The sequence below is a fragment of the Tachypleus tridentatus genome, chromosome 12, assembly GCF_004210375.1.
Source record: "Tachypleus tridentatus isolate NWPU-2018 chromosome 12, ASM421037v1, whole genome shotgun sequence".
NCBI lineage: Eukaryota > Metazoa > Arthropoda > Merostomata > Xiphosura > Limulidae > Tachypleus > Tachypleus tridentatus.
In genome coordinates, this window is record NC_134836.1 from 101425269 (window position 1) to 101497357 (window position 72089).

A 72089-nucleotide genomic window follows, 5' to 3' on the forward strand; every position below is an offset into this window, starting at 1 on the left:
GCCCAAGAGTTGGTGGTGGGTGGTGATAACTAGCTGCCTTCCCTCTCGTCTTATACTGCTAAATTAGGGGCGGCTAGCGCCAATAGCCCTCGAGTAGCTTCGCGCGAAATTCAAAAACAAAAAAACAACATGATTAAGCTTACTTGCTATACCCTAGCCAGCAATTTCCGTGAAACTTGTTGCATACTCAAGCAACTCATGAACAAATGTTTCCCCTTTGATACCTTAAGTCCTCATGGGCCTGGCATGGCCTAGCTCGTTAAGGCGTGCACTTCGTAATCTGAGGGTCGCGGGTTCGCGCCCGAGTCGCGCCAAAACATGCTCGCCCTCCCAGCCGTGGGGGCGTTATAATGTGACGGTCAATCCCACTTTTCGTTGGTAAAAGAGTAGCCCAAGAGTTGGCGGTGGGTGGTGATGACTAGCTGCCTTCCCTCTAGTCTTACACTGCTAAATTAGGGACGGCTAGCACAGATAGCCCTCGAGTAGCTTTGTGCGAAATTCCAAAACAAACAAACAAACAAACCTTAAGTCCTCTATCGTCAGTAAGAAAGAGCGCATGCTACATGCAGTGCCATCTGTGGCTGCCTAGTGAACTAGTTTGGCGGTAGCGGAAACTTCAAGTGCGCTCTCGTAATTTTGTCCAGATTAAAAGAGGTGCCGGACCATCAATTTTCGGAAAATCGGCGGTATACCTGTATTAACTAAAATATTACTAATTACTAATTACATATATAATACTAGATGTATTTCCGTAGATCCCCGAAAATGTTCTGTTTCAAAATAAAACCAAAATATTTTTATTTATTGCCTTTGAAGTTCTTATGTCATGCTGTGTTGTAGCCTACACAGTGCATAATTATTTTCGCGATTTACAACATACCCACGTTTCATTGACATTACGAAAGTACAACTTATAACGTTAAGCGTCCTTGATGAGATGTCATTTTAGTGTCAACTAACTGACAGACAACATAATACTCGGCCCCTTTCCGAGAAATTACAAACTAAGACAATAGACTAATCTGTAGGCCAGTAAGTCAAGACCATTTCGTTTAATTATCTGTACCCAAATACTTGAATACTAATATATATATTTTGCTCCAGCCATTCTCACAAACTGACTCGAAAATTCAAATCACTGCAATTTTATAGCTATAAACATAATAAGAAACCAAGATCTGACCATAGTTCCGTTTCTGACTACCAATATAAATGTAAACATCATGAAAATGAATGGTTATGAATAATATTAAATTTGTTTATTTTGAATTTCGCGCAAAACTAAACAAGGGCTATCTGCGCTAGTCGTCCATAATTTAGCAGTGAAAGACTGGAAGGAAGGCAGTTACTCATCACAACCTCTCCCAACTCTTAGGCTAATCTGTACCAACTAATAGTGTGAATGACCATAACATTGTATTTTTCCCACTTCTGAAAGGGAGAGCATGTTTGTTTGGACAGGGATTCGAACCCGAGACTCTCAGATTGCGCGTCGGGTGCCCTAAGTATCTGGCTTAATATTAAAATAACATAGAAAATAACTAAAAACTTATTACACGATTCATTTAAAAATAATTATACAACTACGAATCATGTTTGTCTGACCACATTGTGCCACGTAACGTTTCATATTTACAAAGTTTGGTCTTTTGTATTAAATACAGGATGGCTGAGTAATCTAACACAGTACACACTTAGGTCCAAAGAACGCACCTCTTGAAAAATGAAATTCAGTGTGAAATTTGGTCATATAACGAGCATAAAAATAATATCGAAGTCAATTTTTCCGGGTAATTTTCTCGGTTTATCTCCTTATTATCTAACTAGAATCGTGTTTAGAATTGTGGATTCGTGTTGTAAGTTTACACTTCACGTCAAATAAATCAAACTGGTTTCCCTTCATAACAGTAAAGCGTTGAATTTAATCAAAAATAGGCTAACCTAATTAATTCAGTGCTCGTTCTATTCCTTGGTCTTTGTTCCATTCATTCGTTCTTTCATAATGCTTTAGACAAAAGTTCATTCGTGTGCGTTTTTACTGTTTCAGTAACGAATGAACTTATGAAGATTGGTTCGCGAAACTTGTACATCGACCACTCTTGTAAGCTAGTAAACCGTGTTCTATTCAGGAATCAACTTAGAGGTAATAATTAAAATCCAAGTTAACTCGGGAAAACTAGCGTTAGGTTACCCTTTGCATTGCTGTATGTCACAAAATACTTATGAAAAAAAAAACCGAATGAAGCGAGATACAGGAATACTGGCTCGAAAACGTAATTCTGAACCAAGGTATAAGTAAAACAATTCGAACTTATCAAACTACTTTATTATGAGTAGAAATATTCTTAGACACACACTTTGAAAACAATATACAGAATTTGGTACAGTCTGTAAGTTTCAGACAGATTGGTCGTATCCCAGTGGCTATTGTGATTAGTCTGTTAATCTGTTGACCTGTTGCTATAAAACTGTAGCCATTGGTGCGCTGTAAGAGTGATTATCAGATTCTATTTTTCGGCCTAAAAAGGGCTGAAAAGAGGCGCTAGTACTGTTTTCCTTTAGTAGATCAATATAAAATTAATGACGACTGTTAACAGATAACCCTTGTATAGGTTGGCAAGAAAATTTCGAAATAAACAAACACCAGCTTCTCTAACCATGATACCACACTCTTGCCACGTTCATAAACTATCATGATGATAATTATGAAGTGTGGAAATATTATGGTTTCCTCAGTAAATTGTAAAAATAATTTCTCATAATTGTATTTGCTATATACTTTTAACCTAACGACCTAAGTGAATGTTTTAACAATAGTTTGATATTTGGACTAAATAAAATTATTTTCTTGGCTTTATGCTTCATTTAACATTAGACTCTGAAAACTGAATTTATCGCTAAGTCAGTACAAAAGGTGTAGCAGCACAGGAGTACATCAGGGAACTTATTACTATAATGGACGCCGGGTTTAGCTACCCCTGGTAAACAGAGCACTGATAGTCCATTAAATAATAACAACAACAATCATAAGCCGTAAAATCTTTAACCTACTCTTAATACATTACAAGAGAACAGTCAGTAATTATTAATACTTCTATGTGCACATGTTTTACACAATACTGTACTGAACAGATCAAATTAAGTCATGTTAAGTACAAAAGTATATTTATGAATTAACTATAATTAGGATAGTTGTTTCATCTAAAGCAATAAATTAGTTACTCTGTTATATTGCTCGATAACGTGTGCATACACCATTTTTTATGTAATGAGTTAGGCATCTATTTTTACAGTTAAATTATTCCGCATAACAAAAATGTACAGTGGACTTACTGGACATATATGCCAGTTAGCTTAGTAGACACATGTACCAGTAAATTCACTGGACATATCTACTAGTGGATTTATTGAACGCATTTACGAGAATAAATAACTGCAGTTTCAAAAAACGATGCATAAATATGCTGGATAACATAAAATATAAATATACTATTTTTGTTATTAGGTTTTATTGGTTATTTGAACATTTTGAAACTTTTTTTTTCTGTTTTAACCCTTCTGAATAACCTCGCTAATTCCTAAGTGCACATGTCTTCACAACTGACAAACACAGATTTCAGACATGTATACTTGACCACTTGTCATTTTATTAACGCACCACTACTATTTATATCATTTATTAATTAAAAATACATAAGAGCAGCAAGAAGCATGTGTTTCATAACAAAACAACCGTACAGCTTCAAAAATGACACACATTAAAAAGTTCTTATGACTATAGTGTAATAATGTGATGTGTGTCCACATTTAAACACGACAATCGAAAGCTTGAAATGTTGGACACAATTAATGAGGCCTAAAATGGCTTAATTTTGTTATACGTGAATACCATGTGCAGTATCATTGATTTTCAGCATGTTTTATTTCATTTTTATTTGGCAGCATTTAAATATACAATAAAGAGAAATGTTTTTATTTCTTTCAGCAATGGGTACCACAATGCGAAGTATCATCGGGTGTTTGTTATTCATCTCAATTTTCAATGTTTGTATTGTTTGTTTTGGCTTTGATATTGGAGATCGAAGTTTAGAAGGAGATACGCAGTTACATAGTGTAGCTTTCCTTAACAGAACAAAAAAGCGAGTTGCAGTTGGAAATCGGCACCAGGTTAAGCATATCCCTTCTCATAAAGCTTTTCATCAGTTCCATTTTCAACCAGTTCGAATACAACATCCTGAAAGGCGCTTACCATCAAATCCAACAAGAGGACTTCGTCCAAAGTTAATTCCAAAAGAACCTACTTCAAATCCCAAAGTATATCCAATCTCGAATCGAAAACGAATGATATTTCAATATCCGACATTCCTAACCACTCGAACTATACCACAGATTCCAAAGAGTACTCCTAAAGAACAACCAAAGTCAACAACTGATCCGAAACTACCATTACCAGAGAAAATTAGTGATGTCAATAAGTTAGTTTCGAAAAAACCTCATACTAGTTTGCCATCCCACGAGGCATTCCACGACTTCCATTTTCAACTTATAAAGCTTAGAAAAAATCTTAATTTTCAACTACGTCATTCCTCTAGACCTCCCACGTCTCCATCTGTAAGACGTGTTCACACTATACCCAAAACTCAAAAACATTTAATAAAGAAATCATCACCAATTGTAGGGTCTCTCAAGACCAAACGACCTATCACTTCTGGATTACATAATTCTCTTCCTTCACCAATTTCGAAAATGATAGAATTGCCTGGTGGTCATTTCTCACAGTCGCCAGTTAGAGTAACAGCCAAACCTCGTATAATAAAACTGGCTTCACATACTTCTTTGCCTCCTCATAAAGCATTTCACAAATATCATTTTCAGCCTGTGAGGCCGAAACCTCTTTTAGGTCGACCCCTTTACAAAACTTCAACTCCAAATTACGTCTTAAAGGCCACAACTCCTGCTGGAAGTTCACCATCAGTAACAGATAATTCTTCTACTAAACATAGTATTGTAACACCTATAACCAGGAAGCCTGAATCTACAGTAGTCATACATCGGACCCCAATGACATCAAAGTCCAATTTCCCTCCACACAAAGCTTTCCACCAGTTTCATTTTCAGCCGATTCGCATTCGTCCATTATCTTAGTAACATTATTTAAATCACACGAGTTGCGCATCTGCAATATTTAGTAAAACCAAACACTTCAGTAATATTATTGACTTCGTTCAAAAATAAGTAATTAATTAGTCTTCAACAAATAATCTAATCTTAATAATGACATGTGAGGGTCATTTTTGTCACGTTTTTATAAGAAACGTTAATGATTTAGTGGCGTTTGTTTTCTCTAAGATGAGTCCTGAACATACATAATAAGAAAAAAGAGAATTCCTGTTTTAGATTATAACATATTTTGTTATATATGATAGTTTTATAATTATACTAAACCTTACCCCATTTGTTTCATTCAGTTTATCATAAAACAATTAATTTTCTCGTGAAATTGGTAGTTTTGATGGTTTTAACGAGCTTCCAATATTATGTCAAATGACAATTTCTGCTACTCATTTTACGTTGATAGACATTCTTAGGCCTAATGATTATAGTTTTACTTGTCTCGGTCTGTGATACCACAATAAAGTCAAAATAGTTTCATTGACAAACATTGCTGTTACCAATTACAAACATGAAGATCAGTTCTTTAACCTACCTTTGCTTTTCACGAAAATGAATATTAAATTGACAGTTAATGTTCTTTTCCATAATTATCGCACTACCCACTGGTTTCTTTTTCTTGTAGCGGACAGAGCTAATTCAAGCAACTTTAGCAGCAACACAATCTTTGTTTATTGCGCAACTTCATGGTCAGCAATTTCAATTTTTTGTAACTGATGAGGGTTTCGGTGTTTTTTTGTAGTTAAGCACAAAGCTACACGTTGAGCTATCTGTACTTTGTCCACCACGGGTAACGAAACCTGGTTTCTAGCGTCGTAAGTCCGCAGACATACCGCTAAACGGGACGACTGATGAGGGACGAAAAAAGTGAAATCCAAAACTAAACAAAAACACAAAACATAGTTTCACATTCTCACAATTCATTTAAACAAAAATGTTTCATAAATTTAATATTGAACGTCTTAGAGCTGTCTAAACATTGAAAATATTCAGTTCACGGATTTACAGTACTAAAATTTAGGATGCGATTATTTTAGGTGAACAGAGCGCAGGCCGCCCATTGTCTGACTTTGCGTTAAAATAACAAAAACAATGAGATCGCTCTTTCATAAGGGGTCTATGCTTGTTCATAAGGAAGACCATGTGCATACAAGGAGGGAAAGCAGTCAGTTAATACTGTATCTCATAACGGCTAGTATGAGTATTAGACCTTCCTAGGTCATCTTAACCTCAAGATGACCTAGGAAGGTCGAAACGTTGTTCTCTCTATTTATCAATAAAAGTGTTTATACCCATACTAGCCGTTCTGGGATACATTTTTATTTCAAGCGGGTTTCTCGTCATCAAGAATTAGTTAATATACTCACTAGGATTTACATGGCCTAGTGGATGTGTCATTGACCTGCAATCCGCGGGATCGAAACCCATCTCCGAACATGTTTGCTCTTTTCAGCCATGGATGGTATTATAAAGTGAGGGTCAATCCCACTATTTGGTGGTAAAGAATATCCTAAAAGGTGAAGGTGTTTGACGTTGATTAGCTTGTTCCCCTCAGCTCAAAATTAGAAACAGCTATCGCAGATAACTCTCGAGCACGTTTGCACGAAAATGCAACAAACAAACAAAGATAAATAAAAAATACCAAAATGAATTTGAGTAATTTATCCCTGGAGGACAATCAAGATATTTCCTGTTGAATATTTTTCTATCACTCCCTGACATCATTGCAAGTTAAACGGGTAAAGAATTCGAACAAAATACATTTCAGAATCCAGAAAGTGGTAGACAAAGTATTAACCAAACTATTTAACCATTATATTTAAACTTAATACTTTTATACCTACATGTGATTTTTATATTTCTTACTAATCGAAGTTTCTTCGTTTAGAAAACTTTAATGACAGTGTATACCAGACCCGGCATGACCAGGCGGTTAGTGTGCACAACTTGTTGTCGGAGGGTCGCGGGTTCGAATCCCCGTCACACCAAACATAATCGCCCTTTTAGTTGTGGGTGCATTATAATGTGACGGTCATTCCCACTATTAATTGGTGAAAGAGTCGCCCAAGAGTTGTGGGTAGATGGTGATGACCAGCTCTCTTCACTCTAGTTTTACACTGCTAAATTTGGGACGGCTAGAGTAAATAGTCGTTGTGCAGCTTTACGCGAAATTCAAAGTAAATAAACAAACAGTGAATGTTTACTATTTTTATCAACTAATACGTTTGAAGTGTGAGATTTAAACCTTTTTGTTAAGATTTTTATAGTTCCATTTCTTCATGTGGTTGCCATTATACAGTGTAAGTTTTTCACTCATTCAGAAATTCAATTAACTTTTCACCGTTGAACAGATCTGCAAATTTAGTCTCTTGTATATTACATTAAAATTTGTTTGAAGAGTACATTTTTGTGAAATACAGTAAAAGGAAGAACGTATTACATAAACACAAACATTTCGTTTCGAAACAAAACAAAGTAGTATTTACTACAAATATTCCAGTTTTCCACTGTGTCAGTACTTTTATAAGCTTACAGCACAAAAATCACCGAGTCTATTGTACAGGTATGCGTTGAAACAAACAAACGAAAACATTTCAAATAAAAATTCAAGCTACTCAGTACTAATTTCAAACGAGAATATACATAAAGCTTCTGGTTAATACTCGATACAGATTACGTACACAATAATATCCTAGGTTTATATCAACTCGTATTTTTTTCATATTTGATTACACATTTTGTATATTTAATTATGTAGAAGAACGCGTGTGATAAGTTTTCTTATTTTCATTAGTTCATGTACTTAAACTGTGAAGCCGTTAAACAAACACAATTATACATTCTATGTATTCTATTTAACCAGCATCAAAGATCGTTAAGAGTACACTGGTCAATATTTTCCTCAACACATCAAAATGGTATTTTTTTGCGAACCCTAGTGTATTTTCCTCCAAAAACCCTTCAATTTCAAGATGTAATATCAACTTGTTTTGGACTTCATATAAAAGCTATGTGTGACAAAATTGCAAAATAAATTCACTTCCACCCTAGGCCGTATACCTTCCAGGGTTATAGCTGTTTTCTTCTCGACGCTATAAGATATTATTGGTAGTTCAGTTTTTAAATTGATTTTCAGATAAGTCTGAGTTCACTTGCTATGACTTTCTCTCTGATCGTTTTTTTTTAAAGGGCAACATAGTGTGTTTATGCACGACTAGAGAACTTGACAAATAGCACCTCCAACTACTTTTATCAATACCATAAATATTTAATATTTATTTGAAAAATTAGATTCACTACATATTATTCGTGTATTCGATAAGTTAGCTTTAAGTTTTTAAATGGCATTCTTAATCAGTAGCAATTCTCCGCTGGTACAACGGTAAATCTACGGATTCACAACCTTAAACTCAGCTGGTTCGATTCCCCTCGGTGGTCTCAGCAAATAGGTGGCTGTGGCTTGCTATAAGAAAACACACTTTCTAAAATGAGTCCATTTTAGTTTGTTTCTGTGATTATAGAAACTGAATTTTTAAAACTATTCCTGTCATGAATGAGTCACATATGAAATATGGTTTTTATCAAAATAATGAAAAATAAGAGCCTGAGACTTGTTATACTGTCATATAATTTTATACTGTCCATATGATTTATGCATTTTATTAGGAAATATGGAATTCAATCTCGTAAACAAGATTTAGCATTTTATTACAATATTCAAAACTTTGATATATGAGTGCTGTTAGTTTCTTTTGTATATCTTTGTAACACGTTTATACCATTTTATTTATAGTCGTACTGAGTATAATTTATTAGCAAGTATACTAGCAATGGAAATATTTATCTTAATAACGTTGTACAGCTATCGTTAGCTTTGCAGGTTTTTTTATTTTATTAAAGATGCTAAGATGCATTCGTTGTATTACTTTGCTATTCGGCCCGGCACGGCCAGGTGGTTGGGGCACTCGACTCGTTATCTGAGGGTAGCGGGTTCGAATCTCCGTTAGACCAAACATGCTTTCAACCGTGGGGGCGTTATAATGTAACGGTCAATCCCTCTATTCGTTGGTAAAAGAGTATCCCAAGAGTTGGTGATGAGTAGCGATGACTAGCTGCCTTATCTCTGGTCTTACGCTGCTAAATTGAGGACGGCTAGCGCAGATAGCCCTCGAATAGCTTTGCGCGAAATTCAAAACAAACGAAACCAAACTTTGCTGTTCATACGTTACCTTTCCACCAAGTTGCTTATTTCAACAGCTATCAAAGAGTGACAAAAAGTAAACAAAAGGTTTAAAGGTTTAAAATCCCCCCGTCGTTTAAAAAATTGAGAAATATTATTAAGATTATTTAATTGAAGTTAATGACGGTGTGTATTCGAGTGAAGTACGAGAACGTTGTTTAATTACCAGAAGAAATAAAACAAGAAATCGTCTGGCATAAATTTTCTAGCTACCTTTAAAATTAGGGCTCTCAACTCATAATCCAAGGGTTGCGGGTTCGAATCCCTGTCACACTAAACATACTCGCTGTTTCAGCTATGAGGGACGTTATACTGTAACAGTCAATCCCACTATTCGTTGGTAAAAAGTAACCCAAAAGTTAGTGGGTGGTGATGAATATCTGCCTTCCTTTTAGTCTCACACTACTTAATTAGGGACGACTAGAACAGATAGCCCACACGTAGTTTTGCGCTAAATTAGAAACAAAACAACACAAACCTTTAGAGTTTCCCCTGTTTTATGCCACCTTTACCAAGTTAATGTTAAAGTCTCTCTTTAATACTACAAAATGACTTTTATATGATGCCAGTACATGCTTGCAGACTTTCAAACGAAACTTGAAAATAATCCAAAGAATATAGCTAGTTCAAAATGTTTACCAGGAGCTCTGATTCAGCAAGTGTTTGTATATGGCACTTTCAAACTATGGTTCCTGCAACTTTAATTTAATGAAAGGATAAATATATTCGTTGTGGAAACTCATCTCCTATTATATTAATATTTATTTATTACTACAGAAATGTGAATACTAAGAAAAGATCGAATATATATGTAAAAACGGCTCGTTTGTGTTGAGAAAATATTTTACGTAGAGGAGCGAACAACATTTAGACCTTCTTCGGTCATCATCAGGTTCACAAAGAAAGAAAGAGGTAACTGACCGAAAGCTGACCACATGTGTGAAAGGAGTTGTGTAACTGAGTGTCGGAATGTAGAGAGCGGTGTTAGATGTTTGAATGTATAATTTTATATTATTTATTTTAATATTTTTAATATAGGTATAAAGGTGTTCCTTTGTGCTGGTTTATTTTGGGCTTGAGCTGTTGTATAAGTAAGGCTTCTTTAATTTTGCGTTTGTTTATGTTTGTTTCTTTATTTAGTATTTGAGTGTTTTCTATAGTTATGTTGTGTTTATACGACTTGCAGTGTTCGAAAACGTGTGAAGGTGACTTTTTATGTTCTTCGAATCTGGTTTTCATTTTTCTACTTGTTTCTCCAATATAGAAGTCGTGGCAGTTATCACATTGCATTTATAAATAATGTTAGTGTGGTATTTGTCAGTGTAGTTTTTACATAGTATATAATTTTAATAAATACACAAACAGTATCCAAAATTTACAGAAAAAAAACTACTAAAAGCCATGTTGAACACGAAATACAAAGAACTACATGACTTACAAAAACAAAAAATGAACCTAGACCATCAACTGGCATGCTGCATTAAACCAGAGATTTACGGACTTATACCACGAAACATAAACCAAATCAATACTAAGAATGAGAGAGACAAAAAGATCTGCCACAACAAAAAACTAGGAAAACTAAGATGAAACTAGAGAAAAACACCAACACAACAAACCATTGACTAACCTCATAATTAACAGATCCGACCGACAATTAAGCACAAACGAGATCCATCTACTTAACAAAGGACTCAACTTTACAATAGCACCTAGGTACATTCCAACTATAGAAATCAAAACATGTTTAGAAGATCTAACCAGGAGACTTGTTATACTTTCAACAGAAAACAAAACAAGAAAACAACCAAAAACAACCAATAGAAAGAAGACAACTTAGACAATTTTATTGGTATCCAACAGCCAAACTTCCTAGGAAAAATTAAAAATTTATATTTTCCAGAAACACCTAAAAACAACATCTTAAACGTTAAAAGCTAAAAAACAATCTTACAAAAAGAGACATTAATTCCATTAAAAACCTAAAACAAGACAAAAACATAAAAATTCTAAAAGCAAATAAAGGTAACGCTATAGTCATAATGAACACGAATGAATACATTCAAAAAATGAAGAACATCCTATCAGACACGGACAAATTTAAACCAATACACACAAATCCAGCAAATACACACGAAATCCAACTGAACAAAATACTACTAAAATGAAAAAACCCAACACAATTTCACAAACACTTTATTCTTACCTACGTAAAACTGATTCACGCACACCACAAATATACGGCATCCCCAAACCTCTTAAACCAGATTGTCCATTACGACCAATAATGTCCACATATGAATCGTTTAATTACAATCTTGGTAAATACATAGCATGGGCATTCTCCAAATATGTAACATTAGCTAGCTCATTCATCAAAGACTCTTTTAATTTCAAGTCTAATCTAAATCAACTTAATCATAAAGCCTTAATGGCCAGTTTTGATGTTATATTCCTCTTTACAGAAGTTCCAACCACTGAAGCCTGCAAGATAGCCTTAGAACTCCATATCCGAGACCTTAACCCAACTATAGACATTCCCAGCAACCAATTAGCAACCCTCATAGAATTCACCACGATGGAGACAAACTTCATGTTTAACAACCGCAACTATATACAAACAAATGGCCTAAGCATGGGCAACCCAGTATCACCAGTTCTAGCCAATATTTTTATGGCACAAGTTGAAACACAAGCAATTAACACAGCATTACATCCACCACTATGCTGGTACAGATATGTAGATGACACGGTTGCGGGATTCAGATCTACAGAACAGACACTTAATTTTTTCAATCACAGTAACTCTATACATCCCAACATTAACTTCACATGTGAACAGGAAGAAAGCAATCAAATATCATTTCTTAACCTCAAAATTACAAGAACCGACACACAATTTTAAACAGAAATCTACCACAAAATCACTCATACTGGACTCAGCACATGAAACAAAACAAAAACTCAACATACTATGAAACCCAAATAAACACAGCCAAAAAACTATGTTCACCTGATAAAATTAACGATAAATTAGACAAAATAAAAAAATACTTCATCAACATCAATAAGTTTCCTCCACAAACCGTAGAAAACATTATACCCACACACCTAGACAGAAAGCAAAATCAACCAACAAAAGTAAATATATCTCACAAATCAAAAAATCACGAAACTATATACTGCTGCATACCATATATTCCCGACATCAGCAGAAAAATAACCAACATCTGGTGAAAACTAGTAACAAAATATGACATTCCAGTTAATACCAAATTTATTCAAAAACCAAACACAAACTGAGGTATATACTATGTAAACACTACACTGACAAACACCACACCAAAATTATTTATAAAATACAATGTGATAACTGCCTCGACTTCTATATTGGAGAATTTTTGTTTTAAAATTTCGCAGAAAGCTACTCGAGGGCTATCTGTGCTAGCCGTCCCTAATTTAGCAGTGTAAGACTAGAGGGAAGGCAGCTAGTCATCACCACCCACCGCCAACTCTTGGTCTACTCTTTTACCAACGAATAGTGGGATTGACCGTGACATTATAACGACCCCACGGCTGGGAGGGCGAGCATGTTTGGCGCGACTCGGGCGCGAACCCGCGACCCTCAGATTACGAAGCACACGCCTTAACGCGCTAGGCCATGCCAAGCCCCTATATTGGAGAAACAAGTAAAAAAATGGAAACCAGATTCGAAGAACACAAAAAGTCACCTTCACACGTTTTCGAACACTACAAGTCGTATAAACACAACATTACCATAGAAAACACTCAAATACTAAATAAAGAAACAAACACAAACAAACGCAAAATTAAATAAGCCTTACTTATACAACAACTTAAACCCAAAATAAACCAATACAAAGGAACATCTTTATACCTATATTAAAAATATTAAAATAAATAATATAAAATTATATATTCAAACATCTAACACCGCCCTCTACATTCCGACACTCAGTTACACAACCCCTTTCAAACATGTGGTCAGCTTCGGTCAGTTACCTCTTTCTTTCTTTGTGAACCTGAGGATGACCAAAGAAGGTTTAAACGTTGTTCGCTCCTCTACGTAAAATATTTTCTCAACCCAAACGAGCCGTTTTTACATATATATTTCTCTACAAGTTGGTTTTCTCGACATCACTGATTAAGAAAAGATCGCTTTAGTAACTAAGCGACATGTGTAAGTCACATCCCAATAAGAAACTCTGGTTATATCAAATGTAACGATAAGCAGTGCTATTTCTATTTCGCCAGACAACTACAATACAATTGACTTCATTGTGTGCTTAGCTTTGTAAATTCGAACGATAAGTGCATCCAACAGATGGACGAAAACAACTTTTAATACATCGACTATAATATGACTAATCTCTAGAAAGTGACCAATGTCAGTTTGTTTTAGTTCCAACAAATCACACTAGGTGAAGTGAATAATCATAAACTGCAACTGCCGATTGAAACAAAACAAAATGACGTTTTGACTTCTGTACTAAGAACTTTTATAGGTCAAAAATATCCGAAGAGATAATTTACCTAAACAGATCTATTTTTTTAGTAATACGAGTACATCGTTTATACGCACTAATTTACTTTTATTCAAGTAAATCCTAATAAATTGATAGATACTTATATATCAGATACTTAACAAACTAAGAAAAAAAATCTGACGATAACAAAGCATCAAGATAAATGAAAAATAATTTATTTCAGCTCCCCTAGTGGCATAGTTGTATGTCTGCAGATTTACTCTACCGGTTTTCGATATCTGCAGAATACACAAAACTCGTTATATAACATTGTACTTAACTTTAAAGAAACAAACTTTCTTTCTGTTAATGTCTCTCAAATTAGAAGTTTGAGATGACCACTGTTAAAACAGAACTAATTTTATTATATATATCGTAATTTGATTGTTTGTTTGTTTTCTAAATTTTGCACAAAGCTACACGAGGGCTATCTGTGCTAGCCGTCCCTAATTTTGCAGTGTAAGACTAGAGGGAAGGCAGCTAGTCATCACCACCCACCGTCAACTCTTGGGCTGCTTGCTCTTTTATCAACGAAGTACATCATCTCATTTTATCTGTAGCTCCTTATTATTATTGTGTGTGTGTTTGTTAGTATTTTGTTGAAAGGCACAAAGTCACTTTATTTTGTATTAATTAGTTTTGGTTTGTTTTATCGAGTCGAGTGCCTTACCCAAATGATTTCTGGTTATTTTTTTTTAATCTGGTATGTAAAACATGTATTTTTCTAACATTATCCTGACAAACATCAAGTCTTATAATTCTTGCATCATTCGTCAGAAACATTAATACGGAACATGTAGTCAACTACCCTAGACATCAAAACCATACAAATAAAAGTATTGTTTATCTTATTTCTACAATTCTGATTGTTATTTTTCTGGACAGTGTCAACCAAAATCATTTGATTTTATATATTGTACAATAATGCTATGTTGATTATTACATCTAGAATAAACACGAAACTTGTTAAAACAAAATTATTTTTCTAATTTTTATAAAAATAAACAGATTCTCAGTTTTACTGAGAACATACATGTATCTCTAGCACTTCCACAAAGTAGGAACTAAATTCCTAACACAAAACTTCAAAGCACTTATATATTAAAGAGAATAAAGGTGGAATAAAATTAATATAGTGTTGTCATATAATTAATTAATAATGTATATATATATAGAGACGTACTGTAACTGTTACAGACCTGCAAGTGTTGGTTCGCTGGAGGGAATAAAAGTGAAATAAAACTAATATATTGTTGTCACCTAATTCATTAATAATATATATATATATATAGACGTATTGTTACAGACATGCAAATGTGGTTCCCTAGAGAAAATAAAGGTGAAATAAAACTAATATATAGTTGTCATCTAATTCATTAATAATAATATATATATATATATATATATACAGACGCTCTGTTACTGTTACAGACGTGCAAGTGTTGGTTCGCTAGAAGGAATAAAGATGAAATAAAACTAATATATTGTTATCCTCTAATTCATTAATATATATATATATACAGACGTTGTGGTACAGGCCTGCAAGTGTTGGTTCGTTAGAGGGAATAAAGATGAAATAAAACTATTATATTGTTATCATCTAATTCATTAATAATATATATATATATAGACGTTGTGGTACAGACCTGCAAGTGTTGGTTCGTTAGAGGGAATAAACGTGAAAGAAAACTAATATATTGTTGTCATCTAATTCATTAATAATATATATATATATAGACGTATCGTTACAGACACGCAAGTGTGGTTCGCTAGAGAGAATAAAGATGAAATAAAACTAATATATTGTTGTCATCTAATTCATTAATAATATATATATACATATAGACGTTGTGGTACAGACCTGCAAGTGTTGGTTCGTTAGAGAGAATAAAGATGAAATAAAACTAATATATTGTTGTCATCTAATTCATTAATAATATATATATATATATAGACGTATTGTTACAGACCTGCAAGTGTTGGTTCGCTAGAAGGAATAAAGATGAAATAAAACTAATATATCGTTGTCATCTAATTCATTAATAATACATATATGTAGATATATTGTTACAGACCTGGAAGTGTTGGTTCATTAGAGGGAATAAAGATGAAATAAAACTAATATATTGTTGTCATCTAATTCATTAATAATATATATATATGTGTCATGATTATATGAGCCATATCTTCAATAACCTAATTGTCTTTTCTTTCCTTTTACTCCCTGATGTAACCTATGTATTAAAAACCTTGTCTTTCACCTTTTACGTGCACAGATCAGACGTTAGGCTGGTCTGGCTCTGTTTGTTCCCGCAGATCTAATAAGATCCGATTTTGCCGTTTTTTTAAACAAATACGGAAAACTATGGTAGCACATTGAAGTCAACACTTTAAATGGTGTATTTACCGTTCATTGTAAAAATAATAGTGGATGCTTCAGGAAGTTTGTTAACCCTGAAACCTAATTATTAACACTCCAAAATATCATATATATTTCTCTTATGCATATTCATTGGCTACCATATTTACGTTGCCAATAGTTACTGTTGGTTATTCATCATTTTGTAGTGGATTTAAATGTTCTTGGTATCTAAATAATGCTTATCATTACACTACACGATAAATAATCTGATAAGTTCCAAAATAAACATAATACTTGAATAATACACGTCTCTCAGTTAATACAAGTATATGTTCCATATCATGATCAAATTTCCTACAAGCATGACTAACACAGCACCTGTAAAGTAATCACTCACACCTTCCTGAAACATGTAGGTTTCCTACATCATGATTATTGCTGAGACCCGGCATTGCCAGGTGATTAAGGCGCTCTACTCGTAATATGAGGGTCGCGGGTTCGAATCCCCGTCACACCAAACATGCTCGCTCTTTCAGCCGTGGGGGCGTTATAACCTGATGGTCAATCCCACTATTCGTTGGTAAAAGAGTAGCCCAAGAGTTGGCGGTGGGTGGTGATGACTAGTTGCCACTAGTCTTACACTGCAAAATTAGGGACGGCTAGCGGATATAGCTCTCGTGTAGCTTTGCACGAAATTTAAAACATACCAATTATTGATGAAGAGCCGGACAAGAACCAACGCAGTTTTTCGGATGGCTGAATGCCTTGTGACAGTCTCGGGTGTAGACAATCAGATAAGGTTGTCTTTCTCTAGTGAGATAATTAAGTAAATCAGTATCTTCAAAGAATTAATTAGAAAGTTTATATAATAACCAACAAGCTTAAAAATTCTTTGACTTCTGTCTTACTAATAAGAAACTTTTCTTGCTTTATTACTGCTGTCACATCCTATAGTTTGCTAAGCTGGTATTTATTTATTTATTTATTCCTACGTTTCATTCTCTTAAGTTATTTAGAATTATCCTAATGCGGATTTAGAGTTTTCCTCAATTTTTTACCATCGAATACAAAGCACAAGCAAAACCGTTCATTTCAAGAGCTTCCTGGTGGCGCAGAGAGAAATTTCAAGACTCATAGCGCTAAAAAAGGTTTCCGTACCCATGATGGGCACAGCACATACAGCCCATTGTGTATCTTTGCAATAAAAACAAACTCACATCACGCAACAGTACATCTTTCAATCTTTGGAAGAGTACATGGACTTCTCTCCGACCATATAACATGCAGTTCAATTTGTAGTTCACTGTTTGTATGAAAAGATGTCTTTAATACAGACTATTCTGTTAGAGGGAATTTGTACCGTTTTCATTAGGTCTTAAACTAAAATTTAGTCTGCCTTATCGTGTGTTTCAGTTAATGTGTAGACGTTAGGAATTGGGATATACATTAATTTGTGTTTTATCATTCAAGAAACGCAGACGTACTTGATTTGTTTGAAGCACAATTTAGTAGTGCAGCCAATGGGCTCCGAGATTTCTTTATTAAGCCAGTTTTCTAACAAATGAGAAATTTCTTTTATTTTAGTTTATCGGAATAAATGTTAAGATATTGTGTTATGTGTTATGCAATTAATTATTTCTCATTTATTATAAGTAAGCACGATACATCAACTATTTATTGGTATTTCTATTTCCTATAGTGAATAGTATGTTTGAATTGTGAATCCGCGAGTTCATGCTTCGTGGTCCGTTGTCGTTAATAAACTTTACATAGTATGAAATTTTGAGTGCACTATAACACTGAAGGTCAAATCCCAGCATTGAGTCAGGCAAGTGTTGACGGTGAGTACTGTTAACGAGCTGCCCTCTCTTTATTATGCTGTTTAGAAAGGTATGTATATTTAGCCCTTTGTGTATCCTTACGTAAAAATTCTGAACAAACAAACTGATTCCTGTATTTTAAGTTTATTAAGATTTTACAAAACACGACCTTAATGTTGTTATGAGTACTCTGTTTTCAATACGTATGCTCAGATGATAATGTTAATTTCAACCAAACATTCTTGTTCGGAAGGTCTATCGTACCGTATCATCAGCTTTTGAGTGACACTCCGTAAACACACTAATAGGATAATATTGAGTGGTATTCCGTAAAAACATTGATTGGATAAGATTGAGTGGTACTCCGTAAACTTAATGATAAGAAAATATTTATATAAATTAGTTTATCAGAGATGCTTGTACATACTTAAGTAACACTGTTTTAAGTGAGTTTTGTGTTAAAACTGTCTTTGTTAACCTGAAGATGACCTACAAAAGTTGAAATGTTGTTCTCTACTTTATTTTAATAAATGTTTTAATAACTATACCAAGCGTCTTGAGATACATTTTTACTTCAAGTGGATATCTGGTCATCACGAATTTTTGTTTCTTTGTCTGTTTCTCCCTGGGCGATGTAAGTTTTTCGTTTTGTTCCTGCAGAACTTTACCTACATATAATTCATATTTTATTTATAAATATAACTATCTATTCAAAATCTTAGTTTCAGACTTAGCCATGGGAACCAGTAATCATGTTATCAACAATATATTGTTGGATTGTTATTTTATTCCAAGGGGTAGATAATCAAAACGCCCCTCACCATTGGGCCCGGCATGGCCAGGTGATTAAGGCACGCAATCGTAATCTGAGAGTCGCAGGTTTGAATCCCCGTCACACCAAACGTGCTCGCCTTTTCAGCCGTGGGAGCGTTATAATGTTCGCTCAATCCCACTATTCGTCGGTAAAAGAGTAGCTCAAAATTTGGTGGTGGATGGTGATGACTAGCTGCCTTCTTTCTAGTCTTACACTGCTAAATTAGGGATGGCTCGCGCAAATAGCTCTCGCGAAGCTTTACGCGAAATTCAAAACAAACCAAACCTTGGAATTATAAAACACGTCCCGTTCTTCTGTGTGAAAATAATTGTTAAATTTACAGATTACACAACGTCTGTCGAAACTGTAGTTGTCCTCTACTGGATTTTTTCAAAAACATTATACTAGTTCCTATATTTTTATCAGATTATTGAATTCGTATGTGAAAACATTACTAGTCCCCACGCAGTAATGTAATTAGCTTTTTGATCTTTGTGTTTATTACTTAGTCTTATACTGCTAAATTAGGGACTGCTAGTGTAGCTTTGCGCGAAATTCAAAACAAACCAAATCAAAACCTAAATATCTCCTTAGTGATCCCCGTTAGTGGAAATATCCTGTTGATATCCATCCTGTTCTCTGTTGTCATTGGCAGAGAGAGAGAAACTCCACAATTGGGTTCAAGAAATAAGATAATGCGTTATGATACTGTAAATTTATATTAAAGTTTTTAACTATTAAATAAATATGCTCATTTTACAGGTAAAATGTTAATATTTCAAGAAATATACAGTAGCTAATACACTTTGTTTATGAACCAGTTGCTCTTTTAAACTTTTTTTGTATTCAGATATTTTCATAAAGTCACTGTTAATACATAAATAATTTTAAAAAACTAAAGCTTTCAGAAGTTGAAATGGTTTACAGTACTGCAATAAAATCCAAAGAGTTACGTACCCTAACCGTGGTAGAAGAAAAAGCGATCACGTATTTTCCGGTCTCACTTAACATTGCATCGATTGCAAGGTATTGCGTTTTGTCCTTTGTATTGATACGAGTTTAGACTGTTAATAGTTTTATTAAAACTAGTTCAGAAGCTGTGTTGTGCATTGTTGATTCTGCTAGAATTTTCCGAACAAAACATATAATTTTCAATATAAATTAACAATATAAAACTATAACGAATAATCACAATAAAAATATATAAATTAACAAGCTAAAGCTCTAAGGAATAACCAAAATAATAAAGATATAAATTAAAGAAATAAAACTATAACGAATAATTACAATAAAAAAGGTATAAATTAACAAGCTAAAGCTCTAAGGAATAACCACAATAAAAAGGGATATAAATTAACAAGCTAAAGTCTAAGAAATAACCACCATAAAAAAGATATAAATTAAAGAAATAAAACTATAACAAATAATTACAATAAAAAAGGTATAAATTAATAAGATAAAGCGCTCAGGAATAACCAAAAATAAAAATATATAAATTAACAAGCTAAAGCTCTAAGGAATAACCACAATAAAAAAGATATAAATTAAAGAAATAAAACTATAACGAATAATTACAATAAAAAAGGTATAAATTAACAAGCTAAAGCTCTATGGAATAACCACAATAAAAAGGGATATAAATTAACAAGCTAAAGCTCTAAGGAATAACCACAATAAAAAGGGATATAAATTAACAAGCTAAAGTCTAAGAAATAACCACCATAAAAAGATATAAATTAAAGAAATAAAACTATAACAAATAATTACAATAAAAAAGGTATAAATTAATAAGATAAATCGCTCAGGAATAACCAAAAATAAAAAGGGATATAAATTAACAAGATAAAGTCTAAGAAATAACCACAATAAAAAAGATATAAATTAAAGAAATAAAACTATAACAAATAATTAAAATAAAAAAGGTATAAATTAACAAGATAAAGCGCTCAGGAATAACCAAAAATAAAAAGGGATATAAATTAACAAGATAAAGCGTGTGTTTGTCGCATAGAAAAGCCACAAAGGGTTATCTGCTCAGCCCACCGAGGGGAATCAAACCCCTGATTTTAGCGTTGTAAATTCGGAGACATACCGCTGTACTAGCGGGAGTCCAAGATAAAACTCTAAAGAATAACCACAATAAAAAAGATATATTTTAACGAGATAAAACTATAACAAATAATCACAATAAAAAGGTATAAATTAACAAGATAAAGCGCTAAGGAATAACCACAATATAAAAGGGATGTAAATTAACAAGATACAGCTCTAAGGAATAACCACAATAAAAAGGGGATATAAATTAACAAGATAAAGTATTGAGGAATAACCACAATAAAAAAAGGATATAAATTAACAAGACAAAGTATTAAGGAATAATCACAATAAAACGGGATATAAATTAACAAGATAAAGCTCTAAGGAATAACCACAATAAAAAAAGGACATAAATTAACAAGATAAAGTATTACAAAATAACCACAATAAAAAAGGGATATATATTAACAAGATAAAGTATTAAGGAATAACCACAATAAAACGGGATATAAATCAACAAGATAAAGTTACAAGGAGTAACCATAATAGAAAAATAACTATGAATCTGTAAAAACACGACTATTAAATTTTCTTTGATTTATCCCAAATGTTAAGGTCTTATTCATGGTGTTTATTTATTTTCAGGGATCAGAATTACACCTGAAATTTTCAATCAGATTTTATAAACCTTTCTCTGTTTGGAATGGTTTGTACCTATAATGTTATTTATATAGAAGTTTACTGATCAATTTTGTCTGATTTACATAGGGCAGGCCGGGCATGGCCAGATGGTTAAGGCACTCGACTCGTAATCCAAGGGTCACGGGTTCGAATCCCTGTCACACCAACCATGCTCGCCATTTCAGCCGTGAGGGTGTTTTAATTTTACGGTCAATCCAACTATTTGTTGGTAAAAGAGTAACCCAAGAATTGGCGGTGGGTGGTGAACACTAGCTGCCTTACCTCTAGTCTTACACTGGTAACTTAGGGACGGCTAATGGCGAATGCCCTCGTGTAGCTTTGCGCGAAGTTAAAAAACAAACAAACAATACATAGGACAATTATTGTAAATAACTAGAGACGTGACCAGCCGTAACACGATTGTATCGATACATCTTCCGATACGATACAGTACAATTCATGCACTTTCAGAAACTCTGACAACCTTTCAGCAAACGTTACAGATATCTTGTACATACAAAATAAGAATTTCTAATGAAATATTTTTGCTAAAATTAATTATTCAATAGAGTGAGATGAGTATTGAGTAGTACATGTTGTCTTCATTTCTTTTATCAAAGTAACAAGTTAACATTAACATAATAGATAGACAGATGTTAATTTATTTTATTTCTTTTGGCAAGTGTCATTCAGTTGATAATTGAAAAAGTGCGATATACTTAAATAAAACAATATTGGTGATATAGATAATAAATTGCAGACAAGACTATATTGAATCGCGACATTAATATCTAGATAGATATCGCATCAACTACTTTGATGATACACGCATCCCTGTACATGTTCTGCCAACCTCGGAACTACGACCCGGCATGTTTAGGTGGTTAAGGCACTCGACTCGTAATCCGAGTGTCGCGGGTTCAAAACCCCGTCACACCAAACATGCTCGCCCTTTCAGCCGTGAGTGCGTTATAATGTTCGCTCAATCCCACTATTCGTCGGTAAAAGAGTAGCTCAAAATTTGGTGGTTGATGGTGATGACTAGCTGCCTTCTTTCTAGTCTTACACTGTTAAATTAGGGATGGCTTGCGCAAATAGCTCTCGCGTAGCTTTACGCAAAATTCAAAACAAACCAAACCTTGGAATTATGAAACACGCCCCGTTCTTCTGTGTGAAAATAATTGTTAAATTTACAGATTACACAACGTCTGTCGAAACTGTAGTTGTCCTCTACTGGATTTTTCCAAAAACATTATACTAGATGCTTATCTTTTTATCAGATTATTGAATGGGTATGTGAAAACATTACTAGTCCGCACGCAGTAATGTAATTAGCTTTTTGATCTTTGTGTTTTTTTCGATGTGTGATAATCATTAAAAAAATGGTTTTGGTGGAAAACATGTTTTGTTTTTACAGTAGAAAAGAGTTGTAAAAGTTCTTCTGCAGTTTATACTTTTAAACTTTGTCTTTCAACTTAATTAGAATAATTAGAAACAAGTTGTGAAAGCTCTTCTGCAGTTTATACTTTTAAACTTTGTCTTTCAACTTAATTAGAATAATTAGAAATAAGTTGTGAAAGTTCTTCTGCAGTTTATACTTTTAAACTTTGTCTTTCAACTTAATTAGAATAATTAAAAATAAGTTGTGAAAGTTCTTCTGCAGTTTATACTTTTAAACTTTGTCTTTCAACTTAATTAGAATAATTAGAAATAAGTTGTGAAAGTTCTTCTGCAGTTTATGCTTTTAAACTTTGTCTTTCAACTTAATTAGAATAATTAAAAATAAGTTGTGAAAGTTCTTCTGCAGTTTATACTTTTAAACTTTGTCTTTCAACTTAATTTCCCCTGAAGTTGCGTGTGAATAACAATTTAACACTCCTACGAAAAAAATATTTACATCCACTAAAGTGATTTTGGGGCCTATCAGGCCCCATATATTTTTCCAATAGAAACACAGTGATTTAGCAACATTCATTACAAACAACTCTGACAAACATTTTTTTTTACAATTTGAGCAAACAATTTTCGACTGTCTATCTTTAGATCTGCCGCACAAATGGCATCGTCCTCTTTTTGCCCTCTTTGCAGGCGGTTCGCATGAGGTAGTTTTGCCATTATCTTTACAGTAAATTTCTTTGATTTCAAGCACCAATTGCCGTATAAATTCTCTTCTGGCTCTTGATTTATGTTGACGAAGAAATTCTGGATGTTTTGTCGAGTATAGAACGAAAGCATTGTACGCAGCAAGATCTAGAATGTTATAGAATATGCAGACTGACCAGCGCTTTGATCGCCTCTTTGTTGTATAATATCTCACCAGTTGATCGAGAGTATCGACACCTGCCTTCGTTGCATTGTAAAGATTGACGATTTCGGGCTTTCCATTCTCTTCTACTTCACCAGACTGATGCTGAGAAGAGTGATGTCGTCATGGTAGAAAAACTTTGGTGATAACTATCTAGATTTTGCATTTATTTCAGGAGGCAGGAAGGTTCTTGATTTCCGTATGGTTCCAACAAGTCCTGTTCTTTTTGTTCGTAGGTACTTGGCAAGTGTCATTGTTGTGAAGAAATTATCTGTCGTTATTGTCCTTCCTTTTCCAAGAAATGGCTGACTCAGTTCTCTGACTATTCTTTCTCCTTGATTTGTTTTTGTCGTATTTCCAACCTTTCCAGTATAAATTTGAGCGTTGAGGAGGTAACTTGTCTTTGCACCTGTTAGGCACCAAATCTTTATTCCGTATTTGCCTGGCTTTGTCGGAATGTATGTTCTGAAGCCAACTCTTCCTTTGAAGTTACATAGTTGTTCATCCACTGTCAGGTATTCGCTTGGGTTGTAACTGTTTTTGCAATTTCCAATGAAAAAATTCCAGACTCCAGAGATGGCGGCATCTTTGATTTCTCTATTTCTTTGAGAGTGGATGTCAAATCTGATTTTTGAGCACATTTTTTTGAATTTCACTTGTGTAATCAGTTTTCGCAAAAATGGCAAACCGAATTCGGTTGAAAACATTTTGTCTATCGATGCATTTTTGGGTTTGCTTATTCCAAGGAAAATATTAGCTGCGATCCATTTCCAGAGGTCTTCAAAAATTGGTTCTTTCATGACGGTGTTTGTTGAGTGAATGATCTGTTCCATCATATTATCAGAAATGAAAATTTTGAATGTTTCGAATGGTGTAGAGACTCTTGGAGCAGCTTGCCTTGTAAAGCCTGGGTTCCCATTGAATATATTGAGAGCTGTGGTTCTTCTGTTGATCCTTGAAGGTGTTGTTGATTAACTAAAATTCTTATCTTTGGACAAAAGTTCGTTCACTGGCATCGTAGTAAGATCTTCTTTATTACATTTCTTCACTTTCAGAAGGGTAAGGCGCGATTTGTTCATCATTTTCGGCTTTAGAAGGATCATCATCACAACTTTCAGAGTAGTCTTCGACATTATCATGTTCACTTTCATCGTCGGATGGTTTTGTCAGTAAATGTACAGCTTCATCAAGAGATATCATTTTTGACACGGTTTGAAGATTTCAGCTCCTATATATATAGGATTTGTGGATTCTTCTATAATATTCTAGAAGCTTCAAGAATATTCTAGATTATTCTAAATACTTCTGTAAAGTTTCTAGAATGTTCTAGAACAGGCGTGGGCAAACTAGGCAATAATCAGGACCGTCTAAAATTATTGTTGGAGTAGAGTTATTATCTTAAATATCCATCTTTTGAAAAGAAGTTGTAAAATTAATATATTTTTACTATAATTTGCTTTTTTCGGTTGCCCAGGCCTGTTCTAGAATTATTCAGGAAATAAATAAAGTCATTTTTATGTTTTGATCTGGGGCCTAATAGGCCCCAAAATACCCTTAGTGGATGTTTTAAAAAAAAATTTTAAATATTATTTCGCAAATGTCTGAAAAGTCAAAATATTATTGCTCCTTAAAATATAAAGGGATAGGGTCAGTTAATGGCAATTTCATTTAAATACAAAATTATTAGCCTAATATTAATAACCTTTCAAGTTGCTCTGGGGCCTATTAGGCCCCAATTTTCGTAGGAGTGTTAACGAGATCTGTTAGAGATTTTACTGTACTTTATAATATTACCTGTTGCTTTTTAATGAACCAAAATCTCATTTTCGCAAATTAATTTGGCATCATCGTTACGTAGTATTAAAATAACAAGAGTTTGATTGTTCGTTTATATTTGTTTGTTTTTAATATTTCATTTCCTGTTTTTATGAACTGAAATTTAGACAGTAATCATTAGTAAATGTCAACAATAATAATAATACAATGATTTTGTTCTTTTTTGAGTCAGTTGTGGAGATATATATATTTATTTAAGATATTTTACAAGGGGGGATTTCAACAATTTAGGCACTAATATAAATATTCGTTTATTCAAGAAAGAAGATTATCATCTGATAGAGGTAAGTACCATTCACACCAGTAATTACAACATTAGAGTAAAACCTGAATATAACTTGTAAATTTCAAGCCACCTATAAAAATATATAACATATTCAATAAACATTAACGTTCATATGTTATTTAGTACACAGTATCTTACAATGTTGATTTCTTTATATGTTTTTGAATCAACGCTACATCCGTCTATCTTTTCTGTCCTCTGCAGGTAACCGAATCTCAAATCTTGGCGTTGTAAGGACGTTCAGAATGTTATTTCTACACTAATTACGTTATAATGTCTTGTAAGGGTAATCACATTATTTTAGGGAAGTAAGAGATATAGTGCCTTTAATTTTCAATGCTCTGTAAGTAAGGGTTAATGATAACACAGTCTTGAGACTCGTTCTTACGGTTTTGATAAACATATCTAATAATGATTTCTGACTATAGAGGTCAGCAAAGACTCGGAAGATTACTATAATTACTCTCACGGCCAATGATTTGATTTGTTAAAATGAAAATAAGTAGGTGGAGTTTTGTGTATTCTAGGTCCAATAAGAAATCGTTAAGAAAGTAAACTTCGACTGTCATCTATCATATTTCATATCACAAAAATTTACACAACTATTTGATCAATCGATAACTGGAACTGGGCAAAAGATGTCACGGAAATACGAGCCCAGTTACAACTGAAGGTTAGAATACGGTTAATATCAATTTGTAATACAACTGGTTAAGAGTAACTTCATACTAATAAGGGTGGTTGAAACAGCTGGAATTAAAAACTTCTGTGATTAACTAGATTCAATGTCTGTTTACGTGAACATTTTTAATAACTTCTCAACCTTCTAAAGAAATTTATATATCTCATTGCTTCTTCTTTATAAAGTTTCCCAAAATACTACACTATAATGTTGATCATAAACTAAATAGTATGTTTACATGTATACAGCCATTACGTACTTTTGGAGTTCAAATCTAAAGCGTTGTAAGTTTGTGGTATCAATAAATGAAGTTAACTGTACTAAATATACACAGGTTAGTTTTGTTTAATAAAACCATTCAAAACTTTTATTATTCAAATATATTTGGTCAAATGAAAATACTCTACCAGTATATTTTTTTTAATTGAACTTTCCAATAGGGAAACAAAAATTCTCTAAAATGAAAATAAATTGTGTCAAATTGTCAGAAAATAATGGAGCATTTGCATAATAAACAGTATATAAATACATTTATTCGATTATTATTACTGTACCATATAAACTTACCAACGTCGAAAGACATAACTGTGCACATTACCTGTCTGACGTTACTTTTGACAAAGGTTTACATCCTGTAGATGTTAGTAAATATATCTTGTAAATATTCCGTGATGCTGCTTCTGCACTAGTTGAATAATTATTTCGTATGTAATGCTAGTGCCTGAAACGTAGAATAATATAGAGACGTTTTAGATTTCATTTTCATTTAAAAATAATACAGTAATTATTGTTATTTATTATCAAATATTAATTTGTCATTCGTGTCTTATGATAACCTTAATCTTTTCCTGTCTCAACATGTTTTTTTTTGTCAATCATACTTATGATAGCCTTAACATTTTACTGTCCCGCCGTGTTTTTTGTCGATCATATTCAATGAAAACCTTAGTGTTTTACTATCTGAACATGTGTAGTCATTGTTATTTATGATCAAATATTAATTCGTCAAACCATATCTTATGATAACCTTAGGTTTTTACTGTCTCAACATGTTTTTGGTCAATCATATTCTATGATGACCTTACTGTCTGAACATGTTTTATTCTTCTAAAGGGAGCCGTAGGCCACCTGAAGGGATCACTTGTTTTAACCAATCGCACCTTGTCTGTCAGTCGGTAGACACTAAAACGATATCACATAAGAGACGCTTAACATTACAATTTGTACTGTTATGATGTCAATAAAACGTGCGCATGCCATAAATCACGAGAAAAATTATACACTCCGCAAACTACAAAACATCATGACATGAACTTCGAAAGCAATAAAAATAAAAATATTTATTGCTTTTAATTTGGGTTTTATTTACTCTTGAAACAGGGCACTTTTCAAAACCCTGCGGAAGCACATCAGGTCTAAACAGACAAGTCAATGAGAAGTATTCTTTACATTTGAATAAACACTAAAGATGTATGATGTACGGGAATGACTATAACTGATCTTTATACTTCGATTACTTACGTTATGAGCCCGGCATAGCCAAGCGTGTTAAGTCGTTCGACTCGTAATCCGAAGGTCGCGGTTCTAATCCCCGTGACACCAAACATGCTCATCCTTTTAGTAGTAGGGGCGTTATAATGTGACTGTCAAACCCACTATTTTTTGTAAAAGAGTATCCCAAGATTTGGCGGTGGGTGGTGATGACTAGCTGCCTTCTCTCTAGTCTTACACTGCTAAATTAGGGACGGCTAGCGCAGATAGCCCTTGAGTAAGTTTCAAAACAAACAAACAAACTTAAGTCATATGTAAAACCCTTTTGGGTACTAAGAAAACGTCAAACTAGTCAGTGAATGCCTCGAGCAACATAGAACTGGTTTATCCAAGTGGTCTTTTTCCTGCCCCTTATCTTTCTATCTGTTTAGAGTGTTGGTAATCGGGGTCTTTTTACTATCAACATGACTTCATAGCAAAGTCACGATCTAAAAAACAGCACTATGCCACCGTTTCGAAAAATGTAACTTTGACCGATTTTCAGTAAGAAAGCTGATATGTCATATACCATAGATCAAATATAGAACGATAAATTATATGTTTATTCAATTTTTTACTATAGAACCAATATAACCATTTATTTTTATTTCTGACCTAAAAGTGTTATCTTTACTTATATGTAATAGCTCTGCTGTTCCTTTTGCAATTTAGATGTAAGTTAACACTTTGAAATACATTACATCAGAAATATAACTCTACAACACCTTAAGTAAGGACAAAAATATTCTGTAAGTCACCTTACAGATGTCAAATCATCCAGATTTTGGAAGATTTTCCAGGTGACCCTCTAAGAATGCCTTGAAAAAATTCACATGTGCTAATCTACCCATATAATGAAAAATTGCCAAAGATTAGATCAATATCTCTAATAGTTTCTGATTTACAGCCCTGTAAAATTTAATTATTTTTTTATTTTTGGCGAATTCATTTTCGGGCAACTTTGGCTGCTTAAAGCTGCAAGAGTAATGGTGGTAGAGGGCTGAAATTTGCTACAATGACTGAATTAATCTCACAGAATTCAAAAATGGTCTCAAACCAAGTTTATTTCTCTTAGGAATTTCATAGTGAGGCTGTAAAATCACCTGAAATCCCAAAATCGTAAAAAAAACATTGGTTTATTTAATAAACCATAGTTCTAGGACTTAATATGATACAAAGCTGAATTTTCTTTTCAAATTTCCTATAACATATCGGTTGATAAATCAGCAATTGTTGTAATTGAAAGTATATTAGATCTCCTGTAAAAAAAATTTAGCTGCATGCAACTTTCTATGATTTAGCTAAAAAGTCTTAGAGCTTGGCTTATTACATAAACCAATGTTTTTTACATTTTTGGGTTTTCAGGTGATTTTACAGCCTCGCTATGAAAATCCTAAGAAAGATAAACTTGGTTTGAGACCATTTTTGAATTCTGTGAGAATTCAGTCAGTGTAGCAAATTTCAGCCTTCTACCACCATTACTCTTGCAGCTTTATGCAGCCAAATTTGCCCCAAAATGAATTCGCCAAAACTGAAAAAAAATAACTAAACTTTACAGGGCTGTAAATCAGAAACTATTAGATATATTGATCTAATATTTGGCAATTTTCATTATATAGATAGATGAGCACATGTGAATTTTTTCAAGGCATTCTGTTGGGGTCACCTGCAGCCCCCTGGATGATTTGACATGGAATTACCCCAATATATCACAACGTTATATGTCTGTAATGATGCATACACGTCACATGTTTTGGAACTAATATATGTGACTGATTTAAAAGTCCATCTCAATTCTCAGTTTTAGCTCAAGGAAATCACGCGAGACTTGTTGCGTTGCTATGCTACTTGAATTATTTGCATTATGATGCATTATTAAATTTGGCAAATTGTGCATTTATTTGTTAATTCTGCTTCAAACTCAGCATTTGACATTCTGGGGAAAATTCAAAATGTTTCCAATGTACAGGGTGGTCCAAAATTATCTTTCCTATTTTAACATTTAATATTAAATAACTAAAGAAATACAACCATGCAGTTTTTAACATTCTGTAGTGTAATTCACACAGTTTTTACGACATATTACTAGACTTCTACGTGTGCACCATTAATGGTTCTCAGCATGTCTAATCGATATTCGATTTCAATCCACGTTCGCTGCTACATGCCCACAATTACAGTGGTAGTGGCATCATTTACTTTAGTCCTTACCTCTCTGATGTTTATTATAGGAGTGCGACACACGATGTCCTTAACATACCCCCAAAGAAAGAAATTTAGCAAAGTTATATTTGGCGAACGAGGAGGCCACAGGAATTCCTATCCTGAAAATCAAACGATGAATTGAGCCTTTTCAAAAACAGTTGCCTTTTTATGGGGTAACATTACTCACTGGAGAGAAATAAAAACATGACAGCAAAAACTGTTTGAGTTGGGATACAAAATGTTAAAAAAAATGCAAGGTTGTGTTTATTCAATCATTAGATGTTAAAATAGGAAGATAATTCTGGACCACCCTGTTTTGTGCAAATCACCAGCACGATGACTGACTCATAATGTAATAAAAGGAACCGGTAATTAAGAACCTACTGAAAAGCCTATTGAAGAACTGCAAACTTTTTAGTAAGTCATTTCACTTTGCCAAGCCTTCCAGTGACACAGCGGAATGTCTGTGGACTTACGACACTAAAAACCGGATGATATTTGTAGTGGGTAGATCACAGATAGCCCATCGTGTAGCTTTGTCCTTAACTTCAAACAAACGCAAAGCTTAAGATTTTTCTCTCCACTATCTTTACGGTCCGCTCATCTTCACTGAAATATTTACTTCAAATCGCTCAGCCTGAGAAAGTTTGGATACAACTTTTCATTAATTCGAATACTGAGGTCTTTCACCTGGCTGGTTAGCGAACAGTGCAAGATGCTGCTACGAACATTTTCGTAACATAAACACTTATCTTTATTCAGTACTTCATTGTGTTTTGTAAACCCTCCAAGATATTCATAGTTATTTAAACGTTTCACCGAGAAAGGGGGAATAAATCACAAATACAATTTGGTAATTATCCACCAATAATGTACTCTAAATTAACGATTAACATAACCTACCCCTAAATTATGACTTGTAAATGACTTAAAGAAGACAGCTAATAATTACATTTCTATATGTATTTCATGCCATAACAGTCGTTGTACTCGACAATTTACGATACAAATATTACTTACATCATTTCTCAGACTTCTCTCTCTCTAAACTAAACCCCTGCCAAGGTTTCGTTTCGTTTTGTGTGTATGGGGCTTAGCCTCGCAATCTTCTGGTTACGGGCTCGAATCCACGCCACCCAGCATGTCCTCTCTGTCTGCTGTCGGGGCGTTATACGGCACGATTAATCCCACTATTCTATGGTAAAAGAGTTCCTAAGACTTGGCAGTGAGTTTTGTTGACTAAATGCATTACCTCTAGTCAATCACTGCTAAATTCGGGACGGCGAAACTTCGCGTGAAATTAAAAGAACAAATAAAATAACCTAGAATAATGACATTCAAGGATTACACTTTCGTAAGTCTCACTTTTATAGGCCCGGCATGGCCAAGTGTGTTAAGGCGTTCGACTCGTAATCTGAGGGTCGCGGGTTCAAATCCCGGTCGCACCAAACATGCTTGCCCTTTCAGCTGTGGAGGACGTTATAATGTGACGATCAATCTCACTATTCGTTGGTGAAAGAGTAGCTCAAGAGTTGGCGATGGATGGTTATGACTAGCTGCTTTCCTTCTAGTTTTACACTACTAAATTAGGGACGGCTAGCACAGATAGCCCTCGAGTAGCTTTCCGCGAAATTCAAAATCAAATAACTCACTCTAATAAATGAACAATTCAATTTCATTGCTTTGTCACTTCTTGACATTTAGCTATTTTGAGAATGTTGTCATGAAAGTGATATATGCAAACTATATGGAGTTTTTATTATCTATACTTGTTCTATATATAGGGTGGCCCGCAAGTCCCTACCCATCCATATATCTTATGTATTCAGTGTATCTGTGTGCTGTTATCAGTATTCTTGCGCTCATGTACCCACGTACTTGTCACAATACGCTCTTCAAGTGTAAATGGGCTTACATCGGCCATATTTCTCTGAGAAAAAAAAAAGTATAATGCATGCGTAATTGAATATAACATAATAACATATGGATGGGTAGGGACTTACAGGTCACCCTGTATATACGAGCAGAGGTACTCGTCCAATGACTGGGTTGTGAACTTGTTAAAATGAGATGCTACGATAAATAACACAAAAATCCTAACAGTCACACAATTTGTTTATAATATAGCGTATTATTGCAGATCTCTATAGGTGTATACTTAGAACATGGTACGATGGTCAAGGTAATTTGGTATTAAGAGGTAGCGGCAAAGGTAGTGGTGGTTGGGGTGTTTCCTGTTACCTCTTTCAACACTCAGCTCGTAATGTCCTTCTACAGTGTTTCAAGTGATTAAATCATTGACAGTCATTAGCCGCAGAAGTGTTTAACAGGCTGTAAGTGAAACGCCATGGTTCGAAGTAGGAAGTGGGTATGACTTAAGAAACGGATCTTCGTTTTAACCTTGTGGTGACTGTTGGAATTGAAACTTCAGCTCTAAGTTTATGTATTATTGCAATAGTGACGGCCATTCTTTCATTGCATCTCTCCACACAGGGTGCTAGCTATATATATTAGATCTTTGTGTGCTCTTCTCCCCACTCAATATATATGTTGTTTTATAGAAAATATTTCTTTTAGTATGAGCATGTAGCGCCATCTATGAATGTAGTTAACTTACGTCAAATATAAAAAATGCTCAATTAATAGTAGTAATGAGGAGATAGGATTGTGAACTACACATTAACATATCACTAGTTCCAATGATTGGTTGAGATTGGCCCAGCGACGTAGAAATAGTTAGATAAGGACAAACAGATAGACACACTATTTGTCGTGTGCTTTATACATATTGATTTAATAGCTGTATTTTTTTGCTTTCGACAAGTGGCATAGCGGTATGTCCGAGGACTCACATAGCTAGAAATCGGGTTTCGATCCCTTTGAAGGGCAGAGTACAAACAGCTCCGTGTGTAGCTTTTGTGTTCAATTCTAAAAAAAAACAAAACAATATCGATGTAAGGACACGGCGCCATCTATGAATGTAGTTAACGTTAACTTGCATTAAAAACAAACAAAAACTCAATAAATAAAAATTGGGCCAAAGGGAGTTGTGAATTTCCCATTAACATGCCCTTTATCCCAGTCTATCATCCCACAGAGTTTAATTCAGACTGACCCAGTGACCTAGGAGTAGTTAGATAGTTAGGACAGATAAACAAACAGACACGCATTATCTATGTGATTTATACACATAGATCGTTCAGAGTACCTCGTCAGGAGATAGCGCTAGTACCATAGCTTATTTAATTCATAACTTGAAGAACAGTAATGTCCTTTCACACCGTTTGGTGTCACATTAACATTTTTGAGCGCTTTAGGTAGAAAAATGTTACATCAACGTAATAGAAATTCAAATAATAGGAATCGTTTTCCAGTGTTATCAACGTAATAGAAATTCAAATAATAGGAATCGTTTTCCAGTGTTATCAACGTAATAGAAATTCAAATAATAGGAATCGTTTTCCAGTGTTATCAACGTAATAGAAATTCAAATAATAGGAATCGTTTTCCAGTGTTTCCAAACTTCATTGACCCTTTCAGCTATAGGTTGACCACTTGTACATTCGTAACACACGATACTTACTCTCTTATAAAACAAAAGTAAAATATCTAGGATGAATAAAAAATTATAATTTCATATTTAAAAACATATCTGTACCCATATGAACAGTTTAACAGATTTTTTATTGTATACTTTTAAAAAAACATAGCTAATGCATCATACACTATAATAATATCAACTTTGCAGTTGTGTAGGATTTATATCTCCCATACCCTAAAATTCCGTAAAACCTCCGTATGTTACAAACATAAGGAAATGAATGTATGGATTTAATAACTTTTTAAATAGGCCATGAACTTTAGTTAATTTCACATATTTACCTAAAACGTACATGCACGCGTTATATATCCTTCTGCTTGGATCATTTCACTCTAAAAAGTACGTCATATCCAACTGTACAGTTTTCTGAAATATTATGTAGTAGTATATGGCTATGTACAATAATTTTAAGCATTTCAACGACACTAAAGACCTGATGTAGTCACGTGACCAAATTAAAACCGGCAACAATGTGCGGCCATATTGGACATAAACATTAATCGCGTTAACGTGGCTACAGCTACGCAATTATCTAGTTATCTGTTCATTTTTTCACATTTTTACTAGTAAATCAGCAAATCTACGCAAATCAAAATTGGAAAAAAACTCGATCTTGACACGAAATATCCTTATTTCATCCCGTCAGCAATGACAATCACACTAGATGCCAGTAAATTAGTCGACATTGCAAACGGGAGAACCGAATTAGGCCTACAAACCAAAGTTAAAAGTCCCACAGGTTGAGAATACAGATATTGTAAATTATTTAGTCCTGACGACATCTTTATTTACAACGGTAAACAGTTCAAGGCCAATAAAAACTTTGATACTTGCAAGTATTTTGTGGCCCACTGGCTGAATGACGTCAAACTGTGGAGATTTATAAGACGTTCAACTACACAGATTACTCTAGGGTAAGTCAGTTGTTTTTAGTGACTAGACCTACTGCGTTCTATCAGTGATAAATTTACAACCTAGATGTACTTCGTTGTATTATATTGCATTTTAAGTCTTTTTGTCTTGTGAAACATTCTTCTTCCGTACATACTACCACATATTTTACACATATAGGCCTGGTTTTAACACCACTTATCTTGACAAGTCACATTTTCGATAAATATGAATGAACCTGTATCGAAGTATTTATATTACGGGAAACACCAAATATTTACAAGCTACAAAATCTAACAAGATATGTGCAGTATAATTGTGAGAAGGTATATTGTACATACAAGTAGTATAATCATATTTAAAATGGGAATTATATAGTTTATGGTACGGCGATTGTTTCTAAGCCTTGTCAATGTTGTTCGGGTCCTACGTTTTACTACCGCAGTCAATTTAACTTGCGTGTGGGGTCTTCTGGAAACCTACAAAACGATAATTCCGGATCCTTTTTTGCTTATTTGTACAACTAACTACCGCACAACAGATTGACACTTCAAATAGTTAATCTCAAGTTCCAGTAGTAGAAACTATACTGTGATTACTAGACTAGACTGTCTCTCTCCCACGTCTAAAACGTCGGTGTTTGCTTTTCGACATGCTGGTAATATTTTCTGTAAATGGTGGTGTCCGAATAAAACGCTGTCCACAACTATTGCACGTGACATTTCTATGGTAAATTTCACAATAATACACAATGGGGGCATAAGTTTTAAATTTCATCCGTGAATAGTGTTATTTTAATTGAACAAAGAACTAAGCATCAACAAACGCAAAATAAATGAAGCTATCTGTAACGGATTTACGATAATAGTGTGCTCGTGAGAAAATGGAGACATACCAGCTTTAGAGGACTAGGCTGTAGTTTATTAAACAGTTGTTCAAAAAAAATATTGTTCTGAAATGTTCAAAGTTGCCCATGAACTAACTTCCCATTGGAGGTCATATAGGTGTGTACAGGACGTGACATAAAAACACCTCAGTCGTGTAGATTATTAAGCCAAAAACACAACGTTTTTGTTTTAAGCACTTTCACGTGCAATGTAATTTTATAATAGTAAGGTGATTTGTATTGATTTTATGTGCTGTCATGATGATTGAAGTTGTGTAATTCATTGACATTGTACTTCATTTAATGTAGTAGTATCAATGTATGTACATATATCTTTGTTAAAAATAGTCTAACGTCAAAATAAGTGGTAGGTTTTATTCATAGTTACTAACTATTCATAGCTAGCTGGTTATGGCACTGGTCTCGTAATCCTAGGGTCACGGGTTCGAGTCCCGTCATACCAAACATGCTTGCCCTTTCAGCCGTGGGGGTGTTATAATGTGTAGTCAATCCCACTATCGTTGGTAAAAGAGCAGCCCAACAGTTAGCGGTGGGTGGTGATGACTAGCTGCCTTCCCTCTAGTCTTACACTGCAAAATTAGTGGCGGCTAGCGCATATAGCCCTCGTGTAGCTTTGTACGAAATTAAAAACAAATCAACGTGAAAAGGTTGCAAAAATATCTCGCAGATCTTAACTAAAACTATTTTTTTTCAAATGTATTCTGAAATGCATGTTTTAAATAGTCTAGTAATTGAATTTGACTAATTAGTTCTTTCAAGAAATACGCCTTGAACAACGACTTTATTCAGTTTAGTCAGAGCTGTATTAAACATAACACTTACTTATTAGTATCATTGATTTCATATTATGAATCTGGTGAGTACGGTTGACTTTAGTGATGAACTTCGCCAAAATCGTTGATTTCAAGCGTTTAGGCTGGATAGGATAGTAGATTTCATATAATAAAACTTGGCTAGGATTGTTGATCTCAAATGATGAACCAGGCTGGGATCATTCATTTGAAAGGGTGAATCTGTTATGACCGTTGATTTCAAATGATGAACCTTGTTTTTCTTAGGATCACCAATTTCAAATGATGAACCTGGCTATTTTAAAATTACCAAAACATTATTCAATGTATATATGTATATATACATGTATAAATAGTTAGTTACTTAGTTTTTGAATATCGCGCAAAGCTACACGAGGGCTATCTGTGCTAGCCATCCATAATTTTGCAGTGTAAGACTAGAGGGAAGGCAGCTAGTCATCACCACCCACCGCCAACTCTTGGGCTACTCTTTTACTAACGAATAGTGGGATTGACTGTCACATTATAACGCTCCCACTGCTAAAATGGCGAGCTTGTTTAATGTGACGGGAATTCGAACCTGCGCTCCTCGGATTATGAGTCGAACGTCTTAACCCACCTGGTCATGCCGGGCCAAATGTAAATACCAGCAGACTAAGTATTAACTAATAGTAATCTAATACAACGTAATAAATAATCTGAAACTCGAATGTCACTCTTAAAGGAAATTCGGTTAAAATGCAAACGAAACGTCTGAACGCAGCAAACTGTGTATAATAATAATATAATACAAATCTTGGTTGGAGGCAGTCAGTGTTACATTTTAAAATTAACATTCCAACAGATCCACTCAGAATGTTATATAGCTGATGATTATGTTTGTTTCACCTGATTAAAAAAAAACTAACATAAAATGTCATGAAATACATGACTAAAAGGATTGTTAACGAAGACTGGTGGACTACATAACGGATACTTCATGGACATACAATATACTGACTGATATAAAAAACGCATTATATAGCGGAAAATGGATATACAATAAAGACTGTTAACAAAGACTTATGGCTTACAACAGATACTGAAGATATAGCAGAAGTAGTGATAAGAAAGACCGATGGTTTCTAACTAAATCTGAAGGAATGTTAGAATAATTAATAATAAAGGCTGAGAGAATAAAACCTATACTGAAGGTACAGCCATACAACCTCTTGTTCAAGTAAATTATTACAAAGCAATACTTAATAAATCTTCATGGGAGAGAAGTATAGACTTGAGGCGTACAAAACAGATTCATCTGAACGTAACTTGCTACATGAAACGGTGTCGGGTGCTGTATAAAATAATAGCTTCGATCGTTGCAGTAGACGTTAAAACTGTGACTGACATAACCGTCCTGATTCTAATGATTTAAGGAAGTTAAAGTCAATTTCAGATAGGAAAATATCAAACCAAAAGAAAATACAGTGTCCATTTCGATTAATATAAATTTGGAAAATGCCATTTTCTACAACTTAGAAGTCGATAAACATAAAACAAAACTTCAGAGACTATACAGTATATTTTCACTGTCTTGGAGAATGGTATTAGATATATACTAGAAACACAGCTTGGAAGCTGAAATCAAACTACTCGTCTCAGAGTGAATTGCATAATGTTTTGTTTTGGAAGTTTACGATATTAATGAAGTTTTACTATCTCAAGAAGCCCTTCAATAAATATCATTTTGAAAATAAAATGGTGGAGAACGATTTTAACGTTTGTCATGGCCGTAAATTATATACACCATTAAAAACACCAGAAGAAACAATGTCGGGCGGAAGTTCCATGACGTCCAAGAATTTGCAGTGTTACAATTGTCCGCTGAACACGTGTACACGCAAGAGCGGTATTCTCGATCGTCTCCAAGGCGACGAATATATTCACAAAAATTACCAAGGTCGCGAGACGAGCAGTACCTCTTGGTGCCTATTTCACCTGCAAGAAACAACAAAACTTCGTTATTATATATTCTGATTTTAGCAAGTTATCATTTCAAAACATAGCTGTAGGTTTACGTAATAAAATACATTTTAATTTGCAACAGCAAATCATGTATTTTTTGTGAAGTTAATCGCTGTAAGTTAGTTTTTTATGTACCCATTAGTGCCAGCTTTTTCAAATGACCAAAATTACACGCCTTTGGCTTGGAACTCAACAATTTGAAAGGCGCACCCTGGTGATTTTTAAATTCAAAATAAATCTTATTTGGATTTTTTTTTTTTCCAAAACAACAAATTCCCATCCATTCTAGTGTCTTTTAATTTATTGTTGTCATTTAAGAAGGAAGGGACCTATCTGTAATTACGGGCCGAGAGTGCCAGTTAATCTTTAATATGTCCTTGCAAACGGGCAGAGGGTGTCGAGATTTTTTTATTTTTTTTTGCAGAGCGTGGAGGTGTTCAACAACACTACCATCAATAACTTTTGAGGGTGCCCATGTACTCGTAGCACGCACGGATCGTATATCAGTATGCTATACCGCAATGGCTGTTAACAGCGCTACACCAGAAATACGTAGACAAAAATCGGTTACAAATATACAAGGTGGCCCGTAAGTCCCTACCCATCCACATATCTTATGTATCCAGTGTATCTGTGTGCTATCTCTCATTCTTGCTGCATAATATTATGCGACGCCATGTTCTGCGAGACATTTTCCTCAACATAGCAGGGGTTATTCTTCCAAATACCGCGGTAACAGCTGCCTTTCTCTAGATTTGCCAGTTATTGTATTCAGGGTGTCATCAATATTCTTGTGCCCATGTACCCACGTACTTGTCACAATACGCTCTTCAAGTGTAAATGGGCTTACATCGGCCATATTTCTCTGAAAAAAGAAACAAATTTATAATACATGCGTAATTGAATATAACATAATAACATATGGATGGATTGGGACTTACGGGCCACCCTGTACATCTGGGTCTTGTTTAATTCCACAAAGTGCACGCAGAGGGCCATTCCATGAAATAAAAAGGTACATTGTAGAAAAGTAACAAAAATCTCAGAAAGGGCTTTTCATTTCTATAGAAGGTCCACATAATATTTAACATATATCTATAGAGTTTCAATTATTTTTCGCTACATTATAAGCTGGCAGTCAGTAATATTACAAAAGAATAATGTTCGTAGAATCAGAAATTGTACAGTTTTATATTACTAACATCTATTAAAAATATACTTGAAAAGTTCAGAGATACATGGGTATTAGTTTTTCTTTTATTTAAACGTGTAAGTTTTATGGAAACTATAGGTCTGTAAAAGCATTTTTAAATTAATGATCAACTTTTAAATTTACCCCAATTAAAAGAAAATTGCAAAATAATTCTTATTACTTTATGAGAATTTAGAATAAGACAGATTAGGTTTCATCGAATGTGGTAAAATAAGAATTTGGGATTAAACTTGTGCAGCTTTAATTTACATGCTGGTTCATTAAACATAAGACTTCCTGTGTAGCTCATACCTCCGTGCATTCCTGTGGTTTTTATAAAAAACTGAGCTTCAAATGTGTGTTCACAGGACTGTGGTTCCAAAAGGTGTCCGTACTTGAGTTTCTCAACACAATCTACGTCAGTACTAGATTCACACTGATAAAATTTGATGGCCGATGCTACAAATAGAAACAGATAAAATTGCTAACACGAAAATCCATTGTAATGAATTTATTTAAGGTTGCCCTCTTCTGAAATAAATCAAAACCAGATCTTTACTTCTTTATTCAGTACATTCGCATTTTTGCATTAAATTAGGCATAATTATAATTTGGGATGTTACATTTTAAAAATGTTAGCCATCATAGCACCTGAAAAAAAAAAAATTATGTTCGAATTTATAGACATTATTTTAATGCTGGTGACTTGATATTACAGTTACTTATAATAATAATTAAAGAAAATTGGAAAAAGGACCCAAAATAATTGTTACCTTAAAAACCAAACGTATAACAATATATGTATATATAACAAGCACACAGTGATTGTACACACTCAAACTATCCAGATCTTGGTCACATGTCTCTCATTGTCAGATCTTTGAAGATGTTTTGTTTGTTTTTGAATTTCACGCAAAGCTACTCGAGGACTATCTGCGCTAGCCGTCCCTAATTTAGCAGTGTAAGACTAGAGGGAAGGCAGCTAGTCATCACCACCCACCGCCAACTCTTGGGCTACTCTTTTACCAACGAATAGTGGGCTTTGAAGATGTATGCTATCGAAAATAATCGTTTTGTATCACAGTTACAGTGTGGAAATTATGTTAACAATGCAATAGATGTTTTAAGAATTTTTCTTTTAGAAAATTGGGTTTTGGTACCCAAGATGGACTATAGCTTGTTGTGTAGCTTTGCACTTAACGAAAATGCGTTTTGATCTTGTGCTGGCGTGCCATAATATTTAATGCATTATTTAACGAATATACGATAGTGCATCTATTCTAGTATGGGTTTAAGGCTGTTGTCTTCGAAACAGAAGTTTTGTTTTTATGTTTTTTATTAACCCAAATTGGGTTACACGGTATGTAACTTATTAACATATTTGTTAATTTTTTTCTATATTTTCTTCCGAACAAATGCTCACGCTATATCTTATTTATATTGCACAAGATATACAGTAAAACGTGTAGGATATATCTAGGAATAGGTGAATATTATTCGTGTACATACTATATTTGAAAATATTTCAAAATCAGTTTTCCGTGTATTTAAATTCTGGAATTTTCTATACCGATACACATACATTTATTTTGTTTGTTGGTTTTCTGTCTAACTGTTAATAGGCTTGTTGAAAGAAAAAAACCCATCAATAAATACAAAATAAGTTGACTTTGTGCCTTTCAACAAAATACTAGTACACACAAACACACAACAATAAAGAGCTACGAATAAAATGAGATTATGTACTTCTTTGGAAAATACGGTAATCAGAAATATTGCATACTCTCGATATATAAGTGTTATTTGTTATTTTTGAATTTCGCGCAGAGCTACTCAAGGGCTATCTGAGCTACTCGTCCCTAATTTAGCAGTGTAAGACTAGAGGGAAGGCAGCTAGTCATTACCACCCACCGTCAACTCTTGGGCTACTCTTTTACCAACGAATAGTGGGATTGACTGTAACATTATCACGCCCTCACGGCTGAAAGGGCGAGAATGTTTGGTGCGACTGGGATTTGAACCCGCGACCCTCGGATTACGCGTCGAACGCCTTAACCCACCTGGCCATGACGGGCCAACAGGGTTCTGACTTTCGTGATATTGGAGAAGCTTTGTTTGTTTGTTTTGAATTTTCGCACAAAGCTACACGAGGACTCTCCGCGCTAGCCGTTCCTAATTTAGCAGTATAAGACTAAAGGGAAGGCAGCTAGTCATAACCACCCACCGCCAACTCTTGGGCTACTCTTTTACCAACGAATAGTGGGATTGATCGACACATTATGACGTCCCCACGGCTTAAAGATCGAGCATATTCGGTGTGGCGGAGATTCGAAACCGCGACCCTCAGATTATAAGTCGAGCGCCTTAACCACCTGGCCATGCCTGGCCTTCTCTTTCTTCGATACATAACATGTCTACTCTCAAACTCTCCTTAACTGAAAAAGGCTGGTGTTTTCTCTCAAACATGCCGCCCTCATATAAACAAGCCTCTTTCAACCATATCCTTTGCTTTACTTATGTGTACTCGCAATGGTTCTCAGCGTGGGCCATATGGTTCCCTAGGGGGCTGTGCCATGTTTCTAAGGAGCCACTTGTGAATGTCGTAAAATTGTGGGGACACAATATATTCTGAGCGGGCCACCGAAACTTCACTGCCCGAATAAAATACTTAAAGTTGAATCAAAGGTTCCTTTCTCCCCATATCCCCCACAGCTGAGAAGCCAAGTTACCAAACGCTTCTAGTACTCGAGTAACAATCAAAATGTTTCGTGATAACGAGAAACCCACTTGAAGTAAAAATCCATTGACAGACAAATGCTACCGCACCATTTGACAAAATCTACAGTCGATTCTCACTCCACACAGTGTAAGAAAAGAAATTTTAACTCGATCTGGAAGCTGTCTTTCAGACCCGATTTTTTTTAATTTTTTTACAATAACTGAATGAGAAAATAGCTCTTTCTTGCATCACAGAGTAATGCGTCTCAACAGTTATCGGTCAAAGAATATGAAGGCATTCCTCAGCACGTGCTAGGAAAAAACAAAAACAAAATTGGTGGGACATCAATGTACAGTGTACATTAATTGTAGTCAATGGGTCTTAAAGTGAAGCGGAAATTTTATTAAGCGCCAAAAAAAAAATTAAAATTGTTGTAGTTGCTGCGTTTTTTTTTTGTCATTATTATTGTTAAACGTCGAAGATGTTATCAGTGAACTCGTCATTTTAACAATGTTAAAGTGTTTACATGCATTAGAGCCTGTTTGTTGCTTCACTTTGATTCCTCTCTAAGCCTAAGCAAGATATAAGAATGAAAAAATGTGTAACTGAACAGTGAAACCTACAGAGTTGACTTCTCCAGTCTTGTGTCTAAAGGGGGAGAATATTTGTGTCGTGCAGTACATGAGTACATGAAAACGATACGATAGTCAGGAGGGAGTTGTGTGTAAGGTTTTGTAATTCATTATTTTGGTAGGTCGTATTATAAGTTTTTGTGTGTTTTTTTCATTTAAAATATTGTGCGTTTTGTGAAAAACAAGGCTCTTAATCTGCGTGATGGCTTTTTGTCATACTAACGGCAATGTGAGGCCCCCTGGTACCGCTAATTTTGAATTTTCTCTACAAAACTCTTGGTTTTGTTTGTTTTTGGAATTTCGCACAAAGCTACTCGAGGGCTATCTGTGCTAGCCGTCCCTAATTTAGCAGTGTAAGACTAGAGGGAAGGCAGCTAGTCATCACCACCCACCGCCAACTCCTGGGCTACTCTTTTACCAACGAATAGTGGGATTGATCGTAACATTATAACGCCCCCACGGCTGGAAGGGTGAGCATGTTTGGCGCGACCAGGATGCGAACCCGCGACCCTCAGATTACGAGTCGCACGCCTTAACACGCTTGGTCATGCCGGGTCAACTCTGGATTCATAAAGTCCTTTTGGAGTGACACTATTCTTAAACACACATCTGCCAGGTCATGCGAGGAAAAATTAGTATATTTCAAAATAAATTTTATGGAAAAAAAATTACCCGAAGGAAACAAAAATTATACATGGGCTCAATTGTTTAACTGCATCGTGCACAATGTCCCTTGACGTTGCAAACGAAACGAAACCTTGCAATAATGCTTCTTTTGGGAAGAAAAAAGGGCACAAATCTTTCTTCCCATGGCTCTTGTGGATGTTCAGTGTTATGTGCAACATTATCTTACAAACGTTCTTGAATGTTCCTTATTAAGAAATGGCGCAAAGTTGAGATATTTACACAGGCATGCAACCAAGGAACCACGAATTTTTTTAGCGAATTTTTCTGCGCCATTGAGTTCACAGCTTTTTAAAACAAAATTGTTAACATATATTACATATGAATTCATAATTTTTCATGTCATGTTCTGCAAACAGCTCGTCATCTTATTTTAATAAAGTCTTTCTCGGTTCTACCCTCTTCCACAGTTCTCAGTTTATGAGCAGTCATAAGGATCGCAAAATATTAAGTACAATCAAAACATGGTAAAAAAACAACAACAAAAAACTATTTATTTGAAAACTTCCTCGTGGTATCAGCATGGCAGATGAAAAACTTAATTCCGAATACTGTCAGCAATCAACAATAGCTAATATTAAGAAATACTGGAGGTAGTACCGCCACTATTCTGATGACGTAGACGTAATTTAGAACTGTTAATATTCGTAGACGAAGTGGGAAGTAGGGTTAGTAAATAATATACATTCAGAACTGGTTGGGCACCATCGACAATGATTACACTAATGACTGGTTTGGATTATAGCCATGGTGTTTTGTTTGTTTGTTTCTTTTGTTTTGGCACTGTAGGAATTGTGTTTCAAATTACGTCTGTTCAATAAAAACTGGAAAAGGGTTAGGAGAATTTCAAGTGCAATTTGATGAGGGATAAGAAACTGTTACTTTGAGAATGAGCTTTGTTATTATTATTGTTACATCTTTTTCATTGATTAGAACTTTAGTTTTTCTTGATTTCGCTCGTATTTTTGGTCTTTTTTTTTACATCTCTTATAACACGTTTCAAATGAGCTCTTTACTAAAATTTTGATTAAATGTTCACAAAATGTTACATGGAACAATGGTATATGAAGCAGTTGCAAGTGGGTGTACTTGGCGAGACATGTAGATTTTGCTATGATTGAAAATACAAGGAGTGTTGAAAAGCAGCACCTGTGCAACCAAAGGTAGCTTAATCTAGGGGATCGTGGGTATACCCCCCAAAAATGAGTACAATAACATAATTTTTAGTTGCTATGCAAGTCAAATCGGAAGCGTAACCATCCACACATGCGTATCACTTAATATAAATAATATAGTGTCACAAACAAAAATAATAATATATACGTTAAAAAGGTTTACAGATACGCAATATGCATATATTAGAATATAAATACATATGTTGCATGCATACACTCGCACCCTCTATTGCTAAAAGCACTTGAACAACAATGTCTTAGCTTGTAATAAGCCTATCCTCATTGTAGTTATGTGAATGATACAATGTACTGTTGCGTATGGTATACAAGCGTCAACATCTGCTATATCCGTAATTCTACAGAAAAACCGATGCTGTGAGCCATCAAAGAGGAATACAGGAAACGTTTAAACCTACTTATCCGTATCTGTATCTGTCAGAAAAGTGTATTACTCAACGTACCAATTTATAATGTTAACCTAGCCACACAAAGCAAATCACCTCTCGATCCATGCAAACTTTCATTTATGTTGAGAAATGAAACCATAAGGATGGCAATACATATATTGTTACTCTTAAAATACATACATTAACTACGACTTTAGCGAGAGTTTAAGACTAGTCAAGCACATCCACTATACGTATTGCTCGTATTCACAAATAATTAGCAGTAGTCCCCAAGTCGACCATCAGTCCACTATACACAAGAAATGAATTGCTAATTTTTCCAGATGAGTAGCAGTAGCTCATAAACTGTTTATCACACTACAAGCCATCACGGCCACTATACCAGGCCCGTCAGAATGTTTGAAAGGGGTGGACTACTATTTTTCAACGAATAGTGGGATTGACCGTAACATTATAATGCCCCCACGGCTGAAAGGGCGAGCATGTTTGGCGCGACGGGGATGCGAACCCGGAATAATATTATAAGCCTATTCTTAAATACAATAAAGCCCCATTCGAGAAACACGATAGTTTTCTCAGTCTGCTATTAAAACAATTTGGTAGGGAAGTACATTTTAAACATGTAATCATGTGTGTATATATATCACACTATACATACATTACAATGTACGTGTTCTTCGAATATTTTACAGTTTATAAAGTATGTTTATCCACTTATCACGATCCCTTGAATACTGGAAGGATTCTCAATGTTACGTCACGTGTTCCGCTTTTTTCTTTCTTTTTTTGTACAGAACACGTTAGTTCAGAAATACGTTAATAAGCTTAACAATAAATATTTCTTACCTGCACTTACGTAGAGCAAGGTGAGACAGCAAAAAAAAACATCCAGTTCGCAGCCATTTTTTTATCTTGCACAAGATTCGGCACTTTATCAAATAATTTAAATATTTACGTTTTCAAAATGTTATGTCGAACAAAAATTAAACAAATGTTATTATAAGCCAAAAACTTTACTTCCCCCATTATTCAAGGCCTGCGCCCACTCATGAACATTCAACGTCACAGCAGTAATCACTCAGCTGTGAAGGCTTCTTTCAAGTTTCGTATGAACTAACTCCGACGTTAGTAATCACATGTGTACAAATCGCTGTTTAGATTTATTTCGATAGGTGTACCAGCTTCAGGCACTTTGTTGGCAAAACCATTATCGGAAGGGTATGGTTAGAGAAAATAGATGGGATATTTTAATATCACAAGGCCACGGTAACAAATTGTCTGTGGCTATTTGCTAATTTCGTACTACAAAAGGTTTTCTCCCCGAAATACTCTATATAAATATAAAGACTACCACCCACTGTTGTTCTGTATGAATTACTACTGTATTATTTGCATATGATGGTGCAGCTGTATCATAAACTGTTGAAGGAGTCATTTGTTATACATCCCTACCTTATTTTAGATGGCCCCACATGGCCTGGTGGATTAGGCACTCGACTTGTAATCTGAGGGTTGCTGGTTCGAATCCCGGTCGCGCCAAACATGCTCGCCCTTTCAGCCGTGGGGGCGTTATATTGTGATCAATCCCACTATTCGTTGGCAAAAGAGTAGTCCAAGAGTTGGCGGTGGGTGGTGATGACTAGCTGCCTTCCCTCTAGTCTTACACTGCAAAATTATGGACGACTAGCGCAGATAGCCCTCGTGTAGCTTTGTGCGAAATCCAAAACAAACAAACAAACTTGGCCATGCCAGGCTCCATTTGGTAGACTCCAGAACAGCCACAATTCTCCTTTTTTATTTACGTTTTCCTGATAATAGTGTTCTGAGTTTTTTCCTTTTAGCATTTAATTGCATTGACTTAGAAACAAAGGAGAACGGAGCCGAATGGCTATAGTACCGGATTTTGGAGTTGATATTACGTGTTTTGTATCCCATTACAAAGAAAAGAAAAACACTTTTGAATTACACTTTTTTTATAATAATATATGGCAGTGGGTGGTACTGACTAGCTATTCTTCCTCTAGTTTGTCTCTTTTATCTCTTCAAAAGTGACGATGGATAGTACAGGTATCTGTCACTTATCTTGGTACGAAACCTGATAATGAGAAAAGTGAAGTTGAAGAACACGGTAAAAGTTTTTAAAGAAATTTTCAGCTCTCTTTTTACTTTTCTTCAACTTTGATTTTAGTGTTGAATATCTGTAGACTTACCGCTGTACCAGGGGGGCGTAGTCAATCTACAAAGAATTATTTTAAAAGCAATGGTTAATCCGCATACAACACTGGTTTTAATAAATGTTTCAATGTTTTATTTACTTTTACCATTCCAAACAGAAATGCTTTAAATGGTTTATCTACATAGAATAACGTGTAGTTATTACTCTGTAACCACTCTATTGTGGTTCGCAATACTGGTCACCCATTTGTTCTTTTTATATCATTATTTAATATTGTTCTGCCAGCCTACAGTATTAAAATAAAACCTGGACAATATTATTCAACGCATCATTGCGCATTGTACATTTTAAGCTTTTTTGACTAACTAGCAAATAACAACGGTTGTATAATCACTGACACACAAACGTTTCAATGCATACTTATATTTATATGGCAGGCATGACACATATACCGCAGAGATTATTAACTTTTATTTTACAACTGTATCAATTTCGACTATCATTTGTTATAGGAATCCTGGGCTTTCGGTCACGATGCTGCTGGCTGGATCGCAGTATTTTTTTATTTTTTATTTTTTGTTACAACTGCATGATCGATTTCAGTCATGTTACACAAAAGTCTAGGCTGTAGCCCACAACAGAAATCCTTAAGCCGAACTTTAAAAGACAGCAACAAGCTCAGTTTCAAACATCGAGTCGGCAGTAAGAGTGACGGCTTATGGAAGTATCGAATTATAATCAATACTGCATGATATAGAATTTAATAGATACTGCAGATCGATTCACCGTCTGTATAATTGACTATGAGGACTGACAAGAAGCATGCAAGGAAGCGATGGCCCACCAGAGTTTAGGGTTGTCACAGTGGAAGAGGTTCGTAAAAGTTTCGCAAACCAAACTCCATCAGAAATTGGGGAGAGAAAGGCATATTAATATAATGAATTCATAATTATTAATTAACAAGTCTTCGATCTTGTATAGTGTGCAGAATGTCACTGAGAGGAAATATTGCCAGCTGCAGCGAAATGGTGATTGGACTTACTGTGGTCAATGGAGAAACAGAGACTTACTGTGGTCAGTGGAAAAACGGAGGAAGAAAAGGAAGGGAAAAATATAACAACTATAAGAAATATTTAAAATTCTTATGTGTGAACATGTTCTATTATTTTATGACACATTGTGTTATACCTGCATTGAATAAATATGCATGCATCTATACAACGTGAAAAATTCATATGACTATCTATGTACACAACCTTACAAAGCCTATATGTATATATATTTATAGAAAGATTGATGTAAATAGTATCAAACATGCACTGCATATGTATACATATATAAAACTCATACAGTTAGAAAATCCAGTCCATGCACCATTCCAGTATAATTCAGTAGTCCCTTCAATCCAATGTTTACAGACTTCTTATATAGCTACAAGATATAAATACAGTAGTTATATGTATTTTACAAGCATACACTTAACATGTGGTATGCTTATCACCATACATCATTGTGATCGTACATGCAGAGTCACTATCAATGATAACATTGTGATAATAGTATCAGGAACAATAACCATCCAATCTGCAGGAAGCCAACTCAAAGCTTGTGTATTTCATTAAACTAAACTGTTTCAAATAGGACAGTATCAATATTATATGGATTTATGTTTATAATGTACATAAAAAACAAAAAAAAACAAGATTATTAAAAATTATTAATTTAAAAAGGAAGAGAATTACAAAAACAAGATAGGTAGCTTAAAGTGAAAATACACTTGGAAAAAAAGTAAACAAACAAGCTTATGGTTTGAGACATAGTGTTGGTTTAAGACATAGTGTTGACATTATTGAGACATAGTATTAGTATTGACATTATTTCCTGGCCTGGCCTGGCATGGCCAGTTGGTATTCGACTCGTAATCTGAAAGTCGCTGGTTGGAATCCATGTCAAACAACACATGCTCGCCCTTTCAGCCGTGAAGGTGTTCTAACGTGACGGTCAATCCCACTATATCTGGGTAAAAGAGTAGCCCAAGAGCTGGTGGTTGGTAGTGATGACTAGCTGCCTTCTTTCTAGTCTTACACTGCTAATTTAAGGACGGCTAGCGCAGATAGCCCTCGTGTAGCTTTGCGCGAAATTCAAACCAAGCCAATAACCTGACATCTAACTTCAACGCCTCTTACAATTCCGTACGCTTTTACACTCTCATTCCTAAGACGTGCGCCCGGCAACGATCAGTTGCAAACTTCTCTCTTTGTTAACCTGAAGAAGGCCGAAACGTTGCTGTGTACTTTAATTTAAATAAAGTGCTAATACCCGTACCAGCCATCTTGAGAATACATTGTTACGTGAAATGGGTTTCTCGTAATTGTTTTCAGACGCTATGTATTTTATCATAACGTGTTCTTACATATATATGTGAATTCATTTTGCGTTTTTCTTTACTATGGTTACTAAAGTTTGTGTAAAATTATAAGCAAATGTATGTACAGATATATACTTTCTTACCGTAGGTTTTATGAATAAACGTTTGGTTAGTAATATTTTATACGTTTTTACGTGTCCTTCATTGAAAAGTCAAATCTAAATAATGTTTGTTTTTTATTTTACAAATATAATAAGCTTAAGACATTTTTTGTCTCATTATTTTTTAATTTCTTGAAGTATTGATATATTTTGTCATACAAGGATACTTAAATTATGAGTAAAACCTTTACGACAGTTCTGGAATTTTTATTTTTTGAAATTTTATATGTAATTTGTATTTTAGTGTATTTTTGTTATTTCGTAAATTTGTCAAAGGAAAACTTGGGTCCATCACTGGCTTAGCGGTATGTTCGCAGACTTCTAATGCTAGAAACTGGTTTTCAATACCTTTGGTGAACAGGGCATGGATATCCCTTTGTGTTGCTTCGCGCTAAACTACAAAACAAGGAAAGACATTTGCTACTGCCATCTATTGCTGAAAATGTTACTTTGCTATTTCCATCACACTGCTTATTAATTAAATGTAACCTTAATATTCTGTCCATATTATCGTTTCGTTCTTTGATTTATTTCTTATAAAATATTTTTTTGCGTGTGAATTAGTTTTACATATATTCATATATATTTCTGAATAACACCGTTGATAAACATAGATGCTAGAAGTAAGGAAACATCCCATTTGTCTATTAAATTCGCATTGCATGTGCAAGGAATGTATAAGTAAATTAATTATATGATTAGACTAGTATTGGATTAAAAAACAATTGCTCTTTATTATGTGTAAGACAGGATTAATAATAATTTTTAAAAACTACGTAACTGTACAAGGTCTGTACTTTATTGCTTTATGTTTAATAAATAAATAAAATTCTTTTGGTGATTCCCTATCATGTGGCAAAAATAAGACGAAACATAATAGGGAGAGGAAAATGTTATATTCGACGAGGATGGGATTCGAACCCACGCGGGCAGAGCCCAATGGATTAGCAGTCCATCGCCTTAACCACTCGGCCACCTCGTCATGTAGGAACAAGCCTTATTTGTAATTATATATACTAATGCGTTATATATTGATATTTATTTTTATTCTGATGGATGGGTGTTTAATTTTATATTTACATATCATAAATGCCATGATTGCTATCCTGATATATATAAATTAATTCCAATACTTTCAGTTTGTCAATCTTGTGGAAATTTTAGCGGCAGTTTTCCAGCGCCTACGATTGCACAACCTATGATAATACAGTTTTGTACAAATTTTAAAAACGAGTTCAGTAATACAGGAAACACTAACCTATTTACATATAGTTCATTTAATGGTGTAGTTATTGTGATTATATCAGAGTATTTACATATAAATAGCTACATTTTGTCGTCTCTTATGGTAAAATACATATGTAATATATTAGTAGATAGAAATAAGCAATAGCTTGTATTGTCTATGTGTTTTCTGATTCGTCGCCATGGGATGTGAAGTAATCTGACAGTTTTGATCATACAAATTATTCTTTAAATATTACACGCATTTTAAGATCCACAGTTCAACTCATTTTAAGTGTTATATAAATTAGAGTCGTTATCTCTTAGAGAAAATCATGACGCCAGTGGCTCAAAGGTGAGGGGAGAGTAATCCATGTTGTGTATTCAATTGCTTTTATTAAAAGTGATTATTTACAGGCATATAATACAAGTAGTTTATTTGTATGACTGGTACGTCTACAGGCACTGTAGGAATCAAAGTAAGTATCAAAATCAGATTTGTAGTGTCATTAGCAGCCACAGACTTGTCGTTAAGCCATTGGAAGGTTTCAAAATACTTGATACGTCTTTCCGTGTTCTCAGTGATGTCGAGAAACCCACTTGTTGAGAAATTTATATGCAAAATCGGCTCGTTTGGGTTGAGAAAATATTTTACATAGAAGAGCGAACAACGTTTCGACCTTCTTCGGTCATCGTCAGGTTCACAAAGAAAGAGGTAACTGACCGGAAGCTGACCACATGTTTCAAAGGGGTTGTGTAACTGTGTGTAGAAATGTAGAGGGCGGTATTAGATGTTTGAATATATAATTTTATTTATTTTATTATATTAATATAGGTATAAAGGCGTTCCTTTATATTGGTTTATTTTGGGTTTAAATTGTTGTATAAGTAAGGCTTCTTTAATTTTGCGTTTGTTTATGTTTGTTTCTTTATTTAGTATTTGAGTGTTTTCTATGGTTATGTTGTGTTTATTTGACTTGCAGTGTTCGAAAACGTGTGAAGGTGACTTTTTTTATGTTCTTTGAATCTGGTTTCCATTTTTCTACTTGTTTCTCCAATATAGAAATAAACAACCCAAACGAGCCATTTTTTGCATATAAACTTTCCGTGTTCTGTTTCAACTACATTGGAAAGTGAAACCTACATAATATTTTATTATTATTATTATTTTACAAATATAATGTGCTTAACTCATTCGTTAGTTCCGTTCACGAACACTATACGGTTTTAGAAGCTCATTTCTTCTTGAAATGAAAATATTTATTCTCTGCATAACGTTTTACTTATATGATGTGATACGGTATTATTTATTATAGTGTGGAAAATAACGCTCTGTCTGACTTCTGTATGAGTATATTTATTTTTACACGTGTAGTACTATGACCGATGTAAATATAATGGACAACAGGACTGGTTTTGTATGCTAAAATTAGGTACTAATTTTGACAGCCATAAAACTGCACTTTATATGTTAGTAACAATACTATTTTGGCCTAAACAAAAGTTTTCAAAGTCCCAGAAACTTAAGCGTTTTCGAATAGTTGACTATGTATTCTGCGTCAGAAGTGAAAAACAGGAGTTTCTGTCTTTTGGATTTTTTTTTTTTTATATAATCTGTTGTGTTAATTGTATAATGATGTTTGAACCAAAGACAGTAATAATTACTGTCTCACTACATTTTCGAACACTCCATCATTCAAATGACAGCCAACTTCTTTGATTACCACTTGAACGTAATATGGTTATAGTTGTTCTAAGTTGGTAAGGCAATCACGTACAGTCATTATAACCAAACTAAGATGTTTCCAGTATCCGTACATTTAGACCCCGAAAATACATTGTTATACACACGGAACCAGTGCCAAAATACGTACTTCCACTGTTCTGTTTCGTCATGGGCTCAAAGTTACTATCATATTTATCTATTTTTACTTAATTTTATTCAGTCATGGTACCAGATTGTCTTAAACTCAGGAGTGCTGACCTCTAGCGCTGTGATTTTATTTCTTTATTGTGGTTTGGTTTGTTTTAAATTTCGCGCAAAGCTACTCAAGGGCTATCTGCGCTAGCCGTCCCTAATTTAGCAGTGTAATACTAGAGGGAAGACAGCTAGTCATCGCCACCCACCACCAACTCTTGGACTACTCTTTTACCAACGAATAGTGGGATTGACTGTCACATTATAACGTCCTCACGGCTGAAAGGTCAAGCATGTTTGGTGCGACGGGGATTCGAACTCGTGACCCTCGGATTATGAGTCAAGTTCTTTAACCACCTGGCCATGCCGGGCCTTTCTTTATTATGAGATAACATAATCGTATAATTTAATAAAAATAAACAAAAAGAGTTCGCCTCTGCTACAGGACTCGTATTCAAATCGAAGACGCCCTCAGTGGCACAGTGACATGTCTGCAGACCTATACTGCTGGTAACCGGGTTTCGATACAGATAGCTCTTTGTACAGGGTGGCCCGTAAGTCCCTACCCATCCATATATCTTATGTATCCAGTGTATCTGTGTGCTGTCCCTCATTCTCACTGCATAATGTTATGCAACGCCATGTTCTGTGAGACATTTTCCTCAACATAGCAAGTGTAAATGAGCTTACATCGGCCATATTTCTCTGAAAAAAAAAGAAAAATTTATAATACATGCGTAATTGAATATAACATAATAACATATGGATGGGTAGGGACTTACGGGCCACCCTGTATAGTTTTGTGCATAATAACAAACAATAAAAGCAACTACAAGGCGAGGAAGTACCTCGCGAAAACCGAAACTATCACGTTGCTAATTCCTGAACGCCCCCCTACCTGTCTGTACTCCAGCACTAACCACACAGTATGATGTATACAAAGCACTTGCACCTAACATGTACGGCAGAAAGGATACGTACCCTCCTTTTTTTCTTCCGGACAGTGTACTTATCCAATTACATGTACTCCTGTAGGGTGCTAGATAGTGTTCTGTTTCGAAAATAAATAAAAACCTAAAATAAGAGATGTAACAAATATTTTTATTCTTTTCTTTTGAAGTTCATATATCATTGTGTTTGTTTGTTTTGAATTTCGCGCAAAGCAACTCGAGGGCTATCTGCGCTAGCCGTCCCTAATTTAACAGTGTAAAACTAGAGGGAAGACAGCTAGTCATCACCACCCACCGCCAACTCTTGGGCTACTCTTTTACCAACGAATAATGGGATTGGCCGTAAAAGTATAACGTTCCCACGGCTGAAAGGGCGAGCATGTTTGGTGCGACCTGGATTCGAACCCGCTACCCTTGGATTACGAGTCGAACGCCTTAACACGCTTGGCCATGCCGGGCCCATATATCATTTGTGTGTTCTAGCTTTCAAAGTGCATAATTCGTCTCGTAATTCATGGTATACACACGTTTTATGGACCGAACGCTTAGCAATCATTATTTGAAGTGTTTTTGAACTGAAAGACAGACAACACATTAATGTATAGTGGTGCGACTGGTGGTTAACTTCAAACAAAAAATCGAAAGTTTTTTGCAAAGTATTTTCTTTTATCCAAATTACCCATTGGGTCAGTTACACTTGCTTTCGATTCCCTGCGATGGATTGAACACAAGTAGCCTATTTTATAACACAGCACTAAAAGATCTTTATTCAGTTTACTTGGAAATTTGTCCCCTAAAATCCCGTACCCGTATATATTCTCGTCCCTAAGACATGTGTCCGTCAACGGTCACATTCAAATTCTCTCTGTCTTAACCTGAAGATGACCTAAGAAGGTCAAAACGTTGGTCTCTCCTTATCAATAACAGTTTTAATACCCATAACAGCCGTTCTGAGATATATATTTTTATTTCAAATGGGTTTCTCGTCATCAAGAAATCTGTATATTGATTTCTTATGGCTGCATTTCTGTAACCTAATGTTTCATTTGGGGTAGTTATTTTGACTCTGCATAATTCAAATACTTTTGAATTCTGCCACTAATACCCTTTCCCAACTTCATGATAAAGGCAATTTACAACATTTATTATCATTGACTCTTGACCGTTTTAGTTTCTTCGCAGATAATCCTGACGCCAACATTCTATTTGACCTTGTGTTGTGTATGACCCTCTTTGGCTTTTCCTACAGGAGGTGTAAATGTTTGACCTTTGTTATCTGCCTGTATTAAGCTTTCTTGTTCTTAAACCTAGAATATGCGTTGTCAGTTATGAATTATTTGTGCTTGCATTTTCTGTCTATTGCTATCTGTCATTTGTTGATATAAGACAAACACCTGAAAACTCCTGCCATAGTGCTTGCCATTGAATACTTTTTACCTGATAACGATACTCAATTTATAATGCAATAAAGTATATTGTGAAAATACTTTTGCTAATCTCCTAAATGTAGGAGAGAGCTTTATAAAAAAAAGTACCATGGAAAATGACATTATGAAGCCTTCTGTTGTTATATCGACTGCCCTCTGATCCAACTGTTTCAAGTGTGTGTGTGCGTTTTCTTATAGTAAAGCCGCATTGGGCTATCTGCTGAATCCACCGAAGAGGATCGAAACCCTGATTGTAGAGTTGTAGACCTGCAATGCGAAAACACAAATTACTTTTCTGCTGAGTTCATTTCTTTCTATTGCTTTTGTGTTCATTTTAAATCTAGTTTTCGTGTTTTTTGTCTTGAACGTTGCAACAATTATGATTGACTGTTTCAGCTTAGAACAACATCTTTATCATCTATCTTTTGTGTTATTTTTTCTTAAGCGTTGCAAGAATTACACTTGACGGTTTTAGTTTAGAATAATCGTTCCTTTTGATTGACTTGAAGTAGTGTTTGCATTATGGCGTATTTTTCATGCCTTAGTCAGTCATAGTTTACGTGTAAACTTTGGAGATGAGCGCTGAATCAATCTTCATGTTTACCTCCCACCCCCCCACCACACCCCAATTATGTCTCTCTGTCTGAGTGGCTTTTACTGATGGAAGAAACGTAGAAATCATAGCCAACAAATGTATGTGTATTTTTGAGTTGGGAAAACAGGTGGTTGGGAAAACATTCCAAGTACCTAAAGGCTATAAAATCCTGAGCTTAAAAGCCTCGTCTATCACATTTATAACCAGATCGCTTTTTATTTCAGCACTTAAGTTCAGAAGTAAGTCATATATGTTTTCTATAATTATGCTCAAATTTCAAAAAGAGCTTTTACAACTATGCTCGTAGTTTTTACTTTTTATTTTGCAGAATATTTGCGCAAAGCATCATAAAAGGCTATCTGCGGATAGCCGTTGCTAATTTTGAACTTACAAACTAAAGGAAGACAGCTCGTCAACAGAACACTTTACCAACGTTTGGACTTCTCTTTTTCAACCAGTTAATGAGATTTGATTGTAATTGTTATAGATTACCCACAGATTCAACTGACTGTATAGAGCGATTTTGCATAAGCGGGGCTCAAACCATTAACCCGAAGATTGGTATTTTGTTTTTATATAGAACAGGTGTCACCGTATATGTGTCCTAACATTTAACAAAATGCTCGCAATAGACGTCATTTACCTGATGATGGCCACAAAAATGATCGCACAGTCGCAATAAAAGTAAACAAAAATAAACAATCCACTCAAAAGCTGTATTTCTGACTTTTTATTTACCCAGCGAAAAAATGTTAAAGTTAATCGTTTTTTTAAAAATATTGTTTTTCCTAAACCAAATCTCATCTAGCTGATTAGTTTCAAAAACATTAGTTAAGGTTAAGCTCAGTTTAATCAAGAATACTTCTGTTACATTATTTACAGTAACAGTTCAATCAAGAATACTTCTGTTACATTATTTATAGTAACAGTTCAATCAAGAATACTTCTGTTACATTATTTACAGTAACAGTTTAATCAAGAATACTTCTGTTACATTATTTATAGTAACAGTTCAATCAAGAATACTTCTGTTACATTATTTATAGTAACAGTTCAATCAAGAATACTTCTGTTACATTATTTATAGTAACAGTTCAATCAAGAATATTTCTGTTACATTACTTATAGTAACAGTTTAAACAAGATTATACTTATTAATACTAACATAAACGTTTGTTTTTTTAAAGTTAGACATTGTGCTGTAGTTATTTCTTTTTGATACCTTTACGTGAGTGTCAGTTAATATACACGTTATGTGTTAAATGTTCGGTATTAGAGTGAAGAAGAAATGAACTGTCTACTTTTTAAAAAATATTTTTTATTTATTACACTACATATAGAAGATTAAATCAGTCACCTTATACATAATATTGGCATGTTGATACAATAACAAAAATATTTCTGTATTTATAATGGTTGTCAGTTATAACCCTACATTTTTGAAACAAACCCTGAAATCCAATCAGACATTAAAACTTAACTAATGTTTACGTATATTAGACATAAAATAATGTTCTTACAACAAAACCGTAAAGAACATCACATGTTTCGTCAGTGTCGGGTGAACTAGTTTCCCTAGTATAAAACTACACTTAAAACAAACGTAATCAAAATCTAGGTATCTCCTTCTAGAAAAAACTTGGTAGGAAACTTGGATAGAAATAACCTTAAATTATATCCGTAATTTATGTCAGCTTTTTATTTACAGTATTTTAATTAATAATAAAATTTACTCTACTTTTGTTTATTTATTTTGAATTTCGCGCAAAGTTACACGAGGGTTATCTGCTTTAGCCGTCCCTAATTTATCAGTGCAAGATTAGAGGGAAGGCAGCTAGTTATTATCACCCACCGCCAATTCTTGAGCTGCTCTCTTACTGACGAATAGCGGGATTGAACATCACATTAGAACACCCCCGTGGCTGAAAGGGCGAGCATATTTGGTGTCACAGGGAATTGAATCCGAACCTTGGATTACGAGTCAAGCGCCCTCACAATCTGGCCATATTTATTTTGTGTAAGATATTCATTTCTAGAATGTTTGTTGGTAATTGTATCATATGCGCTGTTTGATTCTTCAGATTGGGTTTGATCATACTTCATATGCGCTGTTTGATTCTTCAGATTGGGTTTGGTCATACTTCAGGTTTCGCAGGTAGCAACAAACTTCCTGAAAAACAAACTTTTAAACTGAAACTGGTGATTGATAGACCTAATATAACTAGAAGTTCGACACTATTCCATTGTTATTATTTTGTTTTTGCATCTTTGTCTACAAATGCTATTTATTATTCTTATGCGCTTACGATGTATGATTTCAACCAATTGTGATTTTATAAAATATTCACTTGTCAGTACTTGCTTGCTCCTAAAAAACGAATTAATATTTTACTTCATATCATATATACATTCGCACTATTTGAAACTGTAATAATGTCATTGTTAATGCTACTGTTAACCCACTGTTAATATGTTTATCGTTCACTCTAGTTTTACAGTGATAAGTGAATTGAAAGTTATAAAACTAGGAACCCAGCAAACAGTTGTTTCTTTAGTGGCTGTGCAGATATGTCATGTGCTACATTGTTTTTATTTAATGCTACAACGTTTTGAAACATTTCAGTTATTAATGTATTAACATGGTGTTTTCATAAAATAATTAAACATTTTTAAGAGCATTCGGTAACTAACCTAGACGTAATTCCCATTTTTATCATGTCTAATTGATATCAGAGGCTGACTTTTAGATAGGAAGAGGTTACTATATGCAACCTGATAGGAAACACTGGTTCACAAGTACTTATTTGAATGTCTAAATTTTAAATAAGCTGTAATAGTACGAAATAATTTTAATGTCACTTAACACTATTGTTAAATATTACTTGTTTGTTTGTTTTGAAAATCGCGCAAAGCTACAGGAGGGCCATCTGCGCTAGCCGCCCCTAATTTAGTAGTGTAAGACTAGAGAGAAGGCAACTAGTCATCACCACCCACCGCCAACTCTTGGGCTACTCTTTTACCAAAGAATAATGAGATTGAGCGTCACATTATAACGCCCCCACGGCTGAAAGGGCGAGCATGTTTGGTGTGACCGGGATTCGAACCTGCGACCCTCAGATTACGAGTTGAGTGCCTTAACCACCTGGCCATGCCGGGGCCTATTATCAAAGAAAACAGTGTAACATGAGCTCTGTGTTAATTCTCAATCCCCGTTATGGTATTTATTAATTAACACCGGCATCAACTCCTTATATTTAACTGTTTAGCTTTTTTTTTTTATTGTCAAATAGTCTTCCATTGGAATAAGGCGTCATCGTAGAAAATATAACAATCTATTTCTCGAGTTATATTTAAAAAACAAACAAACATTACATCACGTTAAGCATTATTTATCAAGAACACTAACTTTAATTTACATGATATAGCGTTAAAATGGATATATGTATAAAACCAAATTAAATAATTATGTCTAAATGAAGTTAAATGAATAAACAAAAGCTACACAATGGGTTGTCTGTGCTCTGCCCAGCACGGGTATCGAAACATGGTTTTTAGCGTTGTAAGTCCGCAGACATACTGCTAAGCCACTGGGGGGCTAAATCATGAGAAAAGACTGCGTTAAAAACAACAGATCCCAACCTCTGATTAATTATATTACAACCATATTATTTCAAGCCGTAAACCAAAACACATTAATATGAAATTAAAAAAAATAAATAAATTCGCTGCTTATTAAAAAAAATATTTTGGTTTATTGCTTAATAATTTTATGGCTATAACATGTACATATATAATAAGAGACGGTGTCTTTGTGTGTGTTGGATGTGGGTGTGGGTGTGTGACATTACTTATCGTTCTATATAGTGTCAAACGAATCTTTTTCGTCCCGAAATTTGTATGAAGGAAAAAGTTGTTCATCCGTCCTCTTATAGAATCCGAGTATTTCGCGAAATACTTTTATGGGTATTCCCCGAAACGGACCCCAGATTCGACATTGTATTACATTAGAGCTCGTAAATAAGTAAATTTACTAACTGCCGTTCGTAAAATGGTTAAAAAAATTCTATTTTCATTACAGCAGTCCTGTAAGTGTGGGCCTTAGGCCCACGGGCTGGCTAGTTTAAATTACAACCATTACAATACACTGGACCTCCTGACAAGGGGAAGTCGGACTTCTCGAAATATTTTCAGTATATACAGATTTTAATCGTTTTCGTGTAATAATTATTTAATTTGTGAGTTTTTTCCAGTTTGTGAAGTTTATTCGCGGAACAGAAGTGTTGAACAAACCGAGTTTTTGTATATCAGAACGTAAACACACTTCAAGATTTATATTTTCTCGGTATTAAAATTTTTAAACAATTCACGCTTTGGAAATATCTTGATAGCACTTTTCAAGTTTATATTCATTCGAAGTTTGAGGTTTTTCTCGTTCGTTCTTGAAGTATAAACAGCAACGATATAGCACTCCAGATAAAACAAGAACCAATAAAATTATAGTCCTGTAAGATACAAAATAAAATGCACATAATGAGTGAGGAATATTTTTCCTTTTTGTAATATAAATGATGCAGTTATTTAAGATTATACGAGGCTTTAAATTATAATATAGAATATACGTTTACATCTTCATTAAGGCTCTCTACACTTAAAAAAACGTTATTACTGAACTTAAATAATTTAACGATTACTTTGTGATAAGTTAAAGAGCAAACGTTTTAATTAGATTGTCATTGTGAGCTATATTTTTAAAGGCTTAATATAATAGAACATTAAAATTATTTAATGTTTTGTTTGTTTTTGAATTTCGTGCAAAGCAAATGAGGGCTATCTACGCTGGCCCTCCCTAATTTTGCAGCGTAAGACTAGGTAGCTAGTCATCACCTCCCACCGCCAATTCTTGGGCTACTCTTTTACCAACGAATAGTGGGATTGATCGTAACATTATGACGCCCCCACGGCTGAAAGGGCGAGCATGTTTGGTGTGACGGGGATTCGAACCCGAGACTCTCGGATTACGAATCGAACGCCTTAACCCATCTGGCCATGCCGGGCCTTCTTTAATATGTATTTATTGTAAGGATTTTCTTTGACATATGCAAGGCTTTAAAGGTGTAAAACGTGCACTCCTTAACTAACATAGAAGTGTTTGACTAAAACTTTATCTGGCATGTTTATAATATGTTTATATGTTTATAATACGTATACACTTAATTTTCATGAATTTTGCATTTTTGTTACAACATATTTTAAAATTAACGAACATGATAAAATTAACTTACGAAAAAATACATATTTTCCAGTACTTACCATAAAACCCATACAGGAATAAAAGATGTAGGTTTTATTTTGCAACAAGTTGACTCACAGCAAAATTCAGACCAACTGCACCTGTAGAATTAAATCAATTATCTCCAGAGTTAGTAGTGACTCACATTCTATACCCAGCAATAATGTATTTAAGTATATGCATGCATTAATTTCAAATGAATAGACCACGAACAAAAATCGACACGCGTAACGAACAATAACAAATAAATTGTTTGTTTGTTTTGAATTTTGCGCAAAGCTACTCGAGGACTATCTGCGCTCGCCGTCCCTAATTTAGCAGTGTAAGACTAGAGGGAAGGCAGCTAGTCATCACCACCCACCGCCAACTCTTGGGCTACTCTTTTACCAATGAATAGTGGGATTGACCGTCACATTATGACGTCCCCACGGCTGAAAGAGCGAGAATGTTTGGTGCGACGGGGATTCGAACCCGAGACTCTCGGATTACGAGTCGCACTCCTTAACCCACCTGGCCATGTCGGGTCAACAAATAAAACTCGGTACAACTTACAATATGGGATTAGTTTTAGCCTAGAGAGGTATCAGCTTCACATGATACGTACGACTGTGGGGATACACCATTTAGTATAGTGAAACTTACATACATATGAAATGTAACTAGAAGTACAAATTAAACGTAACAATTAAGAACAGTCGTATGAGTGTTTAGTCGCATAACGTTTTACATATGAAATTGCCCGTTACTTAAGAGCGTTTTTTATAGATTATTCGAAATTATAAATCGCTTGTTACATAGGTCAGTATTCCATAATTTAAACGTCATTAGAAATAAAATAACAAGCTATAAAAGCGATGTACTCACGGTTAAGTTTAAATAAGTTATATGTTCCTCAATATGTGTGTGTGTGTCTCCTTATAGCAAAGCCACATCAGGCTATCTGCTGAGTCCAGCGAGGGGAAGTTTTTTAGTGTACAATTTATATATATGCGAGTTTGGTTTCCAATAACAGAATATTTATTCATACCAACAGCTTTTAAAGATTGCTAACCTGCTTCCAAAAGCTTAAAATCATGTTCAAAGGTGTCAGGAATAATACATTTAAACAATCTAGCTCAAATTAATAAGCCTTGAGCATACAGTTTATATCTAATTCATTCAACCAGAATCCAAAATAAATCTTACGTATCAAAGTCGTGCTAAATTATTGTATGCAATTTTACATATTTGTTAAGTTCCTTGATGTTTCTGTGGTAAGACTGAAGGCTTTTAATGCTAAAATTCGAGGTTTAGTTTCAACAGTGAACACAACGCGATAACCTATTGTATAGTCGTGTACTTAAGACCAAACTAACTGATGACTGAAATTGTGAATAAAATACCCCTGTTAGGCCTAAAACTTCAAATTAAAAGTAAAAATCCTAACAATAATATAAGGGTCAGAGATTACAGTAAAAGTTGCAAAACTACACTGTGTGACCTTCGACCCCAAGATCTCAAAGCGCTCTCCAAGTGTGACCATTTTAGATATATTAGATGTGCACTCTGTTCACTCTTGTTTATGTACAAACTGTTTGGGCTGAATTCCTTGTCACTTCGTCTGTAACTTTTAAGTTTACAGTTTGAAGAGCAGATCAGAGTTTATTGGAGTTGTCAAGAGTCTTATGAACGTGCTTGAAGAATAGGTTCACTCAGTTCGAGAGAATATATATATATATGATATGAATCTTTTGATACTCAGCTATGTTTTTATCTTACTATGTAAGAAACGTTTCATTGGTAGTTATCAAGATAAGAAATAAAAATTCATTATAATGTACTAAGAATATTTAAAATATTTTAGTTTATTTATCTTCCATAATTTAAATTTTTTACTCACCGTTTTCAAACTGCCTCATTAGAAACAAATTAACAATGAGAAGAAAGACCTTCGAAGATATACAAGTACCTTATATATATGTCAGTTGTAAGGTTACGACAAAGACTTGGTATAAATCTGGTTGTTAGACAGCTTGATTTGCAATCTGCGAGTCATGGGATCGAACACGCTCGCCTTTTCGGCCGTGTTAGTGTCATAATTTGACTATTTGTTGTTAAAAAGAAACCCAAGAGTGGTTGACAAGATGTATTTATTACTCGCATAACTGCTATTAATCTATAAATATATATATATATGTGTGTGTGTGTGTGTACTAGATAATGTTTATTTGTTTGCTGGAAGTTAAGTACAAAACTACACAATGGGCTCTCTGTGCTCCGCCCACCACGGAATCGAAACCTACTTTCTAGCGTTGTAAATATGCAGACATACCGCTGTGCCACTGGAAGGAACAATTATTTAAACAATCTGGTCTTAAAAAGCACAAAAGCTAATAAATCAACTTCTGTATACTTTCTGTGTAAAACGTTTTACATGTGTCAACGTTTTAAGACACTGTGTCACTGGAAGGCAATTGATGATGAATTACCATGCGAGATGTGTTATATCTAAATTTAATGAGAGGTAACTGCGGTAAAAGTGGAATAAAAAAACAATTAGTACTGGGTATGTTTGAATAGCTGTACAACTTATGATTGTGACTGCCTGTGGGTGAAATACATTTACATACTCTCTGTTTCTTGGTGTCGCCCTTTGATCCTAACTTATATCAATAATTAAACGTTCTATATAAAAGCTCTACCTTGCCAGGCCCGGCATGGCCAGGTGGTTAAGGTGCTCGACTCGTAATCTGAGGATCGCGGGTTCGAGCCATGTCGCATCAAACATGCTCGCTCTTTAAGCCGTGTGGGCGTTATAATGTGACGATAAATCCCACTATTCGTTGGTAAAAGAGTAGCCCAAGAGTTGGCGATGGGTAGTGATGACTAGTTGCCTTCCCTCTCGTCTTACAATGCTAAATTAGGGACGGCTAGTGCAGATAGCCCTCGTGTGGCTCAGTGGCGTAGCTCGGGGGTGGGGGCAAGGGGGTACATTTGTCCCGGACGTAGCATCGGGGGTGGGGGGGCGCCAAATTGATGTTACATAATTAGGAATTATGGCTTACGTTTTTTCACGAGGGGGCGCGAAAACTGACTTTGTCCCCGGGCGCTGAAAACCCCAGTTACGCAACTGGTGTAGCTTTGCGCGAAATTCAAACCAAACCAAATCATACTTGAAAAACTTACATAAAAGGAATTAAACGATCCTCTTCTGATCGATGCACGCAGAGTCTGTTCTCCAACTAGAAGTATACACAACAAACGTTGAGAAAGTATTGTTCTAGTTGAATCCAATACATTTAACTAATTACAGCTTGATTTATTTTTAATAACAGTTTTGCAGTTTCTTGTCGATTCGTCCATATCTCTTAATAATTTTTAACTGATACCTAAGCGTGTTAAAAATAACTTTTACCTTTAACACTAATGGACAAGTGTGTCTGATTGTTTTTGTAAATATTTTCGTTGCTACATAAGAGCTCCTGCTACGTTTGCGTAGAATAATATTACCATTATATTGAAGAAGTCCACTGTTTCACCTTGCGTTTCTCAAATGTTGGTCATCCACTCTCTACTTTACTGAGAGTGGTTTCTTGTGCCTCCCCCCCTTTAAATGACTACGTTAATTAAGGGCCCTGGCTAGGTGTGTTGAGGCGTTCGACTCGTAATCTGATGGTCGCGAGTTCGAATCCCCGTCGCACCAAACGTGTTCGCCCATTCAATCGTGGAAGCGTTAAAAGTGACGATCAGTCCCGCTTGTAGCTAGTAAAAAACGAGCCCAACATTTGGCGGTGGGTGGTCATTACCAGTCGCCTTCACTGTAGTCTTACACTGCTAAATTAGGGATGGCTAACGCAGATAGCTCTCATTTAGCTTTGCGCGAAATTAAAAAAACAAACATAACTTTTGTTTGATATCCATTTTACATAGAAAGTTATAAGTCAGTCTGCAGGGAAATTCCGAGCATTTAAAAGTTATTTAAGGATTAGTTTAAGAGAAGCAATCTTCGATATAGTAGCAGTCCTAATATTGTTGCTTGAACAGTTATTTTAATTTTTCTCGTGTCACAACACTTGTTGACTCATCTGTTTTCCATAATACAACTTTGATATTATTTAGTACGTTCTTATTTTCACGATAATGGATTAACATCATATTTTTAATATATACTTCTCCCTAGTATTTCCGTATGACAAGAAAGACTCTTACGCCCATTGTAAAAAAACAACATTAAAATATGTAAATATTACATGCTTGAGAAACAAGCATCTTTTAATATACTCAACTCCTGAAATACACGGTTTCTAAGTGTCATTGCAATAATGTAAACTGTTCATTGTTGTTTATTCAACAATTTGCCATAACTTGAAGTTACATTAACTCCAAATACTTAAAACGTCGTATATTTATATCAGCCTTGTTATATCAGATACGTTGTGTTTTGTTTTGTATCTAAGAAGTCTTTTCCTTCCCTATGTTATACACTAAGCATACGACTAGAGATATAAACTTAGTTTTACTCACTTTAAGTACAAAATAGTGAAGGTATATTTATCCCAAATATTTACACTTTATAGGTTCTCTTTATTAATAATTCGTATTAAGTTAATTAAAATGAATGCTTGTTTGTTTTAATGTTTTGAACAACATATTCAACCTCTTTAACATGTAAAATTAAACTTACCGGTATAACCCCCATGGATATGCTGATGGATCTATAAAGACAGAAGAGTTAAGCTATGATTTGACACTCACTAATGCTTTAGAAAATTGATCAAAATCTCGAACGCTTATTACGTCGGTATTTAAAACTTGACAATAGTTTCTAATACAGTATTTCAAAAATTATACTTTTAGAGCTAACGGGGAATGAGAGATAAAAGCAAATTCTACGTGGAGCTAAACCACATACATACAGGCCTTGTTTCAGGCTTGAGTTTAATTGGAGAGTTAGCTCTGGTACTAAACTGTTATGTGGTTGTGCTGGTTTGTTTGCTTGAAACTATAGACTCTGTCTTAGGCTTTGCTAATCCTCTTATCTTTTGGTACCAGCGGGCTCTTCAGTAAAGTACAAATACCTCGTGACTCATCAGAATGTGGACAGTGTCCGACATCTTCAAGTGCAGACGTGACTGCTTGCACTTCTGTTTTAACTTTAAAGAATTATACTATGTAACACAAATTTTGCTTTTGTGACGTGGATAATGAAATTTAGAAATTAACCTATTTCCTATGTAAAAATGGGCAAATTTGCATATTTTCATTTACATAAGGTCTGAATAAAACAACATATGAATCAAGATTTACATGTATCTATACTAAAGGTATCCAAAAATTTTTTAGAAGTGAGTAGTTTTTCGATATTTGCGACAGTAATGTAAATCACTTTCACATATCAGCCCCCAAATATAATCTCCCATCATGTTTACGTTATACGCTTCCAGGTCACAAAAGCAAAGTTTGAACAGAAAGATAGGTCTTTTCAATTTACTTTAGGCATAAGCAATTGGGAAATAAATCTTTCTGCCTAGGAACAAGAAAAAGTAAAAATTTTGTTGCACAGTGTTATTAGGGTGCGTGTTTATTTACTAACTATTCAGTTGGGAATCAGTAGGAATACGTGTTGGTTATATGTGTTAAAGTAAAGAAAATATACGTTTCCTTTTTTTTTCAATAAAAATATAGTTTTTCAAATTTATTAAGCGATATAAACATTGTTTTATCAGATTAAATAGGTCTGGTTGAAATCAGTTTTACATAAATTAGGATTTTCTTCAAATTGGTTCAAAGTGTTAAAAAAATAAAACAAATGTTGTAAGAAATGATAAATAAGGGAAAGTTTGTACACATGTATAAAACAATTATCGATTTAAATTAGGGTCCAAAAACAACAATAGCAAATAAAAACGATAGTGTGTAAACTGACTACACCCTGTGTTGATCGCCACCAGAGGGACGAAGGTTACACATAGCTAGTATAACGAATTTACTGTTAATTGTTTTCCTTATAACATTAACAGCTACTTAGACAGTACATACAACTTATGTTTAGTCAACTTAGAGTCGTATAAAAAAATAACTAAATGTTTTTTTTTCTTATTGAGACTCGTGGAGCCTGTTATCAAATTATAATTAAATATAATATGTATTGAGAGAATACTATTCTAGATGAATGTAAGAAATGTAATTACTGGATACTGACAACAAATGGTTAGACTTCTTTTAACAAAATTTTTGCATTTTTTTCTTTACTTCTCTTATCGATAAGGCCCGGCATGGCCAGGTGGGTTAAGGCGTTCGACTTGTAATCTGAGGGTCGCGGGTTCGAATCCCCATCGCACCAAACATGCTCGCCATTTCAACCGTGGGTTTGTTATTATGTTACGGTGAATTCCATTATTCGTTTGTAAAAGAGTAGCCCAAGAGTTGACTGTGGGTAGTGATGGCTAGCTGCCTTCCTTCTAGTCTTACCCTGCTAAATTATGGACGGTTAGCGCAGATAGCCCTCGAGTAGCTTTGCGCGAAATTCAAAGCCGTATCAAGGATCATTTTTATGTTGACTGCTTAAGTTAATATCACGTGATGCAAAACGCTCTTTAATTAGGAGAACTTCATACAATTCGGCAAATTTGTACTGAAACGTTTGCATTCAATAATCAATAATAACTGTTCCTCGCATGATTTTGTGTTTTGTTTTTAAAAAGCTTGCGCTAGAAACTGATAATGTAGCTTACTTGGCCTAACCAATACTTAAGTCTACACATCCTTTCACCTTATTGATAGCAAGCTTCAAATCATCCGTCTTTAGTTCAAATGACAAAAAGTTTAAAATTATACACTTTTACACTTGGGTGAAGCTTTAGTAAAGATTTCAGACCGGTAACTTCTGTGACTTTTTGTATAGGTATGCGAAAACCTTTTTGTGAGTTTTAACGGTTATTTTTTTGTTGAATCACTTAATACATGTGGCTTATATTTAGATCAAATTTGACATTACTTGTAGGTTATAAAGATATTCAGCATACCAGATTTAAGAGAAAAATCCATGAAAGTATATTTCTCTATCAAATAAAGCTTCAATCAATATTGGAGATTTTATATCTAGCGTATTTCTTAATGGATTGCTTTGAAATTTCTTGTATGAAGTAAGTGTCCAGTGTCACACAACCACTGAAAATATTTATTAGTTGCGGTTACCACAGTCCGAGATACAGATGGTGGAAACTCTGTTAGTAACATACAGTGTGTGTGTTTGCTACAGGTTGTTTTGGCCGTACTTGATTGTAAAGTGGAACGTATGTTTTTTAAATAAAGGGTGCCTTGGTTGTTAAGCGCAAAGATACACAATAAGGCTGCTATGTGTTCTCCGCCAACCTCGGGTATCGAAACCCTAATTTTAGCGTAGTAAGTCTCTCAGACTTACCGCTAAGCCACTAGGGAGCAAATAAGGGAAAATTTAGGATTAATTATTTGTGAGAGATATGAGAGTAATATTATATCAAGGTTAAAGCAGTTTGGTGAAAAATCACAATACAAATATATGTATAGATATCTACGAAATGTATTGATGGATATATATCGAATCGGAAAGTTGAACTCCAAGCGTTTTAGCGCTGACGTTACAAAACAGATATTACAAAAATATCAACACGCATACGTGAAATACAAAATAGAATTACTCCATTCTCTCCGTATCTCTGGCTCAGAAGAGACTTAATAGTGTATCAATTTTTCCACCTACTCCCCATTTTCATGTTTAAAATATATTAACATGATTTCAGTAACTTTTAACTCTATATCACACATATTTGCTTGTTCGATAAAGATGTGTTATATTTTGTTTAAAAAGAAACACCTTAGAAATTAAGATGTACACTTTTTTTCGTTTATCTAAATATCGCCCTTTGTGACTTTAATGTACTTCTTTCGAACTGTATCTGAGTTTTGACTAACAAAAATACGTTTTATATGTCGGTATCACTTTCAATACTCATTACAACAATATATATTCATATTATATAACATAATTACTAATGCTTTCAAGAAATAAATGTTCACAGTTTTATCATTAAATTTTGTGAGAAAAATTCTGTAACGTTTTCCCTCTCATTAGGATAAAGAGAAAAGAAGAATGAATTGGTTGGTGTCAACACACATTAACTAAAGTATGATCATAAAGGGAGTGATGAACGCGAGGTTAATGAGACTTGGTTAATTATAGCAATTGCAAATAGTCTAAGTCAAATGAATAACATTTTAATGTGCAATGAAAACACCGATAATTGCGTTGTCAGGATAAATGTTTTTGTGTATTTTTCGGAATGATCAAATTTACTTAACAACATCTGTATGCAAAGCTCCCTCTAGCTGTTATGGAGAAATAATGCCTTTCGCTAACAAATGGAAACTGAAAAGTCCAGAATTTGTTTTTGATGTCATAAAATTAAAGGACTAAATCCTTTTGTTGATATCTTAGATTAAAATTGATAAATATTTACAGTCCGAAATAGCGCGATAAGAAAAAAAAAAACAACAGTAATTACGATATTATGTGAGATCTCTGAACTGCCTCATTGTGGCTCAGTGGTAAGTACGATAGCTTATACTGTTAAAATTTGAACTTCGATACCCATGGCGGACAGAGCTCAGATAGCTCGTGAGTAACAAACTTATTCTTCTAGCTACTAGGCTAAACAAACGCTTGTTTTATGTATGTAATGTTTTAAGAATGAAAGTCTCTCCTAGGAATTAGTTAGAGACTACAAATAAAATACATTTTAGTGAGATGCTCGCAAAGAACTTTATAAAATAATTAGTTCAAAATTTGTTTCATTTTCCTAATAAATTTACTAATATATATATACACAGAGTTTCGGCGTCTAAACTAAGTTATAGCAATGTATATGGTTCATTCTGAGTGTTTAACACTAAAAAGCATTATTGCTTGTCCTGTAAGCGTTATTGACAGAACATTTCAAATAGAATATACATTACAATGGTCTGAATATTGAAATGAACTTTTGTTACAGACCTCTGGCTATTAATATTCTATAAAACCAGAAATTATTTTGAAAACATCCGCGAATCTATAGAAATGTACGTTAAACTTACATACGAACCTCAAGAATTTACCAGTTATATTTGTGGGAGAGTAACAAATTAAGAATTTCATTTTTAGTCCTTTTGAGGTCTCTCGGTTATGAAAATCTGATGTTGTTAACCACAAAATGAACAGTTAACATGTATTCTCTTCATTTGATTTATTGTTTAAAAGTACAATGTAAGATTCTTTGGAATATGTATAACCACAAAAATGTAGAAACTATTTCTATTAACAAATCGAATGAAAATGGTTTACTGATGCCCATCATTTTGGTGTTTAATTTTAAACTATTATGTTTATTAATGCATCAAAATAATACGTATAAATAATAGGATTGCATAAATATTCGTTAAAATATTTGATGAATCTATTCCTCTGGGCACAGAGTTCTAAGTTTTATATACATCGTATGTAGAGAGGTTTAAAAAAATAGAATACACATTTCTGGACGAGTATATATATATAAAGATGCTACCACAAGATGGCAGCACCATCAAAAACTTTAATTGCACCTAGAACGAACACATTCCAAAAATCAAGGACAGTGCCAAGCTGGTAACTATTATTACCTTTACTGAACTAAAACAGAAAAGTTTCATGTGAGCTTTGGGTTCCATTAAGTAATGTTAAATTCAGAGATTTAGTCGATCTTTATTGAGAAAGTATAAACATGCCATGAGCTACACTAAATTCGATTATATTAAATGACAAGTTAATGTTACACGTGTATTAATATACAATGTAGAGGCTAAACACTTTTTGTAAGTCAATAAATATATCAGGTTTTGGCAGCCTTCCATTAACAGCGTACGTGTATGTTTTTCATGTCTTGTAAAGTTTCAAAGTGCAGTTAGCTCTTGAAGTTTTTTATTGAAAAAAAAAAAGGAATTATAATTTTTCTTTCTGCAGATTTGCACAAATTAAGCTGGGAATTTTTCCAAAGGTGACAAACACTGATATTTGAGACATTCAGCTCTATTACTTCTTCGTTATTTTTAACTATATTAATATTGTCGTTCCAACCCCTGGCTACAAAGTACGAAAAGCGTTATAGCCCTAAAGTCGTCATTGTGTTAAAGTTGCAAGACATGTGCTCTGGTAATCCATTGCACCACGGCTACTTTACTTTTGTTAAAGCAGTGTAATTAAGTATGCATATTTGAAACAGTGCATGGCTACCTGCGTAGCATCAAATTTGTTTGTTTGTATTTAAGCACACAGCTACAAAATGATGTCCTCGCACGTTTATCAAAACTCGGTTTAGCGTTACAAGCTATCATACTTGGCACTGGGGAGTATGTAACATTAGAATAAATATTTTACGTGCCTGAATTATTAATATAACATATCATTTTGCAACAACATGAGACCTGTTGGT

At 34.4% G+C, this 72089-nt stretch overlaps 2 protein-coding genes and 1 non-coding gene across 6 annotated transcripts in view; 1 reads left to right on the forward strand and 2 right to left on the reverse strand.

Annotated features, from left to right (window-relative positions):
* Positions 1-10461, forward strand: part of LOC143234168 (uncharacterized) — a 16526-nt gene extending 6065 nt beyond the window's left edge. For all 3 annotated transcript variants that reach the window (XM_076471298.1, XM_076471299.1, XM_076471300.1), the window contains one exon: positions 3986-10461. In XM_076471298.1, the coding sequence (XP_076327413.1) occupies positions 3988-5145 (1158 nt within the window). In that variant the 5' untranslated portion in view covers positions 3986-3987 and the 3' untranslated portion in view covers positions 5146-10461. The remainder of the gene's footprint in view (positions 1-3985) is intronic.
* A 26751-nt stretch (positions 10462-37212) lies between these two features.
* Positions 37213-46656, reverse strand: LOC143234169 (UPAR/Ly6 domain-containing protein bou-like). 2 transcript variants are annotated; one of them, XM_076471302.1, is made up of 3 exons: positions 46377-46656; positions 40216-40362; positions 37213-38684 (listed from the first exon to the last, which is right to left on the reverse strand). In XM_076471302.1, the coding sequence occupies exons 2-3, from the start codon at positions 40223-40225 to the stop codon at positions 38461-38463; spliced, it is 234 nt and encodes a 77-aa protein (XP_076327417.1). In that variant the 5' UTR covers positions 40226-40362; positions 46377-46656; the 3' UTR covers positions 37213-38460. The 2 variants fall into 2 exon arrangements, with proteins under 2 accessions (XP_076327417.1, XP_076327416.1); XM_076471301.1 differs by having other exon boundaries at positions 46367-46656.
* Positions 46657-51125: 4469 nt separating this feature from the next.
* Positions 51126-51207, reverse strand: TRNAS-GCU (transfer RNA serine (anticodon GCU)). Its single transcript has one exon. It is a non-coding gene; the product is annotated as a tRNA-Ser (tRNA).
* Positions 51208-72089: the final 20882 nt, after the last annotated feature.